Source organism: Medicago sativa, chromosome 6 (genome assembly GCF_051527215.1).
Source record: "Medicago sativa cultivar Bolivia chromosome 6, Bolivia_mono, whole genome shotgun sequence".
Lineage (NCBI taxonomy): Eukaryota > Viridiplantae > Streptophyta > Magnoliopsida > Fabales > Fabaceae > Medicago > Medicago sativa.
This window is the reverse complement of record NC_140754.1, coordinates 97,623,116-97,685,229: the sequence shown is the minus strand read 5'-3', so window position 1 is coordinate 97,685,229 and position 62,114 is coordinate 97,623,116. Positions and strand designations below refer to the sequence as shown.

The 62,114-nt window shown below is 31.8% G+C and overlaps 3 protein-coding genes across 3 annotated transcripts; all 3 read right to left on the bottom strand.

The window, feature by feature from the left end:
• Nucleotides 1-13,950: 13,950 nt before the first annotated feature.
• LOC146918732 (cation transporter HKT1;3-like) lies at nucleotides 13,951-19,632 on the bottom strand. The gene is made up of 3 exons (XM_085720361.1): nucleotides 18,392-19,632; nucleotides 17,237-17,467; nucleotides 13,951-14,306 (listed from the first exon to the last, which is right to left on the bottom strand). The coding sequence occupies exons 1-3, from the start codon at nucleotides 19,588-19,590 to the stop codon at nucleotides 14,108-14,110; spliced, it is 1,629 nt and encodes a 542-aa protein (XP_085576487.1). The 5' UTR covers nucleotides 19,591-19,632; the 3' UTR covers nucleotides 13,951-14,107.
• Nucleotides 19,633-23,405: 3,773 nt separating this feature from the next.
• Nucleotides 23,406-28,352, bottom strand: LOC146918731 (cation transporter HKT1;3-like). The gene is made up of 3 exons (XM_085720360.1): nucleotides 27,107-28,352; nucleotides 24,784-24,990; nucleotides 23,406-24,008 (listed from the first exon to the last, which is right to left on the bottom strand). The coding sequence occupies exons 1-3, from the start codon at nucleotides 28,309-28,311 to the stop codon at nucleotides 23,810-23,812; spliced, it is 1,611 nt and encodes a 536-aa protein (XP_085576486.1). The 5' UTR covers nucleotides 28,312-28,352; the 3' UTR covers nucleotides 23,406-23,809.
• A 23,226-nt stretch (nucleotides 28,353-51,578) lies between these two features.
• LOC146918730 (neuronal acetylcholine receptor subunit alpha-5) lies at nucleotides 51,579-55,148 on the bottom strand. Its single transcript, XM_085720359.1, has 2 exons — nucleotides 54,908-55,148; nucleotides 51,579-51,858 (listed from the first exon to the last, which is right to left on the bottom strand). The coding sequence occupies exons 1-2, from the start codon at nucleotides 55,073-55,075 to the stop codon at nucleotides 51,808-51,810; spliced, it is 219 nt and encodes a 72-aa protein (XP_085576485.1). The 5' UTR covers nucleotides 55,076-55,148; the 3' UTR covers nucleotides 51,579-51,807.
• Nucleotides 55,149-62,114: the final 6,966 nt, after the last annotated feature.

Sequence of the window (62,114 nt, the reverse complement as noted above, 5' to 3'; positions counted from 1 at the left end):
AATTTGCTATTGTTTTACACTGATATTTTACTCTGCTTTATCTCCCAATTTAGCTTTAAAAATCTTTTCAAACTGTGAATTTGTCTATGTTTTCTTGCATTTAAAACCATCCAAATGTTTTTCTTGCATATCAAGTCATTTTGAAGTTGTCTCTGATCAATTGCATGTTTCTCTGCACTTTATTTCAATATTATTTGTAAAATTCATAACAAAGGGGTATTTTAGTCATTTCATGTATCCAACTTCATTTTAATCTCTGAAATTGCCTGTGAGTCTTTTCAATTGGTTTGGATAAAGTCTTGTCTTAATTCTATGTCAAAATCCATTCCAAAAATTGCATCTGAGTCATTTTGAGTCAGTTTAGTCCCTAGGGGCATTTTGGTCATTTCACATGAAATTTTGACAGAGAGAGGTTACTTTAAAGTACCACATTTGTGTAATTGGTTCATTTTAGTCCATTTTGTTATTTTTATTTGTTTCACTTTACGTTTAGTCAAAATTACCAATTTTAATTCAATTTTAGTTATTCTATTTTAGTCCTTTTTTGCATTTTAGTCCCTCTAGATTTCTAATTCTGCTTTCAGTCCTTTTTTGCAAATTGCATTTTTGTCCTTTGTTTTTTTTAAAATTGCAGATTAGTCCCAAAGTTCCAAAATTTGCAGAAAGGTCCCCATGTCCAAAACAATCCAAGGCCGAGCCATTATTCAATCCAGTCCAGGTGTCAAATTGTTATTGGTCCAGGGATACACATGGCAGCCTATAAAAGGCCACATCACTGTACAAGTCAAAAAAATCACCATTCATTCATTGCCACATCACACAAACACATTTACCCATCTCTCTCCAGAATCAAAGGGATCAAACTCAGAAAATTCACAAGAACACGATGAAGGTTTGAAGAAATCTTCAAACCCTAACCGTTTCTCCAGAACCACAATTCATCCAAAACCTCTCGAATTCATACCAATTCTCATCAATTCCACCACAAACGAATTCGATTCAATAATCATTTCATCAAATCAGTTTCGAATTCATCATTTTCTACAAAGTTCAACATCACAGAGTTCGACTCGAGTTCGTTACCATTCGTAACAAACTCAAATCAAATCGAAGGCTCACAGAAGCAAGAGAAGGAAGAGAAGAGGTTCAAGAACCGATTTACTTTCGGTTTTCGAAGCTTACCAGAAGAGGAGCAACTGAAAAGCTTTCTTCTTCTTTCATTCGTCTCACCACCGATCTAAACACAGGTATCAAGCTCTTATGCCTTTCCTTTCACTATTCCTTCACAAATATAAGTTCTTGCTTCGTATGTGTTTGTTGTTACGGATCAACGTAGATCGGAGTGTTTAGAACCATTACTTTTCAAAGAATTTGTAAAAAAGGATTTAATAAAAGAAAAACATCAAAATCGTGAAGAACTTCCCCTATCTACGCCGATTTACTTGTCTTCTTTGATTTCTGGGCTTAGATTCGAGTTTAGGACGAAGAAAGGAGGGATTTGGGATCTCTGGTGCGGCGGTGCCGCCCTGTTGGGCCGGCAGCCACCACGCCGGCGTCCTCAAGCTCGTCGGAGAAGACGAGGAGGTGTTGCAGACGTCCTCTCTCTTCTTTTCGTTCTAGAGAGAGAAACAACATGGGGAATGAAGTTCCCTTCATGTTTCTCGCTTATATACCTCCCTGTTCTCCCATGCGTGCTAGTACATGTTTCATACCATGCTCCCTCGCCTTCGGGATCGCAGGATCTATGATTTGATCCAATTGGATCAATCATACGGTTCCTGTTCATCCTGTATGGACCTGGATCTTGCTTGTGGGCTTGGGCCTTTGTCCCCTGCGTTTTGATAATTGTTTTTGCTGCTTACACACTATTTCTTGCTATATGAACCTCCTGCCATGTCAATTTTCCATGAAAAGTTCTAAAAAATTTCATGTATGTTTCTTGTTAGTTTTGTGATATTTTTGTGATGATTTTACATATTAAAAAAAATTGATAAAAAATAATGTGATGATTTTCTTGCTATTTTGTGATATTTTATATTAAAAACTTGTGAAAAGTGCATGTTCTTTATCTCCAATCATGATACATGATATTGATTTGTGAAGTGTGAATTTATAATGAACTTCTTGCTGTTTTGAAGTGTTTTTACTGCATGTGAATATATTGTGTGTGTTTACTTGTTTTGCAAGCTTTGTTTGTGAATAAATAAATGAAGAATATGTCTAATTGTCTCCCAAAAAATGATCATTGTGATACATGCTTTTAATCCTCTTTGCAAAACCTGAACTTATGCTTTTGAGAATGTGTTGGACTATGAGGATTATATGTCATGTGAACTTGGCATTTTTGTGATGATTCTAGGCATTTTCTTGATTTGTTTTTACTTGTTTTTTGTGATATTTTCTTACTTTTGTTATGATAGCCTTTACTTGCTCTATATCTTGTGTTACTAACATTTCCATCTCATGTTTCATACATTCCATAAGCATATTTCATCCTTCAATCTTAGTTCCATTTCTTGCACTTTAATTCTCATGCCAAGACTTAGAAAGTAAAGACCCTAGGAATTTTGTAATTTTCTTTATGTTTTTTAATTTCTTGCAAGACCATAGCATGTAAACTAGGGCATATGTAAAAGACAATGGACTCTAATGATGTACACCGACACAAGCACCGACACATGCACAGACATCACATGGTTACTTTAGATGTATGCTTAGGGAATGTATGCTTTAGATGTATGCTTAGGAATCGCGATACTTAGAAAAATTCTCTTTTCCAAAGAATATGAATAACTTCACTCAAATATTTTTCTAAATAAACTTTGGGATCAAAATCCCATTGGTTTTCCCTTTATTTTCTTAAACAAAAATCTTAATGAATTTTAATCATACTTAGACTTTTTCTTTGCAAAATAACTAATTCCACCGTACATTTTTCCAAATCTTATGCCCTTGAGGGGTCTCTCTCTTATTCTTCAAAATTCCATTTTAAAACTTAAAATCAATCAACAAAAACAAAAAACATTTTTTTGGAAGAGAACTACGGTGGATTTGATCCCTTAGAAGGGTACGTAGGCAAGGAACCAATATTCCTTCAATTCCAATAAAACAAAATTCAAACATCTTCTCCCTCCAATTCTTGACTTAGTAAACCTTAGATGTGAATAACTCTTTTCAAATAGCATTTAAAAATAAAGCGCGCGCGTAGAAAGTAAAGACGGTTCCTATAGGATACTATAGTCGTTATGGGTGCCTAACACCTTCCCATAACGAAAACAACTCCCGGACCTCGATTCTCAAGGGTTTTTCTTATTTTTCCCTTCCCAAGAAAAAATGAGATATCAAAGGTTAAAAAGGTTCAAACGTAATCAATGTTTGACACCCGAAAAACCAAGATAAAACACTTGACCCGTGAATTTTTGCAGGGAGAATGACAACCCCTTATAGGGGCAGAGGAGGTCGTGGTCAATATGGCCGCGGTCGTGGATTTGGGAGTAGTAATATACTACCTCACTCGGAATCTAATGCTCCTCTAATAGGGGATTGGACTACGGTTCCATATAATAGAGGAAGGCAACTACCTCAAAAGAAAAATGAAGCATCTTCTTCATCCTCAAGTAAGATAGTATCTTACAAACAAATAGCTCTTATGGAACCATCTCAAGAGAATATTTCTGAATTTTTTGAAAATCCAGTCACAGAAGAAGTTATGCATATTGATAACGAAGATCTCTCTTTGAGTAATAATGATAGTTGGTCAATTAAAGAAAGGTATCTTGAATCTAGAGGATACCCTGGTCTTTATGGAAAGGCTAGACCTAATTTAAAAATTCTTTTACTAGCTACTGGATCAGTAACTATTACTCATAATTATCATAACAAAAATCCTGCAAGCTTCATTAGCTTCTCAAAATGCCGTATCAACAAGATATTGCCACCTAAAGATTGGGGTCTTAATCCGAATAATGAAAAGGCCATAAAGATTGATGAAAGTAAAAATATTTACTTCAACTATTGGGATTATATTCATGCATTTACACATGCATTTTATTACCAGAACCCAAAGAATAAACATTCATGGTTCTTCTCTATTAATCCAGATATTGTAGAACAACCCATTCCAACTTGGTTTTTCAACTGGTGGTTAAATATTTTTCCAGAAGAATTACAAAATTTGTACACTAAATGGTGTGATAAAAGTCCTTTAATTGCAAATGTAACATCTAATAAGATGTTTTATGGACAATGTCCATGTCTTTATTTTAGCAAATTTCAAATTCCATGGATTTGGAGATGGGATTTAACTATTGCCAGAGATAAGCATAATATGCCCATTATTCAAAGAACTTTCTTTTACAAATGGTGGACAAATATGAGTCCTGAAGATATTAAAACCATAGCTAATAATATTAGCCACTCTATCAAAATTGAAGAAACCAAAACTGATTCAGAAAATAGTTCTCAAAATTTTCATATTGAGGAAATAAAAAGGTATTATCAGAAGAAATATCCTCAAGAAAAGGAAGAACAGATCAAGAACCGTGTTCTTGATTATATGAAAAAACAATTTTTTAGCTCATTTCCAACCAGGAATGTCTCTACTGAAGATGGAATGTCCACTTCTTCTCTTGGATCAAAAGATTTTGATGAAGATTTGGCAGGAGAATCTCAGCCCGAAGATGAACCAATAATGGAAGAATTTTGGGATTCCTTGAAACGCTAAGTTCAGCACTGCGTCATTGCATGCGTCACCATTTGCAATCAATTAAATTATTGGTGGATGAATGAGTCACCGACAAGATTTTAGTGGAAAAGAATCTTTTCCTTTCTCTTTTTGAATTTTTCGTTTTAAGTTTGTCATTTTGTTATCATTGTAAAAGTGTCGATGGGGCCCAATGCGTACCCGGCTTTAACAGTGGTTTGTCGTATTATAATAATTAGTCTACCGGCTACTTATTCCTACAGTAGTCTTTTACCGATTCAAATAGTGAACCTTATTTCCCTATATAAGGGAAGCTTGTTTTCATTTCTAAGTACGCTTTTCTTTTGTAATCTCTTCCTTCTCCTCTTGTTATAATAAAATCTTCTTACTTACATAACTTGTAATCTTCTTACTTACACGTTTGTCTTCTTACTTACACGTTTGGTATCAAAGCCTGGTTATATATATATATATGATACATTTGTATGTTTTACCAACTCTTTAAGTAATCCCTCCTAGACAACCGTAAAAAAGGTTCTTGTAGAGATTACGAATACCCGCATGTAGACATAGCACCGCATTTAGATTTCATTAGGACATTAGAATTTGAGTTAATGAAAAATGGTCATGTGGAGTCGGTGACTTTGATCTGGGAATTTGTTTAGCAGATATTTAGAGAGGCTCGAGGAGGGATGTAACGCCCTCCTTTTTATTTAATTATTTTAATTAGTTTTATAATATATTTATATTTTTTTTTTGACAAGAATATATTTATATATTTATATGATGTATATGAGGGATATATGATTTGTTGAGATTAGATGTCTTTTTATAATTTAGTTAATATATTTTGTTGAGCGATATTTTGTTATGTTATATGTTGGTATTTACTAGCATAATATATTTGTTAATTGTTATAGATATATATTTATTATTTGGTGTATTATTATATATTTAGTAGAGAAATATTATTTATTAGAATATGAGGATTATTAGTGTGAGTAAAATTGGAGGTTAGAATAGAAAGAAGAATAAGTTGTTGGGCCTAAATAGATTTGGGAAGAATATTTTAGTATTATAAATAGAGAAGCTTAGGTTAGAAAGAGTTTACCAAAAACCGCTTTTTGGAAAAGAGGAGAACAAGAAAAAAGAGAAGAGAAGAGAAAAGTCAAGAGAAGAGGAGAAGACCTTAGGAAAGAAGAACGCTGTTGCTGATTCAGGAATTAATCTAAGGTGAGGGTGAGACTATCTTGCATTAATATTAAGTTGTTAAATCATTATATTACATCTAACAAGTTGGGGAGAGTTTGTGAGAATTTGAGAATTAGGGTTTTGAGAGAGATTTGATAATTAGATGATGAAAACTTGTTGAATTGATGTAGAAATTGTGTACAGACCTTAGATAATCCATAGGATGATTATTGGAAGTAGTTTTGAGGTTAGCACCATGAGATTAGGTGAAACTTGAAGAAAATCTGCATTCTGCCCGAATTTTGATATTAAAACTAGTATTGATCGATGCGGAATTGGTCTTAGGTGTAAACACGAAAGTTGTAGGTATGGATGTTAGCTTTCTAATTTCATTGGTCTCACGTCAAAAAGATTTATAGAACTTGAGTTATGGTCAAATTACTGCACGTAGATCACAGTGAATTTTTATGGACTTTAAGCACAACTTTTCCGAATTTAAAATGAAAACTGGTATTGATCGGTACAGAATTGGTCTTAGGCGTAAACATGAAAGTTTTAGATAATTTTGTTAGCTTTCTAGTGGCTTTGGTTTAACGTGAAAATGATGTTTGATCTTTGAGTTATGATGAAAATACTACAGGGAGGTCTTAGCGAAATTGTACGGTGACAGCATTCTCTGTTTCATGTTTTTGCGTTTTGTTCATAAGTTTCTGTTTTGAATTGATCTTTGTTGTAAACATGAAAGTTGTTGATATTTGTGACATCTTTCCAGTAGCTTTGGTTTGACATGAAAATATGTTGTGGATAATTTATTATGTTTTTACAAAGATACATAGTGAATTATTGTTGATGTTTAAATACGATGTTGTATGAAGTTGTTTATGATTGATGAATATGATGTTTTAAGATGTTGTTTATTATCATTTGATATTGTTATATTATGATATGACATGAATTATTTATTTGATCCATATGTTGTCAAGATGCTAAGATGTTAAGACGTTAAGATGATAAGAGTTGTTAAGCCGTCGAGTCGTTGTGAAGTCATCAAGTTGTTCAGATGTTATGTTGTCAAGATGTTAGGATGTCATAGAGGTTCATGAAGTTGTCTAAGTTGTACGAAAGTTATGTCGTTGCATTAGAGTTGTGTCGTTGCATAGTCAGAGATGGGGGCTTAATGCCCGGCAGGTCCTTTATGACCTTAGAGATGGGGGCTCAATGCCCGACAGATCCTTTATGACCTTAGAGATGGGGGCTCAATGCCCGATAGGTCTTTTATGACCTTAGAGATGGGGGCTTAATGCCCTGGTGGTACCACATGCATAATGAAGATGTCTAAGATGATTTGAGAAGTAGAAGTTGCATAGTCGAGTCGAAGTTGTTAAGATGTTGAGATGTCAAGTTGTCAAGTTGTTAAGATGTCAAGTTGATAAGTTATTAATGAAGTGTTATGATGAATGAAGACGAATGATTTATGATAAGATGTTACGTGAGTTATAATTATGTTGATATATGAAGTTGATTACGAATTTGATTATGAAGTTGTTTTCGGTAATGCTATGTTTTGATAATAATGCTTATGTGAAATTACATGATGATGCTTATGATTATATTTGATATTAGGTGTTTATGCTTATAAATAATGTTTGATGAAATGTGGTGACGTTTGTGATTAATATTGATGCCATGTGATGATTGTTGGAGACTATTATTTGATGTTATATGATGATGTTAAGATTAGTAATTGATAATATATGAAGATGTTTATGATTAGTATTAAGATAGTTTTACGACCAATATAAGAAGATTAATGACACTAGTTAAGGAAGTTTAAGTTGTTAGATATGATTAATGAATTATAAGATGTTTAAGTTGTTGAATATACTTTATATTGTTATTCTGGCACGTTAGACTTACGATGTTCCAAACGATGTTCAAACACAGAACACAGAAAAGCAGATGTTGTATATGATGATTAGAACATTAAGCTAACAGATACAATGCAAATAATAAACAGGAAAGAAAAGAGGCACAGAGAAATTGTTAACCCAGTTCGGTGCAACGTCACCTACATCTGGGGGCGACCAAGCCAGGAAGGAAATCCACTAGTGCAGTCCGTATTCAAAAGCTCTCAGCAAACCACGTTTACACTTAAGACCTAGGACCTACCCCAACTAGACTTCAACCTAGGAACTCCTAGATTTGAGATCCCATCTCACTCCCTTACAACAGATCACAATCCCCTGTGATTCCCAAATTACAGACTCAATTCAAATGAGGTTACCCTCGAAAAACAACAACTTGCAACCTTGCTTAAAAGCTTAGATGCAGTCCACAATCTACCTAGCTCCTTGCTTAAAAGCTTCGGAGTAGTGCACAATATTACAACTCAAAGCACAGTCCTAAACATGTATCAAGATGATACACGAAAGACTCACAATATGTATGACTCAAAACCTAACCAAAACTCTATTTGTAAACCAATGTCTTGAGTGAATATCTTCAGGTCTTGCAGCCTTTTATATACTGAAGCAAGGCGTGTCATTCCTTTAATCATGCTTCAGATCGGATCAGTGACTTCTTCATTAAGCAATGGACGGATATAGAAACTCCTATAAAATAGGCTTATTAAAAGTCACATAAAAATACTTTCCTAAGTCATTTCATCAATTCCTTAAGAAATCACATATGTTCTGATCTCTTCATAATTGCACACGGTTCATACCAACACATGCTGGTATGGATTCCTTCAATCAAGCATGCGCGTGCATAAACATAGGTCAGCCCAGAATGTACAGAACAACTCTTGATGTTGGAACATTGTGTTCCACATCTGAAGTGAATATTTTTTTTAGGCAAAAGTGAAGCCAACATACAAATATCCAACATATATGATTTATATGTTTAATATTATTGTTTGAGAAATCTCACCCCTCTGCTTGGAAATGTTGCTCTTCGTATCGATAACTTGCAGGTAATCAAGATTAGCTGCAGTCGTGGGTGGCTATCTCTCACAGTGTGTTTAGGTGCTCTGATACGTAACGGGATGTGATTGTGTCTTCTATTTCTATTCCTTACGTATTACTTATGGATTTTTATGAGTAAATGTTGAACAAGACTTATGAGATTTTTATGATGAGGCCTGCGTGCCAAAGATTATTTTTATTGTTGAACTAATTTCCGCTGCGAAGTTTTGAATTACTTATGTTAAATGATTTTGAAGAATAAATTGTTATTCATTCAGTTTATGAATTTTTAAGAAGTGTAGCATTCCATTTAAAGTTGAATTACTCTGATTTTTAATATGCAATTTTTACGTTGGGAAAACAGGGTGTTACAATTGGTATCAGAGCCTGGTCGGTCCGTCCGGCCAAGTAGATGAGTCGTTGTGTCGTGTCGTCATGTTTTCTAGTTAGTAGTTATGTTTTTTTCTTCATGTGATCATGTTTAACTGACTAATTTGATGTGGTTTTTGTGTTTTGTTTGAAGAAGTAATGACTAAATTTATTTTCTATTGTGCTTGAATTTCGAGGACAAAATTCTTTTAAGTTGGGGAGAGTTGTAACGCCCTCCATTTTATTTAACTATTTTAATTAGTTTTAGAATATATTTATATATTTATATGATGTATATGAGGGATATATGATTTGTTGAGATTAGATGTCTTTTCATAATTTATTTAATATATTTTGTTCAGCGATATTTTGTTATGTTATATGTTGGTATTTACTAGCATAATATATTTGTTAATTGTTATAGATATATATTTGTTATTTGGTGTATTATTATATATTTAGTAGAGAAATATTATTTATTAGAATATGAGGATTATTAGTGTGAGTAAAATTGGAGGTTAGAATAGAAAGAAGAATAAGTTGTTGGGCCTAAATAGATTTGGGAAGAATATTTTAGTATTATAACTAGAGAAGTTTAGGTTAGAAAGAGTTTACCAAGAACCGCTTTTTGGAAAAGAGGAGAACAAGAAAAAAGAGAAGAGAAGAGAAAAGTCAAGAGAAGAGGAGAAGACCTTAGGAAAGAAGAACGCTGCTGCTGATTCAGGAATTAATCTAAGGTGAGGGTGAGACTATCTTGCATTAATATTAAGTTGTTAAATCATTAGATTACATCTAACAAGTTGGGGAGAGTTTGTGAGAATTTGAGAATTAGGGTTTTGAGAGAGATTTGTTGATTAGATGATGAAAACTTGTTGAATTGATGTAGAAAGTGTGTACATACCTTAGATAATCCATAGGATGATTATTGGAAGTAGTTTTGAGGTTAGCACCATGAGATTAGGTGAAACTTGAAGAAAATCTGCATTCTGCCCGAATTTTGATATTAAAAGTGGTATTGATCGGTGCGGAATTGGTCTTAGATGTAAACACAAAAGTTGTAGGTATGGATGTTAGCATTCTAATGCCATTGATCTCACGTCAAAACGATTTATAGAACTTGAGTTATGGTCAAACTACTGCACGTAGGTCACAATGAATTTTTATGGACTTTCAGCACAACTTTTCCGAATTTAAAATGAAAACTGGTATTGATCGGTACAGAATTTGTCTTAGGCGTAAACATGAAAGCTTTAGATAATTTTGTTAGCTTTCTAGTGGCTTTGGTTTGACGTGAAAATGATGTTTGGTCTTTGAGTTATGATGAAAATACTACAGGGAGGTCTTAGCGAAATTGTACGGTGACAACATTCTTTGTTTCATGTTTTTGCGTTTTGTTCATATGTTTCTGTTTTGAATTGATCTTTGTTGTAAACATGAAAGTTGTTGATATTTGTGACATCTTTTCCAGTAGCTTTGGTTTGACATGAAAATATGTTGTGGATAATTTATTATGTTTTTACAAAGATACATAGTGAATTATTGTTGATGTTTAAATACGATGTTGTATGAAGTTGTTTATGATTGATGAATATGATGTTTTAAGATGTTGTTTATTATCATTTGATATTGTTATATTATGATATGACATGAATTATTTATGTGATCCATATGTTGTCAAGATGCTAAGATGTTAAGACGTTAAGATGATAAGAGTTGTTAAGCCGTCGAGTCGTTATGAAGTCATCAAGTTGTTCAGATGTTATGTTGTCAAGATGTCAAGATGTTAGGATGTCATAGAGGTTCATGAAATTGTCTAAGTTGTACGAAAGTTATGTCGTTGCATTAGAGTTGTGTCGTTGCATAGTCAGAGATGGGGGCTTAATGCTCGGCAGGTCCTTTATGACCTTAGAGATGGGGGCTCAATGCCCGACAGGTCTTTTATGACCTTAGAGATGGGGGCTTAATGCCCTGGTGGTACCACATGCATAATGAAGATGTCTAAGATGATTTGAGAAGTAGAAGTTGCATAGTCGAGTCGAAGTTGTTAAGATGTTGAGATGTCAAGTTGTCAAGTTGTTAAGATGTCAAGTTGATAAGTTATTAATGAAGTGTTATGATGAATGAAGACGAATGATTTATGATAAGATGTTACGTGAGTTATAATTATGTTGATATATGAAGTTGATTACGAATTTGATTATGAAGTTGTTTTCGGTAATGCTATGTTTTGATAATAATACTTATGTGAAATTACATGATGATGCTTATGATTATATTTGATATTAGGTGTTGATGCTTATAAATAATGTTTGATGAAATGTGGTGACGTTTGTGATTAATATTGATGCCATGTGATGATTGTTGGAGACTATTATTTGATGTTATATGATGATGTTAAGATTAGTAATTGATAATATATGAAGATGTTTATGATTAGTATTAAGATAGTTTTACGACCAATATAAGAAGATTAATGACACTAGTTAAGGAAGTTTAAGTTGTTAGATATGATTAATGAATTATAAGATGTTTAAGTTGTTGAATGTACTTTATATGATTTATATGTTTAATATTATTGTTTGAGAAATCTCACCCCTCTGCTTGGAAATGTTGCTATTCGTATCGGTAACTTGCAGGTAATCAAGATTAGCGCAGTCGTGGGTGACTATCTCTCACAGTGTCTTTAGGTGCTCTGATACATAACGGGATGTGATTGTGTCTTCTATTTCTATTCCTTAAGTATTACTTATGGATTTTTATGAGTAAATGTTGAACAAGACTTATGAGATTTTTATGATGAGGCCTGCGTGCCAAAGATTATTTTTATTGTTGAACTAATTTCCGCTGCGAAGTTTTGAATTACTTATGTTAAATGATTTTGAAGAATAAATTGTTATTCATTCAGTTTATGAATTTTTAAGAAGTGTAGCATTCCGTTTAAAGTTGAATTACTCTGATTTTTAATATGCAATTTTTACGTTGGGAAAACGGGGTGTTACAAGGGATGTTGTACCATCGTAAGAGGGGGTGGGGGTTGTGTTATATGTTGATGTATGTCTATAATATGTTTTGTTGTGTGTTGCAAGTAGATATAAAGTTGCAAATATGTGTACTCTATATGTTGATACATTTTAGATTATATAGACTGAACTCATATTTTACACATTCGATTTATATATTCCAAAATAATTAAAAGTAAATGTGATTTAACAACAAACCTTTGGTGTTTTGGATTGTGATTGATTTTGGATTATATAATCCGAAATGTCGTAAATACGCTTCAAATTATATTAGGTTTAAATGTGTCATTAGTCCCTGCACTTTCACCATATTTTGGTATTGGTCTCTGCACTTTTTTTTGTTTGGTTTTAGTCCATGCACTTTGTAAAAAAATTGGTATTGGTCCCTCTATTAACTTTCTGTTAAAAAAAAAACAAAACTAACGGAGTGCCACGTGGACCAATCATTTCATGCCACGTGGCACACAAAAACACAATTTTATAATTAAAATAAATCAAATAAAAGAATTGATTTTTAATTAGTTTTAATTAAAATAAATCTAATCGTGATGGATGAAGGAAGAAGAAATGGATTTTCGTGATTCAGCATTGCGATTAGATTTCAACCTTCATCCATCACGTTTCGATTTCGTCTTCCATCAATAAAATTGATTTCGACCTCCATCATTCAATTCATGTTTAGTTTTTGTTTCCGTTTCGATTACCGTTCGCGATTTCTATCTCTGATGTCACCTTCGTTTTTGTTTTGAGTTGCGTTTCCATCATCGTTGGAAGCATTACTACCACTGAATTGTCGATTCTGCAAAATCGGTTCTTGTTCTTTTGTTGTACGTTTAATGGTTCAATTTATGTTTGTTTTCTGTAGCTGTAACTTTCACTTTCTGATATTTCAATTCTGGTTTGGAAGCATTCCTACCACTGAATTTTCCGATTTAGAAGAAAGGGAACAAAAGAAAGGTGAAACCTACAATTGAACCATTAACTCAGGTGACACAACCATGCTTGGTTAGATTCGAATAAAGAAATTACAATGGTGAAACCTATAAATACCTAACAGTTTATGAAGAAGAAGAATGTGAAATTGGAGATGGGTATTGATGGAGATGGGTGAAGAAGAAGAATAGAAATGGTCTTATCGGTGGATATGATGGGTTTTAGAGGAAGATGTCTCACGAGCAACCATTCTTTGTAGAGGATTTTTTTTTAATTAAATTAAATAATACTGCATAATATATAGCAATAAAACTAATTAATAATTAATTATTTTATTTGATTTATTTTAATTCTGAAATTTTGTTTTTTATGTGCCACGTGGCGTGAAATGATTGGGCCACGTGGCATTCCGTTAGTTTTGCTTCTTTTTTTTTAACAGAATGTTAACAGAGGGATCAATGTCAATATCTTTACAAAGTGCAGGGACTGAAACCAAACAAAAAAAAGTGCAGGACCAATACCAAAATATGGTGAAAGTGCAGGGACCAATGAAACATTTAAGCCAAAATATTAATCTGAGAGTTGTATGTGTATATTTTTATATAGAGGAAATAATTTAAAAAAATATAATTATTCTGAACTTAAAAATTGGAAATGTCATCCTTGAAATATAATTTTTCCAAATACTTTTTTAATAACTTTATCCATACTAAATTTTTATTGTTGACACCTTTATTAGCATATAGCACTCGAATTGCTACATTGCATGGAAGTGGAATAATTTTTTCACACATTAAAATTTCGTTTGGTCATTTTAAGACAATTTGTACATTGGTTACAAGTGATATAAAATCGATCATAGATCACTCACACATTTAATTTGTGTGAAATCGAAGCTGATGTTGGATAGAATTGATATTCATGAATCATAGAAGTTTCCATGGATTATCTGCATCTCTGTTGAATCTCTTGAGTCTTCCAAGCAACATAACAAGTATAAGAATGATCTTACCCTCATCACTCCATTTTCCAACAAATCCAATCCATTTGTTTTCACAATTTGCCTCTGGATGCAACTGTCGTTCACAACTGTATCCCATAGTAAATCCTACGTTCTGATATGCACTGTCACACATAACATGCGTTAGTGTTATATTTTCGGTGCAACATTTAAAAAGTGTATTACATCAAACATTATTACATACATACATTTTAACATTAAGGTGAAGCGTTGAAAAAATGTTTATGGCATCGAATATTATTACTTACATACATATTGTTTTTCAGTTCAATATTAATTTTATTGATAAATATTTCATCAAAAACGTTATAAATAAATAAATTGATCCAATTTGTTTTAAATTAAGACTGGGTAATACATCTATGAACCTTAGTTTCAAGAGCGATGAATTTCGACTTACCAACTTTGAAATAGACATCCACATACACGCTTTTAATTAAGTTTGATGAAAAAAGGATAATGGTGCATATATATTATGATCCAAAGGACTAGGTGCACACTTGTAATGACTTAAAAGACCAATTTAAACTAAAAAAAACCAATATGGTACAAACGTTAAACTTAAAGAACCTCGAGATATATTTGGCCTATATTATAAAGATACATATGAGTTAGTTTTAAGGGAGCTTCTATGATGAACACCTAATTAAATTAAAGGTATACACACTTTCTAAAATACAACAACAGTCAAATTTTATTACACTAAATGAGTCGGCCTACATCGTTCGATTTACGTCATAATTTTTTATCGTAAATAATATTTCGGTCCAACTTTTAATCTATCTCCATCGCAAATTAAAAATCGCTCATGAAAAAAATTTGTTCCAAATTATAAGTCGTTTTACAATTCCAATGAAATATCAATGTTACTTTTCCTATTATACAATTAATTATTTATTACTCTCTCTACTTTCAATTCTTTAATTTATCTCTCACATACCATGTATTAATGACAATTTTTTAAAACAACTCATAATATATATTTCTCATACATAATTAATTACATTTTCTAATGTGTAAAATGCCCAAAACGTCGTATAATTTGGAACGAAGGAAGTACTTTTTTAGGTTTACCTTTATCTCTGGTATAATAATTATCTTCCATGTAATCTACACTTTTCATTACAATATCTAAAATACAACAACAAAATACAAGAGAGAAAATATGGATAGAGAGACATGTAGAACTTCACTTTTTCGATAGTAGTAATAATTACTATAATACTTAATACTCTCTCTGTTCTAAATTATATTTCATTTAGAAAAATTTGTTTGTTCTCAGAATTATATGTCATTTTACGGTATCATGAATAATTAATGTTTATTTTTCTATTATGTTATTTACTATTTATTATTTTTATTTTCATATCTTTAAATTTATGTTTTCCATACCATTAGTGAATGATATTTTTGTCAAATAATTGATAATTACTCTTTTTTATACAAAATTAATTGTGTTTCTCAATATATGTAAAATTATTAGAATGATATATAATTTAGAACTGCGAGGAGTAATTATTATAAGATTTTTTTTTTACCAAATTATTATAAGAAGTTAGTACCGTTTCCTTACAAGAAAAAGCGTTAATATCGTGACATCAATCTTTTTTTTTTTTTTTGAGTAAATTGTGCCATCAATCAATTTTCGTTGTTGTATTATTAGTGATTTTTTTTCTTCTAAAAATATGAAGTGATGTTTTGATTTGAAGTATAACCAGTAGCTAGCAAGATAATCTTTATATTTCGTATAAGAAAAAGCATGAGAATCTCAATAAAAAACAAGTAACATGATATCTTGATGTTTTTCTTTAATATTATATATTACACACACTTGATATTCCAACATATTCTTCATGAGATCTTTAAAGTTGCTCTTCTCCTTTTGTTTTTAATGCTCTATTACTATTAGCAGATTCTACATGTATTCATTTTTCTAGAAAACTTTTATCCACCAAAGGATATCAGTAAAATACAAGATCATTGAGATTACTCTCTTGGAGCGACAACCTTATTATTTTTAATGAATTAGATTATAATAGTCAACCTTTCAATTATGATAATTACCGTGTAAAAAGTCCTCGTGAGTTTAACTCAACTGGTTGGAACAATGCATAAAATATGCAAGGTCCGGGGTTCAAACCTCGGCCACTATAAAAAAATTACCGTGTAAAAAGTAAAAACAACAAAATTAGTTTGTTTTATCCTTCTAAACAAAACCAGGCTACATGGATTAGAATGTATGGATATAAATAAATGACAATACACAAAGTGGGCATATGCATGAGTTGTAATCCTAGCTGTCTTGTTTTGGTTGATATAACTCTTGTCTGCCAAGATGAATATCGTACACGCACTTGACATACATTCGACTCGATATCTGCCATGCTGATTTTAATCATATTTTGTTATGGTGTAAATGGCATCTTCTTTGTGTGCAAAAGAGACTAATCATTCGAGTTTTATAGGACTTAAATAGACAACAAACTCTCTTTAAGAATTAACCTGAATTTAAACTCAGGTTAAGCTAGAATGATTTTAATCATATTTAATTAAGAATACCCGCACTTTTTAATAGCCGTATATTCCTATGAATATCTGTTATGTGGATTTTAAATTATTCAATAAATTTAAGAAGTAAATTTTTGTTTATCATAATGATCGGATAGAGTATATCTCATTTAAAGTGAAGACAAAACAAAGTAACTTGAATAATACTCCCTCCGTCACTCAATAGATGACCTAGTTGATAATATATTATTGATTTGACATACTTTGACCATATTTTTCTACTAATTCACAAAGATAAATAATATCATGTAAGTGACATACTTGACATACTTGACATACTTTGACCATATTTTTCATAATTTTTTTTAGTAGAGAATTGAAGATATCAAAGATAAAACATATGCATTGATACATGTGTCAGAGTCAACTAGGTTATCTATTGAGGAACGGAGGAAGTAATAAACCCAAAAAAGAGATTTTTTTTAATGTTGGAATTAGAGAGGGTGATATTTAACATAAATCTAACCTGACAACTTCAACAGCAATATTGAAGACATTGAAATTGAGAGGATCTTCCTTCAATTGTTTCCTCTCAGTTATGCAAACTAGTATGATGAAAATGACTAAATAAGATATTCGAGATAATATCTTATTTTCCGTTACTTTTTCTCCTCTCTTTTTCTGCATCCTCTCACTGCTTTCTGACAATCCGGATCCGTCTTTCCAAGGGAGGAATGAGGTGTAAGGTGGAAGGTACCTGTACAAATTATCATGATGGTTATTATTTACTTATTTATTAATAACTCAGTAAACAGTATTATATACTAGGCTAAGTTTTATTTTGGTCATCTAAATTATTTAGGTTTTACTTTGGTTCTCTGTTTATGGAGGACCATTGACGCTCCTAAGAGAATCCACAAAAAATAAAAATAAAAAAGAATTTCTACAAATATTTAAGTTTTTAACAAAAAGAAAAATATATTGAGTTTTTCTATTATGTGCAAATTTTAGTATAGAAAAATCCAATATAGGTATGGTTTACATTTGAGAATAGAAAAACCAATTAAACCTAGATAAAGTAACTTGAATGTGCAATATATGGGTTTTTCAAAACCCATTAAACCTGTATAAACCCATTAATATTGCAAATGTTATACAAATCTATATTGAGTTTTTCTATACTCAAATGTAGAGAATTATATGGGTTTGTCTAACATGTGAAATATTGCACAAATTGGATTTTTCTATAAATGCTAAAATGACACTTTAAACCTAAAAATGACTAGTTAAACTAAGGACAATAAATGCTTCTAAGAAAATCCACATATAATTCTCTACATTTGAGTATTTTAGTGGGTCACACTCACACAAGTGCATATCCTTGGATTGTAATTTTTTAATATTATTATTTATAAACATTCAATCCCTCAATTTTTTTATTAAATCTTTCTATGAAACTCTATATCATTATATTTGAAATAAAAAAGTATTTTAATGTAAAAAATATGTGGATATGGAGAGAAATATAGTAGTGTGTTTATTAGAGTGTTGTACATTTGGAGTGCCTACCTATTCAACACACTTATTGTGTTAGGTATTCCCATTCAAAATGGCCTAATAATAAAAATAATAATAATAATAATTAGTGGTTTAAAAGATAGAGAGAGTGAGAGAAACTAACATCATGAGGACAAATAGTACCATGATTGCTTGTGATATAATTGAGAGGTCCACAATAGTTTCTCCAGCGTGTCTTGAATTTATGCTTTGGAATAACACACCAATCAATTTTTGATAATAATTCAACCCTTTCAAACCTTCTGAATTCCAATCCATTAGACAAAACAAAGTAACTTGAATAATAATAAACCCAAAAACAGTAGCCATAAGATAAAGAGTGTGTTTCCCATGTAACAAGTGTTTGTAACCAACCTCCTCTACATTGTTCAAAAGATACCTACACTCTTTCTTCTTATAAAATTTCCCTAATACCCATATACAAAATCTCAAGCATGGAGGGTATAATGTGTTCCCAAGAAGTACTTGTGGAATGAGAATAAGAAGAAGACCTGAATTCTTTCTAAAAACAACCATGTTTTCATTTGTTGGAATAAATCCACAACTTGCAAATGTTGAAACTATAGTAAAAATTGAGAAAGTGGACATATTTATACCCTTGTTTTTTAGTACTTGTTTAGCACTAGGAATCATTGCAAGGTAAAGAGACACTCCAAATAGACCTATAAAATGGAGAATTATAATGTAACCAAGAACTATATAACCCAAATATTTCATAGACAAATACCTCAAATTTTCACTTGTGCTACTCAATGATTCATGTGATTTAATATTTGGCTTTGATAAGGAAGTTATGTGAAGGTTAGAATTTGTGACCATTTCAACTTCAATCTGAATTTGATCAACAATGATGGGGTTTGCAAAAGCAAAACGTGCATGAGAAGAATCAATATCAGTTTTGAGCTTTGATCTAATGAAATAAAGCCCTAACATGGAGGTAAAGATTTCACCACCTATGAACATTAATATGGTAATGATGATTAATTGAGGGTTAGAAAAAATTTCCATTTCAACCGTGGACATGCTTGAAACTGTGGTGGCTGAAACGGATGTGAAGAACAAATCTAAGTTTTTAGGTGTTGTTTGATGTAAAGGATTTAGAGCTTTGAGAAATCCAAACCCAAAAAAGGAAATAGAGATGAAATATAGAATTTGAACACATAATGGATTTGCTCTTAGGAGGATGAACCGATAAAAACATGCTGCTAAGAAAAAAAATGATTTGGTTAGACAAGCAACTTTTTGACATGAAGTGTTACAAAGGAGTTGAAACTTTTTCATATAACAACCTAAGATCTCCATCTTGATTGTTTCTAATATTTACTAGTGAATATTTGTTGCAATGATTGATTTCCAATGCAAAAGAGTGTATTTAAAGAATAATTTCCGTGTAGGTAATGCTACACTTTATGTGGCTATCATGTGTTTATTTAAATGTCTTTTATTTTTTCTATAATAATTTGTACAGACTTTTGTCTTTTCCCATAAGGCCAAATACTTCCATGGGTCCTTTAAGTTTCACGTTTGTAACAGATAGGTCCTTTAAGTTTTAAAGGTTACATATAAGTCCTTTAAGTTACTATGGTTTCAGATAGGTCCTTTAAGTTTCGAGTTTGTTTCACATAGGTCCTTTCTATCAACCTCCGTTAAGGACCTATCTGAAACCTTAGAAACTGAAAGGACCTATCTGTAACCTTTGAAACTTAAAGGATCTATCTGTTACAAACGTGAAACTTAAAGGACCCAGGGATGTATTTGGCCTTTCCCATAATAATATGTATGGAGTTTTCTCTTAGGATATCTGATATTTAAGGTCCAGTACTGAACCATCATCCATTTTTACCCTAGAGTTTTGGTGAGTATGTATTAAACATTCAATCATATAACATCATATATTTTATTATATTTAATTGTTTTGAAGTAATTTTGAGTCTTGAATTAATTATATCTAATCTCCATCGTAGGTGCCCACCAAATTTTAGAGTGGAAAATATTAGAATAAAAGTATACCGTCAAAAAAATTAGGATATAATCCCTCTCAAAAAAAAAAAAAATGCACTTGTGATATAACCATCCCGTGTAAAACCCGTGTCCAATTATTGGTTACACTATTAGTTATGCACTGAATCTGACTTAAAGAATAAAAGAACAAGACCAAAGAATAAGTAGTTTTTCTACCAAAGAAAAATAAATAAATAGTTTTGGCTTTTTCATATATAACAGGTTTTGAGTACGTCTTTACTCTTCAGAATTGAATAATAAACATTTACATATGTACTATGGATGCATAATGCTTCTATGTCGCACATGGGCATGAGAATAGCCAGACAGAGCAGAATTTTTTTAAAAATAATGACACTATTAAAATTGTCTCTGGCGTTTGAAAATTGTAAAGAATTTCTCCAACTCTTTCTGCGCTATTGATTTTAACAGAACAAGGACACTTGTAAAATTACAGAAGTTTTATTTTTCTTCAAAACCTCAGGTTCTTATATGAGAGAAAATCTAAGAGTCATTATTGAAAAAGCGCCAATGCATCAAATTAGTCATTGAGAAGCTTGATCCGAGACGTTGAGTCTTTACTCAAATAGATAATATCGTTGAGTAGTCATTCGATATTCATTTGCTTATAATTGAATGATTAGTTACAATATCGTTGCCTTTAAATTTCTTTGTTTGTTTCTGCACGTGATCAAAAGTAGACAAACTGTGGTACTCTGAGTCTAAAAGTGACATTCCTTCAGAAGACGAAAAATTGAGTTAGAGTCTTCATATGCTGACGTGGTCCTCAAATGCTTGATGCCTTTAGAGTCTTTATTCCTTCAGATGCTTCTGAACGAAAATTCTCTTCTGATCAGGATGTTGACTTTCTGGTTGACCTTTCTTCAGATCTTGTTCTACGTCTTAGTAGCTTCTCATATGCTTCAGATGCATTCTTATGCGTTTAGAGTCTTCATATTTCATAACCAAAACTTGATTTAAGAGTTAAAATTTAATTATATGGTCATGCACACTTGAAAGTTTTTCTCTGCAGGTTTGAGGAAAAAGCCCAGATTTCAACCCAAATCAACTTGGAAATTAGAATGAAGCAGCTCAAGAGGAAAGCAAACATTAGGAGCTTCAACGTAGGAGTGTCTTTCCTCAACTTTAGTCTCTAAGGTATGTTTATTCTTTTATAATTTTCTCTTTAGTTACCATGAGTAACTAAACCCTAATTGGGTAGGATTCTAAGATGAACCTCTATTTGTTTGTTAGTTCTTTTTAATTCAATTCTTTTATTCAACTATGTTATAATTTCTATTTAATTTTCTTATGCAAAGTCTTAATGCTTTCATTCACGTAGGGACTGTGACATACCTATGGTTGATGTATGAACTTGGAAATCGAGCAAACATTTTTTTCCAATCGTTGCATATTACTTTTATTCCTTTCCCCTTGGTAAGGTAGATGAGATAGGATTGCCCGCTCGTAAAACGAATAAGGTAAGAAAAAGTATGGTATAAACTGCTAAGATTTATAGACGAAGTTGATGCTTTTAGATGATAATTTAGAGATCTCAATTCTTTTATGTTTCAATTACCTCTGAAAGAGTAAGACCCCACGCTAATATTTAGTATGTTGCCAATTGACCTTTGTGGGATTGACGACAATATACCATTTAGTGATGCGTATAATCTTTGAGTGATCAACATGTGAAACTTTACAGCTGGAGGGACCTATTGTCCAACGAACTCAATACTTAAGTAGAGTCCTTGTCCTATAAGTGAAGGTTGACTTGTCTTTTAAATCCAACAAGTAAATAGAGGGGATTCAAAGAATACTAACTGTCACTAACATTCTGCTATCAAACCTGATTACTAACGTTGGTTGCTGAGTTGAAACGATATTTCCTATAGAGACGACATTACTTATCATTTTATTACTTCTGAGCAATTTGGTACACTTGTCAAAATTGTCCATCACAAGTATATTTTAATCAAGAACTGTTATATCTAGAAGTCGAATTTGGATTCTCTCGAACAATTCATCCTTTGATGGAGATTATAACACTTGAACCCAATCACTTAGTTAGAATAAAGATACTTTGCCATGCCGACCATGATATTGGTTTTGACCTTTCAACACTTGATATATGACTAGTTTATGGTGCGGTTTTGAATGAGTTTTGAAGTAAAAACTCATTTAATCCAAACATCAAATTTTATATGTAGTTTAGTTTAGCTTTGGGTGACTAATTTATTTTAGGAAAAATTAAATTCACCTCCCCTCATATTTGTGTAAATATAACTGACACCTCCTCTATTATTTTAATTGTCAACAACAACCCCTGCCGTTATATCTCCATCCAATACCGTTAGTATGTATTTCTAATATTCGCTTTCGCTCCATGAAATGAAACCATTACACACATCAAAGCTCCATGAATCCATTCATCGTTAATAGATATAAATACCCATTCATCCATCTCCTTAGTAAAGAGAAACATGGGAGTGGTGATCTCCCTCTCAAAATGCAAACATATTGAGACTTGAGACTAGAGATCCATCCATATATATATTGCTCCTTGATTTTTCATTCAGATTTTCAATCTATTAAAACCTTTGAATTTTTAATCAAAGCCAAATTTGGACCCACCTTGAATATTCTCATCATCTCATGTGTATAAAAATTCATTTATTCACATCATTTCGATTAATTTTGTTTAATCTCTCCATGAAAATGTATAAATTAGATTGGAGCAAGGAATATGAGTTGTCGTTATGACATATGGGTCTAAGACTGGTTTCAAAGACAACATAAATATGAAATTAAATAACCGAAAATGTTGGCAATTAGTCTGGATGTGGACATGGATGTTTTTACTGCTTAGTGATGGATTATCATGCTGATTTTTGTTTTGGGCAAGTGTAGATTCAATCAATGATTTTTCCAGCGTCAACGTTGCAGATCCGAAAACATAGTATATATTTCTATGGCTTGAATATAGTCGTATTTGTAAGCATATATGTATTTTTCCGTTTTATGCTATTAACATGAATATTGTGAGTTTATTCGCATATTCATCCTTTTTGTTTTTAACGACTTTAAATTTGTATTATATTGATGTACTCTATCGATTTAAATGAATATCATTTATTTTTGTAAAAGAAGAAACTATTCATGGTCTACGATGGTTCATGGATCAGCCATGTAGGGTCTCTGCAGTGCTTCACTAACATAAAACTGAACCACAAAAACATATATAGATACACACGATCTGCATGGTCCATGCATGTGTAGCTTCTATGACCATATCTTGATTAATTATTTCTAGAACTACCTTATTATACCAGCACATGGTGCTGCTGGAGCACAAACATGGGTCCCAATTTTAACTTGGGTGCCACCAATTTCATATTTATGTGATTGTGTCTATCTCTCTATTCTAATTGGAGCCTAAGAAATATAGAGGATCTTGATCTATCTTTCTTCAAATAAAAGTGTATATTAAATTAAATAGAGAGAATTTTGACCCTGCTAGCTAGGACAGGTGCCATGCCTTGCCTCCATTCATATTGAATTTCTTGAGCCTCCCAAAGAACATTACCAAGATAAGAATAAGCTTCCCTTCTGTGCTCCATCTACCTGAAAATCCAATCCATGAATCTTTGCACATTATATCAGGTTTCAATTGTCTTGAGCAGCTATATCCTGTCGACAACCCTACATTCCCATAAGCACTGCACAATTTAATCATCATAACGTTACCCATTAGTAATGTACTACCTTGTATTTAATCCATAATACAGTAATTTGCAGCAATATATATTGTTCTCCCAGGTGAATGGTTTGATTGAACCCATCGAATTAATCGTTTCTTAAATAAATATTGATTTTTTAAAAATAAAAAAAAAACTATGATCCAAAAGTTCAAATCAATATTTATATTTAAAAAAAAAATAAATCTATTATCCAAAAGTTCAAATCAATAAACTCAAACTCAGCCTCTTATATATAATTATAAAATAAACTCAAACTCAGCCTCTTATATATAATCATAAACATTGTTGTTGTTGTTTTTTTTTTTTTTGAAAACTCGGTATTTGATCCAAGGACCGATTGAAAACTCGGTATCTGATCCAAGGACCGACTAATCTGAGTGGATCAATCCCACCGCCCACTTACGGGGGGCCGTTCTAGGATTTGCCCACTGAAATTGGCACCAGAGGAAATTGAACCTGAGACCTTGAGAGGAGCGCACTCCAAGATCCCAAGTCAACCACTAGGCCAACCCCAAATGGGTTGTTTTATTTTATTTTATTTTATTATTTCATCTATGTGAGACTTCTTAATTTTCAATAAATATGGATTTAAATTTTCAACAAACTTTTTGACAGAAAATATTTTGTATATATATTTAACATTGTTGGTGTAAATTAATTTTTAAACGGACATTGAATGACATCCAATAAGAATTCATGATATTGCCACATAATTTAAGAGAGAGATGCTTGCCTTATGACTTCAAGAGTGATGGTCAAGACGTTGAAGTTGAGGGGATCATCTTTTAAGCTTTGTCTCTCAGTGATGCAAATGAGAATAATGAAAATAACCAAGTAAGATAGCTGAGAGAATATAATACGATCCACTAGGCTATTTTGGTCTCTTTTCACATCATTTTGGTCCCTTACTGGTAAAAATGTTGTGTACGGTGGAAGATACCTGTTGGAAGGAAATTTCAAACTAAGCATTTTTGGACCAGCAAAAAAATATATATTATGTGTATAATATGAAAAGAAAAAGGTTAAAAGGATGTACCAAAAAAAAAAGGAGGATGTACCAAAAAATTCCAATTATATTTGAACACATATTCTTTTCAAATATTCATTGAACACTTCTTTTTTCTCTTTATCTTTTTATTTTTATCACATCGTTAACATATCACATTTAAAGAAGTCAATGGGGTACATGAGTATCCATGAAACATTTTTCATAAGTTATACCCAAAATAATTCAAAACAAAACATCAATTTCCATTAACAGTTGATGCCCATGAATAACTGATTTGATTCTTGGATAACATATTTTTATATAGAAAGTTGCTTGATCTCATAAAGTAGCATAATTAAACTTTTGATTATTATTATACAAGGAAGAGATTCCATAATTCGTATTTTGCATTCACACAAACTCACACATACGTACAACTTTAAAATTGCAAGCTACTGAGAACGCATAAATCACAAATTAGAATTTATTTTTGTGAGTGGTCAAATCTATTATCATATTCTAGTTCCGTGCACCATGTAAAGTGGTAAAACGGAATTTATGCAAAGCAAAATTTGGTTAATGCATATTGAAAGAGAAATTAGAAATTATACTAGAAAAAAAAAAAAAAGAGCTAACAAAGGTCTAGACATAAATGGTTGGTGCATTTTAATTAAGGCTATTGTTTGGAAAGTATTAGTTTGATCTCTAAGTTAAATAATATTTAATTAGGTGTTACTTATGTCTCAACCAAATTTTGAGTTAATTAGCATGGTATTTTCATTAGGAACAATAGCATGAAAAAATGTTTTGCTAACAAATGTCGCAAGTGCAAATGTTTTTCCCTTAAAAAGAAAATGTTTTAAACTTTTAAAAAATTAAATAAACCAACTCCATAATTGTATTTCTACGTTCGATTCATTAATATATGCTCTTGAGATGTTTGTAAGCATTTTTTTCCATAAAAAAATTTAGACGATAAATATATGGAAATTAATGTTGTCAAAGACTAAAACCTAGAGTTTTGATGCTTCCACAAATGTAAGCAATGACGATAAAAAAAATATTGAGCACATGGACTATTTGCAGCCATGAGAGACTAAAGATGATGATTCATTAATTGCAAGGAAATTTTTTTAAAAAATAAAATAAAATTATCATAACACTCTTTCAATTTAGTGGCTTTTAAAAAAGAAAAGTGTGAGTTTTTGGTCCAAATATAAAAGGTGTTCATCGTTAATATGCACTTAATTTTTTAATAGGTGTGTGTGTGTGTGTATATATATATATATATATATATATATATATATATATATAGCCGTACATTGTAGTAGAAAAAAAAAAAATTGAAGGGTGCAATGTGTAGTGGATTGTCTACTAAGAAATCAGACATGCATATTGTCTTGAAAAACCAATAAGCGTTGTCGCCATCAAGGGTACGATAATATTTGCTATTTCAAATGCTATTTCTTCAAAGTTGGAAAAGAAAATAAAAAGAGCATGTAGCGGTTAAGGACAATACATGATGTATTATTGAGTAATTTAATTTACTCACAAATTGAAAACTAGTTTTTTTTAAGTGGGTTTAATTAATAATATTTACATCGGTGGTGTGATCAACCATTGGAATGTTTATGGGTTATTGGTGGCTAATATTTTTTTGTTTATTTTCGATCCTACATGTACTTTGAATAGATTGTGAATATATTGTTAACCATATAAAAAAGGTTTGTAAACCAAAACAACTCGTTTATATATTTTTCAACATGCCTAGTTGCATCGTGCCATTTTTATTCACACTTGACACTAACAATTGCTTCCTCCCTCCCTCAAGTGTGCATTTCATTCATCTACCTATATATATTCTTACTCAAGGATAAGTTTTTTCATGAAAACTTTTGATATATGGTGCCAATCACAAATTTATAGTCATTATTAGCTCTGATACCACCGTTGGATCGGATCGCAGGGGATCTTAAATCAACATGGGGAAGATCATCTCCATGTTGGTATTTTATATATGACCTAGCAACCATATTAATAGCATTAGGGAAGAAAGATAGTAACTTACATCATGACAATGAAGAGCACCAATATGGCTGAAGAGATGGAGTATGTATCAAAAACAGATTCACCAGCATGTCTAACATTTGTTACTTGAAACAAAGACGCAATTAATTTCTGATAGATATTTAGTCCCTCCATAATCTTAGAACTCCACTCCATACAACAGAACAATATAAATTGTATCACATTGAAACCAAAGACAGTGCCAACAAGGTGCCAACAATGAAGAGTAGAGAGCAAATGATCACAAGCAAATTCCTTTGAATTATTCAGCAAGTAAGAGAATTCTTCTCTTTTTGTAATACTTTTCAAAAAAGTTATTAGTAGCCTCAAACATGGTGCATATAGGGCATTACCTAAAAGTACATGTGGAAGAATAAGAAGAAGAAGTCCTGAATTCTTCTTGAAAACCATCATGTTCTCATTGGTAGGTACATAACCACAACTTGCAAATGTTGAAACTATGGTAAATAAAGAAAATGTTTCAATATTGATGCCTTTGTTTTGGAGAATATTTTTAGCACTTGGTATATAGGTTATGTACAAAGTCACCAAACTAAAACCAAAAAAATGAACCACCATAAGGTAACACAAAACTACATAACCTAGATACCTAAGAGAATTATACTTAAGTTTATCTTTATCGTTAATATTATTTTTATCAATTTGAGCATGATTTTCTGATTGAGGCATAGAAACCAAACCAAGTTCCATTTGATGGATTTTATGTGAGAGAGTTGTACTACTAACACAACTACTACACTCATTTTTGACACAATGTTTTTGGGTGAAATTTAGCCTATCAAGAAAAAGTTGAAGCATGGAAGTAAAAACTTCACCACCAACTAACATAAGAAAAGTAAGAAGAATGAGTTGGGAATTAGAGAAGTGCTCCATTTCTATTGATGTCATGCTAGAAACAGTGGAAGCAGAAACAGAAGTGTAAAATAGATCAAAGTCTTTGGGTCCAAAAGAAGTTTTTGGCTTTGAAAACTTGAGACCCAAGTAACCGAAAAAAGAAAGGATAATGAAATAACATAGTTGAATGAAAAAGTTGTTAAATTGGAATTGAAATTGGAATTGGAATTGGAATGAAAGAGCACGAGGCAAGGAAACATGGAAGAATTTTTTTCTTATGAACAAGAAACCATGAAAAATGTTGCGAAAGAAAATACAAAGATTTTGTAACTTTATACCAAAGTTCTTCATCCTTGTGTTTAGTTTAATTAATTCAACAACAATCTTGGCTTGAATGTAGATCAAGTGGAAAGGCATTTATATAGTAAAGCAATAGCAAGGTATAGTGAGTGGTATATGCACATCAACTTCATAGGAAAATATAAAGAATATAAAAAGTTTTGTTCCACTTTTAGTATTAAATAATATTATTTCTATAAATATACTATTTTTTATCTTTCAATCCTACAAAAAATATTCTCTCTCCACCCCATACATTTCTCGTTATAAATTTTAGTCGTCACTTTTTAGTATAGTGACATTTGTCTAACAAAACTTTTGTTTAGCAAGAAAGTTTGTTTTTATTACTGCAACACATATCGAGTGTAATGTAGCTCAACTGATTTGAGTTAAAGATAAAAAATAAATTAAATGAGTTAAAGATCCTAAAAAACTAGAAAGAATGAGAATTTGTAATATACGAACACCTAATTACTGTCTACTAACATTTTTTTTTTTAGGGAACTGTCTATTAACATTTGTCTTCTATCTAAAGAAAACAATGGCATGATGTTTAACAAAAGTCCACGTGACAATTGTTTGTCAATAAGTTGATAAATTGATCTATTTTAGGATATTTTTTAATAAAAAACTTTCAACACACCATTTTTATTGATTAAATCTCAGTAAATTTATGTGACTTGTATGATTTGAGAGGTCAATATCTATTTTAATCGTTAAAAGAAAGAGTTTTTCATAACGTGTGTTAGGAAAAAAATCGAGTGAATTAATCCTCAAAAATATATTCAACTATCTTCCTCTTGTATATTAAGGGATTTACTACTTTCTCCCTATTTTAGTGTAAATTTTAGTCTACGAATAATTTATGAGAAATGATAACAAGTGTGCTGAAGGCACATGTTAAGAAGTTTAAAGAATAATTTTTATTTTTTTTGACGATTTAAAGAATAAATTTTGTCTTGAAATTGATTGAACAATTTGAAACTTCAAAAAGTATTTTTTTTTTTTACATAAAATTTACCAATTACTTCTATTTTAGAATATTTAACTAGTACCTTAAGGACACTTGTTAACAACACTCATAATTTATTTGTGCATAACACAACACTTGAGAGACTTTGTAAGTAAGTCATACTTGATTGACTAATAATTAGGGAGATCTCGTTATTATTGCATATAAAGGAGAAAATGATATAGTCATGGTAAACAAAAACTAGAATAGAATTATGAATTAAATAGTGAGATTTATGGGGAAGAATGAGAATAAAATATTCCTCTTCGCTCATACACATACGTGTTTGTATTAATCCTTATTTATTAATTTTGTTACGTCTGCAGCAACTTAACCTAATTTTTTCCTGCTCATTTGCTTTATTAGGTTTGCAATTATTTAATCTAACAAATTTCATCTAAAAAAAATGCATTGCACACCAATTTCATTCCTATCCGCTTGCCTTTTTTTATATGAAGAAAATATTTTCTACCATATCCTTATTTATTAATTTTGTTACGTCTGCAGCAATTTAACCTAATTTTTTCCCACTCATTTGCTTTATTAGGTTTGCAATTATTTAACCTAGAAAATTCCATCTAAAAAAATGCATTGCACACCAATTCATTCCTATCCGCTTGCCTTTTTTTATTTGAAGAAAATATTTTCTACCATATCATCACGTATGATCCTTCTATTTTATACTTTTTTTTGTCAAGAATTTACACTTTTTTTTTTGAATTTTTTTTAATTACATGCCTTTTTTTTTACATCCTTATTTATTAATTTTGTTACGTCTGCAGCAACTTAACCTAATTTTTTCCCGCTCATTTGCTTTATTAGGTTTGCAATTATTTAACCTAACAAATTCCATCTAAAAAAATGCATTGCACACCAATTTCATTCCCATCCACTTGCCTTTTTTTTTTGAAGAAAATATTTTCTACCATATCAATGATCACGTATGATCCTTCTATTTTATACTTTTTTTTGTCAAGAATTTTACACTTTTTTTTTTTTGGATTTTTTTTAAGTACATGCCTTTTTTTGACATCCTTATTTATTAATTTTGTTACGTCTGCAGCAACTTAACCTAATTTTTTTCCGCTCATTTGCTTTATTAGGTTTGCAATTATTTAACCTAGCAAATTTCATACGATCCTTCTATTTTATACTTTTTTTTGTCAAGAATTTTACACTTTTTTTTTGGATTTTTTTTTAATTTCGTGCCCTTTTTTTTACATCCTTATTTATTAATTTTGTTACGTCTGCAGCAACTTAACCTGATATTTTTTCCCGCTCATTTGCTTTATTAGGTTTGCAATTATTTACCCTAACAAATTCCATCTAAAAAAATGCATTGCACACCAATTTCATTCCTATCTGCTTGCATTTTTTTTTTTAAGAAAATATTTTCTACCATATTAATGATCTTACGGGTTAAAGATTATTTATTGGTCTCTACTATAGTCGAGAAAACCCGTGCGACGCACGGGTCGAAAGTCTAGTTATAAATTATTATAAAATGCTGAAAGTAAGCATTTTGTATTTCTTCCTCTTTTGACCCACTTATTGGACGTATATAATTTTATACTGTGAATTGTCGTTTGCATGTGTATCCTTTACAGTGTGTTTGTTACGCGAGAAGTTAAGACGAGAGAGAAAGCTATGAGAGAGAATGCAAAGAAACTGGTTACTGTTCATGTTTGGCATATCAAAGAAGTATCGAAGAGAGAATAAATATGACTGGGTCCCACATGTTTTTATCTTCTCTCCAAGGTAGCGAAGAAAGTGGAGAGAGCACCTAATTTTCGTTTTTTCAATATTGCCCTTTTGTTTCATGTGTCATTGTTTCACACACATTGTTATGTAGTTTTTTTTTTGTCAAAAAAATGTAGTTTTTTTTTTTTTAAGGAATGTAGTTTTTGTTTCCAATTTCAACATCACGTACCCTTCCTTCAAAAAAAAAAAAAACATCACGTACCCACCACGTATTAAAATAAAAAATTTAATAACTAAATCAATAGTTAACTTAATTATCTAAAATAGTTATAATTCAAATAAGGCCTACAAATAAATAAAAGGTAGTCAAAAGATTTCATATTAAAATTAAAATAGCTAATAAAAAATTATATTGAAGGAACTTTTTTAAAATCAAGGTTATTTTTGTACTTTTATTAACATTCAACACTTCTCTCTTCTCTATTTCTCTTTCTCTTATATCAAACACTACATCAAATCTATTCTATTTCTCACCTTTTTCTCTCTTCTCGTACTCTCTCTTACCTATTTCTCTCTTCACAACTTCTCTTCTTAACCAAACACATCCTTAATGTTTTATATCATGCTAGATTTGAAGGCTTTATGGACTCTTTCTCCCCATTTTTTGTCTTTATCATGGTAGTTTTGATTGAATCATATATTATTCGTGTGGCATCGTGGTAAGCATGAGATGAGTTAGAAGTTTAGCATTGAAATATTTTAGGAAAGAAGTTTAACATTAAATAAAAAAAAAATGTTGAACGGTGGTTAAACTCAATGTTTTAAGATTTGAAATTTACTATATATAAGCCCCTTAGATTCAACGACGAAGCTAGCAATAAATCCAAGAGGGGGCCAAATATATAGAAAAAAAATATTTTTTTAAAAATTTATATATTAAAATTAAGGGTTAATAGGCCTTTACCCCCCTGTAATATAGACCACTTTTGATTTTGCCCCCTGTAAAAAATATTTTTTAGAATCGGTCATTGTAAGAAGAAAAAAATTCGAATACCCTCCCTAGGCAAGCTGACTGTGCATTTAGCTGACGTGGCACGCTGCATCACCTTTTTGGATGACGTGGTGTGCTAACTGTATAATTGATTTTATTTTTTATTTTTTTATGGCGTACACGTGGCATTTGTGATTTTTTAAATTAAAAAAATCTTAAAAAATTAAAAAAACGAAAAAAAAATCATAAACTTTTTTAAAAAGTAAAATAAATTCTGAAAAAATAAAAAAATGAAAAAAAAATCTTAAAAAATTATTAATAATGAAAAAAATTCTGGAAAAATAAAAAAATTCTGGGAAAATGAAAAAAAATTCATATTTTTTTCGATAGTAAGAAGTTTATTTTATAAAAAAAATGAAAAATTCAGGAACTTAAAATATTTCAAAATTTATGAATATAATAAGAAAATATATTTCAAAATTTTTTTAAAAAAAGTTCAGATTTGTCTTTCGAAATTAAAAAGTTTGTTTTTTTTATTTTTTATACAAAAAATAAAAATATTGGAAAATATTTTCATAATTAAAAAAACATAACATTTGACCATGAAGAATAGAATAAAATAAAATTCTAGAAATTAATTTTGAAAATCAAAATAATTATATAATATTAAATTTTCGAATTTTTTTATAACTTTAATTTAAGGGAGCCCCTAATATGGACCTCTTTTTTTAAGGTCCACCCATGGTCCTTCTCATATGACTGGCAATAGCAGGTATATGCACATACTACTTTTCATTCATATTACTGGGAACATTGTTTAAATTTCAAAACTAACCAATTTTTTTTTATTAATTTACTGTGTAATCCATTGGTTCATTTCCGATCTAAAATTAGGATAAAATTGATTGCATAAATTCTGGTTTCCATTCACCACTAAATTATCGTCCTTGCTACCACTCAAGGAACAATTTTTCCTATTTTCTCTTCTACCTTCTTGACTGCCTTAGTGACTAACGTCCATTTTCCCATTTTTTCACATAAACATAACTAATATATTTGTGTCATAATCGGATGTAGGTGATGTTAATTATTTAAATTATGAAAATTACGAAACAAATTGAAAATTAAACTAGAAATTTGATTACCATCGCCATGGAGCATGTGTATCTCATTGAGACTGTGATAATGGAGAAAGTAAATGGATATGGTTTGGGCATCCATTTGAATAGTCCATGGAAATTAAAGTTGAATTTGAGTTCAGTGTGATTTTGTTAAATTAGGTAAAAGATTTAAGAATGATTTGAGAATTCTCATAAGATGCAAGGAAGCGGCACCTGTAGAAACAATGGTGGAAGGAGAGAGAAAATGAGGACCTTGAATTTCAACTTCTGATTTTATGTTATTTTTAAAAAGTTAATGATGTCTCAGAATTTGTTGTGTTTAATAGAAGTGTAAACTACCTACCTACTATTGCCGGTCATGTTGGAAGGAGCATGGATGGACCTCTAAAAAAAAGGGTGCATATTAGGGGCTTCCTTAATTTAATTCAGTTTTTTTATATTTTTTTGAAAATTTCGATATATATTAAATTTTTCCAGAATTTTTTCATTTTTTTAAATTTTTTCATTAAATTTTCTAGATTTTTTTCATTATTTTTCATTTTTATTAATTTTTTTTCAGTTTTTTATGAATTTTTTTCTGTTTTTTAAGAATTTTTTTTATTTTTATTTAAAAAATAACAAATTCCATGTGTACTCCATAAAAAATAAAATTAATTATACAGTCAGCACGCCACGTCATCTGAAAAAAGTGACGCAGCGTGCCATGTCAGCAAAAATGCACAGTCAGCTGGCCTAGGGGCGTATTCTAAAACAAAAAAAGTTTACAAGGACCGAATCCAAATTTTTTTTTACAGGGAGCAAAACCAAAAGTGGCATATATTACAAGGGGTAAAGGCCTATTAACCCTAAAATTAACTTAGAGGATAAAAAAAATACAATAATTTTATTCATATAAATGTAAACTAAAACAACACCAAAAGAACAAAAAATTACAATAACTATTTAAAAATGTTGAGTTCAACGTTGATTCAAAGAGTAAAATATATCAAGAAGTGTCATTTGTAAGAGACTCATTGCTAACAAAACTATCATTGTAGTTATTGAAGAGACTAGAAATGTAAAAATTAAACGAATTAAATTTATTAATTATGAGATATTATTTTAACTCTCATGTTTCTATCAATTTTTGACAAATTAATTTATTTAGGGTAGCTAAATATATATTATTTGCGGTGGCAAAATATAAAACATACATATTTATAAAACAAAATAAAAAAATTTGGGGTAGCCAAAGCTACCCCATGCCCTCACTAGCACCCGCCCCTGCTTAGATTGCTCATGGGTCCCCTCGAAAATCCCCAAATACTCTCCTCGGGTCCTAACTCCGTAACCTATCGGGGCCTAACTTCCGATCATTGTAGAACGAGAATTATGATATGAAAGTTACAGAAACTTATGCTTCATTTGTGTTTTAGTTGAATCAAAATTTTCCAAACATTTTCCTTAATCCAACAAAGTGATTTCATCAAACGATATCAAAGATATTGCATTTGATGTGACATTCTTTTGTAAATCCAACAAGCAAGAATTATATTTCTCAAACTCCACACATTCATATTAATTTTTTAGGTTAGGGTTTTTGTGGAATGTAGATGTATTTTAGAAATTTTGTAGTTGTTGATCAAGCAAAATGTGATTGTGAAGTACATGATTCCGGTATTTCACCTATTCTTGATATCACAATCGTTTTAGGTCAATGCAAGTCTGTGTTCGACATTGACAGAGCGGTGGCATAGCATACAGATATTAGTAGCTTTCATTTTCTCTCTAGTGAGATGACATCACACCGTATGATGTCTCATGTATATTACATTTGTTTATCCATGGTAAGTTTATGAACCATTGATTGTCAATGCCCAAAGAAGATGGTGTTGATTTGCTCTGAGAGTTACTTTGTGTGGACTTAGAAGATGCTTATAAAGAGCGTGAGAGACTGAAATGTGCTCACATAATCTTTCTCTTGGATTCTTCAAAGATTCCTCGATCATCATACAAAAAACCTTGCAATTTGAAAGTAAACCAAGCAGTGGCGGAGGTAAAAGGGGGGCCTATAGAGGCCATGGTCCCCCTCACATTTTCAATAAAAAAAATTATACACTACTACTAAAGTATATTAAAAGGTTTCATCAAGTATAATTAGGTCAAGGTTCCCCCGAGTTAATCTCATTAAAATGTTTATTTTTTTACCATGTTACTAGATTAATTGACAACTATTAATTTTATACTTCATATTATTTTAAATTATCTCATATTTCGCAATATATCGATACAATCATTTTCACAACATGTTTTAAATAAAATTATCCACAATGATATATCTCATTTATTTTTTGTGTTAACCCTCTAGTTCTCATGGTAAAGGGGTCATGGTAATCGAGTGTCTGATGAAGAGGTAAGTAAAGTATGGACAAGATTTGTTCCACTCAAGAATCAAACTTAGGTTCTTCTGAACAATTTATCCTTTTGGTGAAACTCGTTTACCACTTGAGTTCATTTGTTTGGTTAGTTGATTGTCGTTTTTGTGTGTCCATGGAAATATACTTTTCATTTCCAAATTCTCTTTTTGAAATAAATTTCAAAATTACATACAAAATATATGGTTAAATATGTTTTTAGTTTTTTCAAAATTATGAGTTTTTAAGTTTAGTCCCTATTAAATTGTAAGTGTAAGTTTAATCCTCCATAATATTGCACTTTATAGGAATAGTCAAACGAATATTTTTAGTCCTCAAAATAGTCCAAAAAATGCAAGTAAGGATAAAAATTGTACAAATTTTTTTGAGGGACTAAACTTAAAAATGTATGATTTTGTAGGGACTAAAAACAAATTTAACCCTAGAACATATGCACTACTATTTTTTTTATTTTTTTGTATGTTAAATATATTTACCGATTAATGTCTCTCATACTAAATATAGTTATAAATTTCTTTAACAATCATGAAAATATTAGTTTAGGGTTTCTTATATACCTTTTATATTTAAACAATTATCTTTTTAATCAAATTATGTTCCTTGTATTCGGTCCCCTAGCTTTAAATTCCTGGCTCCGTCCCTGAAACCAAGGATGGAAACGGTCAAAGCTGAGCACAACTAAGTGTATAAATGTTTACGTACTTTACCTAGTTGGATTCAGGAGTGCATCGGTGATTTGTACATAAAGTACTTTCGGTATCTCACTACAATTAATTAGTGTCCTAGTATTACCAAAATTCCACAAATATTATTGAATTCAAATGCTAAAAACACCTTAAATTAAGACTTACTCTAAAGTCGGGCTCAATCCAAGTATTACCCTACCCATCCACTTCATACCAAAAACAATAAGTATTCAAATTCACGATCCACTTTCATAAGCTAGAATTCGTCGAATTTGCTATGACTTCACCTTGACTATCGTTCCTCTTATGTTTACCATGCAACAATTTGCACCAAAAATCATGTTTACCAATTTGAAGCTTATATCCCAGTTGAAGGATACAATCCTTATTCACGATGTAAAATATCTTTAACCCAAGAGTCCAAAACCTCCCATATATCTTGGTTTGTTCACCATATCCTAGCCAATCACATGATATTTTCTAAAAAAAAAAAAATATTCTCACCCCAAATAAAATTCCTCGGCATTCTTTGAATTTCATCTTAGCCAAGGTAACCCGACCTGCAAGAGAAAGCTGGTTAGTTTTGCAATCAATAAGATTGTAGCTAACTTGATCAATTACATATTGATAATCACTCTTTGAAGTTCTCCCAATCAACGGAACTCCAAGGTAGGATTTTTATGACAAATGTAACTTGTAAAACAAATAATAGCATGAAATCAAAAATAGGGTAATATGTTTTTTTATGAAATTTATTTAAAACACATAATCCTAGCAAGCACAAGGAATGCTAAGCTAGGAGACTTAAAGAGCAACATACAAAGGAAAAGTGTCTGTATATATGCGGAACACCCAAACAAACACACATGTATCAAATACCAAAATTCTCCAAGCCAACCAAAAACACCCTCCATTGAGGGCCCTCAAAACCAATAAAAACTAAACATCAAACCAAGATGTCATCTCCAAAAACCAAAGTCTAAACGCCTGCGCAATAGCAGAAACAAATCTTGCGCCAAACTGTTAAAAAACCTCTTCAAAATAACCATCAAACCTACCAAAAATCCATCTAACCGCACCTTAAACAAGCCACACCAGCTAACAACCGTGTGTTTGAAAACCCCGTCAACAACAAACTCATAGAAGAAAACCCACAAAAAGCATAACCACCACTAGCCACCACAAGCACCACCACCACCACCAAAACTACCATTAACCACCAAAAAACCACCATTAATCCTCACCAAAAACCAGCACCAGCCACCACGGAAACCAATAAACCCCACTGACCCTCCCATCAGCCACCACCACACACCCCTAGCCACCACACAACCACCACGAAAACAACAACGAAAATAGCTGCGACATTTTCGATGCTCTCTATCACACTTCATCACCACCACCACACCGCAGATCCGCAACCACAGATACTAGATCCACCACCACACCACCACAAGTCGAACTCTTCTCTCCACCTATCCACCAAAACAACATCGTTGCCACCACTGCAAAATCAGAACGTCATCACCACCTTCACCTGCTATCACCACCAAAACCGTGCTCTACTCCACCACAACACACCAACAGAAAATAAAACACGCAACAGTTCAAAACGAAAAAAATCGTCGTCGTTTCGAATAGGAACAAAAACAACCAAAACACACAAGACCATCGGAGAACAGCAACCTTAATGCCGACGACGAAAGATCTGGCGTTTGGAGGTAGCACGGAGGATTGTGTCACTCGTCGCACCACCACCCTGACCGACTACATCTTGTAAATTGAGGGTTTGAATTGGGGGTGGAAGAAGGTGTAAGTCGCGGGTTCTGTTTGTTTTAGGGTAATATGTTAAACAAACCATGATTGATATATGTTTTAATAAGAAATATATTTTAAATATATAATATTATTTTTTTCATGGTGTTAGGTTTGCTCTTATATTTATGGGCAAAGGTACTATATAACATTCACATACTTATGATAGTCCTTATTTTTTAATTGAGTCGCAAAAAGTCCATAGAATTTTTAAGCACTCCTTAATTATGATTTGTCTAATATGGAGCTCGTAAAAAGGATCCAAAGTAGTTACTACTTTTAAGAAAAAAGTGATTTTATATAATAAAAAAACCTTATTCAAAAAAATATAATAAAAAACTAGAAGTGATTTAATAATTTATTAAAATTTACTAAAATAGTAGGTTTAATTTTGGACCAATTTTTAGATGTTCATATCAATTCGACTTATGTGTCAAAAAAAAATATCAATTCGACTTAAGTCCTTGTTCGATGTTTCCTCTATTTTATGATGTCGTAGTAACACAACTTGCAGCAAATTATTTATTTGATTTCAACAAAAAGGATGATTGTGGGTATTTACTCAACAAGCAATCACAATTAATAACATAAATAAATAAATTAGCAAGTGGTATTTACTCCTACAAACTAATTTTCATTACAATTGTAAATTTGTATTTGTGGCTAATTTTGATTGGTTGATGGGTAAGTTATCTACAATTAATCAAAAGTAGAAGGAAAAAAAAATCTTATTTATTTTCGTTTTTCGAAGGATCTAAACGTGGAGTTCTATACTTCTATACCTTGGCATTTTGATTCCCATTCTCCATCCACCTTAGTTATGTATGTGTACATGGCTCTATATTAACCAATGGAAGAATCAAAACAATTTTTTATTTTTTCGATAATAACATCAAAATTAAATTAAATTTTTTAGGAGACAATTAAATTTCTTATGATCATATCTTTCATTACGAGATATTAGTTTAGAATTGTTTTTTTGGTTACAATTTTAACTAATATCTTTAACTAATATCTAAACTAAACTAAAAATATTAGTTTAGAATTGTAAGAGACTAGTCTTCTAACATCAATGGATAAAGTTCAAATTTTGTCATGAATAGTTGTAAAATGACCAATAATTTAACTTTAATTAATAATGATTTCTTTTTTCCTATCTTTCTTATATATGACCATAAAGATAACATGATAAAATCATCTAATATTGAATCAGATGATATTAGACGATCACAATGTGACTTATATGAATATCAACCAAAAGATGTATCCAAATTAATGTTAATTGTCAGAATATAAAGAGGAAGAAGAAGTTACTTGTGATGCAAGTAAACTGAACAAAGCTTGAATAAACTCTAACTGCCAGCTGTAGCTTCAGTTGAGACAGTTAGAGGAGTAGTGTTAGTATGTAGCTAGTACATGATAGATGTTATAGTCTCTCTTTGGCTTATAAATAGATGCTAGCACATTGTAAATTCATTTCATTTCATTCAATGATAATTTTCTCTCTTTTCATTCAGTTTTACTCTCTTTGAGTTTCTTATTATGGTATCAGGAGCCTTCTCTTTGGAGAAGGTAGTTACGATTCAGTTACGCATTTCCGCCATTGTTGCGTGCTTCTGAAGCTTTCAGTTACGCAATTTCGCCATTGTTGCGTGTTTTTTGAAGCTTCTCCCAGCTTCGTCTTCTTCATTTCTCTTCTCCTTGTTGAAGATTCTCTGATCTTCGTATCTCTTTTTCTCATCCTTGTGTTGATTCCTGAATCGTTCAGATTTTGATTTTCTTTCAATCAATCATGGTTCAAAATCAAGATCCAACACAAGATTATTCTTCACCTTACTATGTTCATCCCAGTGATGGACCTCATTCAGTTGCAATCAAGCCTCAATTGAACACGTCCAATTATCAAGCTTGGGCGCGTGCTATGCGAAGAGGTCTTGGTGGCAAGAACAAGTATCAGTTTGTAGATGGAACAATTCCTCCTCCTACTGATGATGATTTGAATTTTTCTGCATGGGAACGTTGCAACAATCTTATTCACTCCTGGATCATGAATTCTGTTTCTGATAGTATTGCACAGAGCATTGTGTACATTGATAATGTTTCTGACGTTTGGAATGAGTTGAAAGAACGTTTTAGCAAAGCTGATCGCATTCGTGTTTGGAAGCTCAAATCTGAGATTAACAATCTCAAACAAGGTACTGGTTCTGTTAATGACTATTACACTGAATTGAAATCTCTTTGGGAAGAGTATGATAGTCATAGACCTACACCTTCATGTGTTTGTCCTCTGAGATGCGTGTGTGCTTCCATGCGAAATGTTAAAGAATTTAGGCATGAGGATCAAGTGATTCAGTTTCTGAGTGGCCTTAATGAAGGTTTTTCCATTGTTCGTACTCAAATTCTCCTTATGGATCCATTACCTCCTCTCAGCAAAGTTTACTCTTTAGTGGCTCAAGAAGAAAGTCATGAAGGTATTGATGTTATTGATGATAGTAAAGTCTTGGTTAATGCTGTTGAAACCAAGAAACCTTATGGTAGAGGTAGAGGATCCACCTCTCAGGGAGGGAAGAGTGGTAGACAGTGTAGTTTCTGTGGAAAATCAGGTCACACTATTGAGACCTGTTACAAGAAGCATGGCTACCCTCCCAATTATGGTAATGGTAGATTCAATTCTAATGCAAACTCAGTGCAAGCTGAAGATCCTGATGATAGTTGCAAAGGATCTGGTGAGATGACTACTAGTGGTTCATTGCCTGCATTTACTAAAGAACAGTATGACAGCATTCTGGCCTTAATTCAGTCCTCTAAGGTTCAATCTTCTCAGCCTATGGTAAACCAGGTCAGCACTTCAGTTTCAACTGGTCATACATCAGTTGAAGCTTCTACCTCAGGTAATGCTTATTGTTCCCTACCTGTTTCACATTGTCTGGCCTGTGTTAAATCCAACTCCTGGATATTAGATTCAGGAGCAAGTGACCATATTTGTTCTTCTTTGAACTGGTTTACAACTTATTATCACATTGAACCTACAAATGTTAAGCTTCCAAATAATAGTATTGTTGTCACTGATATAGCAGGCACTGTCACTCTCACTCCCCATTTGGTTTTGCACAGAGTTTTATATCTCAAAGCTTTTTCTTTTAATTTGATTTCAGTATCAAAACTATGTTCCAGTTCAAATTGTTCTTTGCATTTCTTTGATAAGTATTGTGAATTGCAGGATATGACCTCTCACAAGAAGATTGGTTTGGCTGATCTATGTGATGGATTGTACCAACTGAAGCTTGAAGACAACATTCCAAGAGTCATGTCTGTCTCTATTGCTGATCCAAATGTTATTCCTTTTACTGCCCTTTGGCACTATAGGCTAGGGCACTTGTCTCATTCTAGGTTAGCTATTATGAATAAGCAGTTTCCTTTCCTGCAAACTGATCCCAACTTAGTGTGTGAAACTTGTCATTTTGCTAAGCAAAAGAAACTTCCCTTTTGTATCAGTTCCAAAAGAGCTATCAATAAAATGGATACTTTGCATTTTGATATTTGGGGTCCTTTATCCATTAAATCTATTCATGGTCATAGTTATTTCTTAACTGTTGTGGATGATTATAGCAGATTTGTATGGATCATTTTGTTGAAATCAAAATCAGAAGTTCAATTACAAGTTCAAAACTTTATTCTTTTTGCTGAAAATCAATTTGATTGCAAAGTTAAAATTGTTAGAAGTGACAATGGTCCTGAGTTTGATTTACAACAATTTTATGCTTCTAAAGGCATTTTACATCAAAAGTCTTGTGTTGAGACTCCCCAACAAAATGGGAGAGTAGAAAGAAAGCACCAACATATTTTAAATGTTGGGAGAGCCCTTCTTTTTCAATCTAAACTTCCTAAACATTTTTGGTCTTATGCTCTTATGCATGCTACATACATCATCAATAGAGTTTCTTCTTCAATTTTAAAGGACAAATCTCCTCACCAACTCCTTTTTGCTCAAAACCCTGATTTTGACAGTTTTAAAGTCTTTGGCTCTTTATGTTTTGCATCCACTCTTTCTTCTCATAGAACCAAGCTTGCTTCTAGAGCAAGAAAGTGTGTTTTTCTTGGTTACAGAACTGGTGTCAAAGGTTTTGTTCTTTATGATTTGCTTTCTAAACAAATTTTCATTTCCAGGCATGTTGTTTTTTATGAGCATGTTTTACCCTATAAAAATGATTCTGCACATTCATTTTCTCCTTCTTCTGATTATCAGCTTTCCTCTGATACATTACCTGTATCTGTTCCCCATGTAGAGTCACCTATTCATGATTATGTTTCTGATTCTTCCTTCATTCTTCCTGATTCTCACAATGATTGTTCTATTTCCAATCAAAATCCTCTTTATAGTCAAAATCCTCTTATACCCAATATATCTGCTCCTATAGCAGAAGTTGAACCTGTCATACCTGAACCTATAGATGTTGTTGAGCCTGTCCTTAGAAGATCAGAAAGAGTTAAAAATGTTCCTGTTAAGCTTCAAGATTATGTTTGTAACTCCTTCACATATCAACCAAACACATCTTCTTCAGGTAGTTTATATCCCTTGTCTAACTTTACTTCTTCTCATTTTCTTTCTTCTTCACAATCACACTTCACTTTATCTGTCACTTCACACACTGAGCCCACTTCCTATGAAGAAGCTATGCTATCTGAACATTGGGTTGAGGCTATGAATGCTGAAATATTGGCTTTAGTAAAGAATGGTACATGGACATTAGTTGATTCTCCTCCCAAAGTCAAACCTATAGGGAGCAAATGGGTGTTCAAAATTAAGTATCATTCTGATGGATCCGTTGAAAGGTACAAAGCCAGATTGGTGGCCAAAGGGTACAGTCAGATTGAAGGCCTTGACTATTTTGAAACATTCTCACCTGTAGCAAAGATTACTACTGTCCGAATGTTGCTTGCTTTGGCTTCCATCAACAATTGGTTTTTGCATCAACTTGATGTGAATAATGCTTTTCTGCATGGAGATTTACATGAGGATGTGTATATGCAAATCCCACAGGGGGTCCATTCTCCCAAACCAAATCAAGTTTGCAAGCTAAACAAGTCTCTTTATGGTTTGAAGCAAGCTAGCAGATCATGGTATGAGAAGTTAACCCTTTTTCTTACTCAGCAAGGTTATTCTCAAGCTTCTGCAGATCACACTCTCTTTGTGAATACTTCAAATGATACATTCACTGCATTGCTAGTGTATGTTGATGATATTATCTTAACTGGCAATTCTTTACCAGAGATCCAAAGAGTCAAGCATTTACTTGATACTTCCTTCAAGATCAAAGATTTGGGAAAGTTAAAATATTTTCTTGGTCTTGAAGTTGCATATTCCAATCTTGGTATTTCTGTCTCTCAGAGAAAATACTGCTTGGATTTGCTCAATGATTCTGGCTTGTTAGGCTCTAAACCAGTTTCAAAACATATGGATCCATCTATCAAGCTGCACCATGATGGGGGGCAACCCTATGAGGACATATATTCATATAGAAGACTTGTAGGCAGATTGATATATCTAACAAACACCAGACCAGATATTTGCTTTGCTGTTCAACAACTGAGCCAATTCTTATCTGCACCAACCAAAACTCATTACAATGCAGCATGTAGGGTGATCAGATACTTGAAGAATTCACCAGGCAAAGGTCTATTTTTCCCTAAGTCGTCACATATACAGCTTTTAGGGTTTACTGATGCAGACTGGGCAGGCTGTGTTGACACAAGGAGATCCATAACAGGTTCATGTTTCTTTCTTGGCTCCTCTTTAATATCATGGCGCACCAAAAAGCAAAGCACAGTGTCCAGATCTTCTAGTGAAGCAGAGTATAGAGCACTTTCTGCTGCAGCTTGTGAAATGCAGTGGTTGATTTATCTTCTCAAGGATTTGAAGATTCACAATGACAAGCTTCCTGTATTGTATTGTGATAATAGAAGTGCCTTACATATAGCAGCAAATCCAGTGTTTCACGAAAGAACTAAACACTTGGAGATAGATTGTCATTTTGTTAGGGACAAAGTGCAAAATGGAACCATGAAGCTTCTTCCAGTTTCAAGTATAGAACAAGCTGCTGATTTCTTCACTAAACCATTACACCCTAAGCCTTTTCTTACTCTATTGTCCAAGCTTGGCATGGTAGATATATACCAAGCTCCAGTTTGTGGGAGGCTGTCAGAATATAAAGAGGAAGAAGAAGTTACTTGTGATGCAAGTAAACTGAACAAAGCTTGAATAAACCCTAACTGCCAGCTGTAGCTTCTGTTGAGACAGTTAGAGGAGCAGTGTTAGTATGTAGCTAGTACATGATAGATGTTATAGTCTCTCTTTGGCTTATAAATAGATGCTAGCACATTGTAAATTCATTTCATTTCATTCAATGATAATTTTCTCTCTTTTCATTCAGTTTTACTCTCTTTGAGTTTCTTATTATTAATCATATTTTAAATATAATTACATTTAGTAGAGGAAACCTACGAAAAAAACATGGCAATACCATATTTTTCTATATAAAAAAATCCGTTTATGCATTGGTCACCAGGACCAGATGGTAAAATCATAATCGACTAGTGTAGAATCAGTTGTTGCAAACACATACCTTGATAGTTCCTATTCCTAACCGTGATCAAAGTATTTCTTTTATCATATCCACGTATACAAGCATATATTTCAATTGTTTAACTAATTTTATAATTTTAATTGTGAGGGCTTTAAAAAGGGTTTGGTTGCATAAAATTCACAAATAATTAGACGTGGGAGATTATGTTTTATTAGAGCATCTCCAATGGGGGGTCCTTACTTAACAAGGACCACTCCCCGTTAAGGACCCTCCATTGGAGGAAGAAAAATTGAGTCCCCGTTAAGGAACGGGCAACTATATAAGGACTCTCTCTCTCCTGAGTAACTAACGGGTCCCACGTTTAAAAAAGTAATAAAATGTGTACTACTTGGTCCCACTTGCATAAAGAAGTAATAAAATGTGTACTACTTGGCCCCACTTGCATAAAGAAGTAATAAAATGTGTACTACTTGGTCCCACTTGTAAAAATGAGTAATAGATAAATTATTTTTGTTTAATATGTAAAGATAGTGGGACATATTTAAATACTTTTCATTGGAGTCCTTATTAGTGTATTGCCATTGGAGTCATTGAGTCCTTAATAGGTACTTTTATTAAAAAATTATAAATAAATGATGTGTCACGTGGGGTCCATTTAAGGAGTCCTTGTTAAGGAACTACCATTGTGGATGCTTACGTACTCTTGATCTATAATAATGTGTTTTGGTCAACACAACACAGCTAGGTGTTGAAAATAATGTTATTGGGGGATGTGGTCATTTTACTCAACGAAATCTTTAATTGAAAGATAATCGTAGAAAATTAGTATATTAAAAAATTAAATATACTGTAAAAAAATAAAAAATAAAAAATTGTATCAAATGCTATAGCATTAACTCTTCAATAGTTTATCTCCACTGTTAAGTACATAAGGACATATTAATTAATAATATTGTATTACTAGGGTGACATGTGAATGGACGTATCGATTATCATTCTCTTTTTCAATTTGCCAGGGAGAAATTGGGTGGCCTTGAACCAATCATATACAAAACTCTTAATAACTTAACATGTATATGTTTTAATAGCATTATTATGTATGCCTCCACTATCATTTACACTACCAATTTGAAGATTAATTGCATGGCTAAATGACTCCAATTATAAAGATGATCACTGGTTGAATGTGTTGTCAGTTGTTCACTCAACAAGCTCATTTGGTGTTTTCTTCTTTATAAGTCAATCTAGGCCATATATACGTTGCATTTTGTTTTATTTTATGATAATATTAATGTGTCAAGAAAAAAATATTGCACTTTCACTATCATTTCCCCCATCAATTAATCAAGGCCATATATATAAACGATGCCTTTTATTTAATTTATTTATGATAATAACATGTCAAGAAAAAAACTATACTACCACTATATCATTTCCCTATCAATTCATCACTTATCACTTATCTTCAACCCTAGACATTCTCTCACTTAAAGTAGTGGGAGTCTTTATCTATCAATGTAAATTAGTGGTATTCTTAAAATTAAAAAAAAAAAAAAGTAAATTAGTGGTTGCACTAGATTTCCTAAAATAGCATAAAATATAATTGTGGATATCCCACTTAATTAAGGGTCGTGGATATCTCCCATGAAGTGGGCGGCTTTCCTTCAACTTATTTTGTTTCAAGCTTCTAACACATGCTCAAATTATAAGTGACATTTAAAGAAGTGATGATCAATTTCTAGACCTCTTGAGAAAACTTTTTTTTTTTTTTCCTTTTTTGATGGAAAATAAGTTTAAATTATGGTAGTCACGGTCGGTTCAATGGTTAACGATAATCATGGTCTATGTTGGAATTTACATATATACTATAAACATATAAATTTTAAATTTAAATCCAAATAACTATTAGTGCTACCAAGAGTATCTATCAATTTGTCATGTGAACTTAACTCAGTTGGTATGAAGAATGTTTAATTATGCAGAGACCAGCATTTAAACTCCAAACACCCCGCTTCTCCACATTTAAAATATGTGAGCTCCAACCATTAGGGTTGCTCGACAAAAAAAAAAAGAGTATCTATTAATTTGTAACATTTTGGAGAAAACTCTTGTCAAAATAGACATGTCAAATCTAATGGTCCTCTTTTTTTTTTTTTTTTAAATCTTATGGTCCTCTTTTAAGAAAAAAGATCAAACAGTTTTAATTAAAATAATTAATATGATCTATAGTAGACTACTCTTAAAGTTGGTCCACCATAGACATTTATGGTTAAAGTTAACAGCAAGGATTTATTTGAATAATGGAGACAAACATAAGAGATCAAAACGTTGATTTAACAAGATATGGGACCAAAATGAAAACTGAAAATCAATTAGGGGACCAATGAACCGATTAAGCCAACTTAGTAATATAAAGGTCAAATAACTTAAGCCCAATAATTTATTATCTAACAGAAACCTACTGCAATTCATCTTCCACTCCCTCTTTTGAAGGCGGGTCGTTTCTCCTGTCTTGAGAACGTAAAACCAATTCCTTTTGGCTAACAACTCTTTATGTATTCCTCGAGTTATAAGGATCTCAAATTGCGTTGTATAAAGAGATTAGATCAAGAAGAAGAAGAAAAATTTTGAGGGATCCTACCCAAATGCCTCCTCCAACAAAGGTGCTAGTCCCTTCGGGGCTTCCTTCTACGATAAGTGTCATTTCTTTAGCAGACCATTCATCACGTCAATTAGATGTTAATGAGGATGCAACGCTACCGGAAGACATACCTTTGAGTGGATTTTCTCCTTTTTAGAAGAAACCTTAGGCATTTTTTTCCTTTTTATATTATCGTTTAATCGGATAAATAGTCGGCTTGTGGCTATCATTTCAAGAATATCAATGGAACTCTCTTTTGTTTGATCTCAATAATTTCTTATGTTGACGATAATATTTTTTTCAATATCTTCCGTTTATGCTCCTATTTAGCTCTTTGGGTTCCATATTTACTAGCTGATATGCTCCTCCGATAAAGACAATCATATTTGAAATAATGAAGCAACGGATGAAAATCAAGCAATCATATGTGAAACAATGCTAATATATTGGAGGATTTGATGCATTTCGGATTATAGAATCTAAAATGCTTTAAACACGGTTTAAATTTTGGAATCCGAACAAAGGTAAATTTGAGAAACTTAGAAGGGAGGAAATAATTTCACTCATTTTATTTAGCTAAAGCCCAATCCAATTTTTTGTTTTTTAGAAAAATGTTAAATATATTTTATTATTTTTATTTTGCTAATTAAAAATAAAGAAAAAAAGTTTCCTTCAAGCTGAAGGACTCTTTATTTCAAGTGCAACTTGCACCTCCCACTACAATTTAGAGAATCCATTCCCCTTTTTCGCATGTGATTTATTTTTTTCTTCAATTATTTATCTCCTAATCTTTTTGCTCATTTTAATGCCCACAGTGTGTATTAGTTTTAGAGGTTTTATATATTGTTTTTCTTTCGTTTATCTCTTAACTTTTTATTAAAGGCATAAACCAATCTTTTATTCAGTTTCATTAAACTAAACCTCTTTATTTTCTTCTTGCAATTTTTTTTGCTTAAATCAAAATTTCTTTGTTGCCATAACTATTTTACTACTAAACTTAACATCTTGATAACTCGTTGTCTTTAGGACACCTCAACTGTAACAGTTTGGTGAGCCTAAGAATCGCAAAGATATTTCAACAATAAAAAAGAGAATAGCTTAGATGTTACATCTTATCTTGTTTAGGGCGTTTAAGTTGCTACAACTTGGTGATTCTAAATTTTCCCGCAATTTTTTCTTTTAAAACATGAAACATATAAGTATTTTCTATTTAGAACTATGTAGCTTTGATTTCTTTATTGCATTGTGAGTACGTATGAATAGGGAAGCACCATCTCAAGCTCAATAAATGTTTTTCTCAATTTCCCCTATTGATGGAGCAAGAATTTAGCTAAGGCTCAAATGATGTCCTTAATTATAATTCCTGTTTCTTCAAGTGATTAATGTCGAGGGATAAACTTTGTCCCTCAGGGTTTCCTAGTTTCACCAGTAGAGCGTTAGATAAGGTTGTTTTTGGGTTTGTTGAGCTACACTAAGAAATGCGTAAAAATAGGTAAAGGCATAATGATAAAATGGATAAAAATGTGAAATAAACTTGTTTGATTGATTGGATGTGTCTAATACAAAGTACAAACTGAGTATTTAGGGCAAAAACTATGATTATTAACCAAATGGCGTGACTTACAATGTCAAGTATTTGCCCGACGAATTTTGGAGGTAGTGTGTGGTTTCCCTCCTTGAGGGGATTGTGGCACCCCACGTTAAGTTGTCTTACTCCTTGTTAACAACATGATTCATTAATACAGTTCTTTGTGCCTAACTCCATTACGATTGTGTTTCGTCCATCATCCCTCTTTACGGTTAGTGGTGCTACAAACATGGAACATACTTTTTGTGCACCATTTTCCTCGCTTGGATGTTCTAATGCTCGCCTAACCTTCCGTCAGGTAGGAGGTTTCCTCGCCTAAAGTTCAATTGTTTATTTGTCGATGTCGGCTAACATGATATTTATTTATAGGTGCAAATTCTCCTATATATTTTATATTAATATTAATTTTCATAATAAGGGGTAAAATAAATATTGTAAAGTTGCAATAACATGTGTGTAATTAGAGGTACCGTTTTTTTAACAACGTTGTTGGATTCTAATACATTCTCTATGCATAGTCGACCCTCGAACTCATTATATGATTTCATAAACCTTTCATTTTTTCAGGGTTTTTTTTTCAGCATTTTTCCTAACAAATTATTAGAAAACTATGAGAGAGTTATGCTTGCAAGCTTTCAATATTTCATTATGATTCATCAACTTAGTTACATCAAAGAGTTAGCCTTATATAGTATAGCTATGAATGAGATGAATCAGTAACAAACTTGCCACATCAGCACAGTTTGTTACTACTTCTCTAACTACACTAACTTGATAAAAAACTAATATAGCTGGACTTTACAATATACTCTATTACAAATAAACAATGATGGCGATCAATGGTTGCCTTCTTTTGTCACCTATTGATCGTGTAGTGGCTGCTTTATTTTACCACCTGATGTGGCCTCTTGTTTTTGGTTGCCTTTTTCCCTTTTCTTTGTTTCTACATTAGTTGTCCCATTTCCTCTGCTTCCTAGTGTTTCTAATTTATTCTCTACTCTTTTGTTTTTTGTTCAACAATGGACCTTTCAAAATCCATTATACCTTAAACTCTCTCTATTATAAGAGTGAAAATTTTGGTCATGGGTGGCTTTGAGGGTGGGCGGGAGGACGGCGGGGCAGGACACCATTTTTAGAGGCATCAAAATGATTATTTGTACTTAGTATTATATAGTTAGGAAAATATATTTTAACTCATTTTGATTAATTATATTTTTAGAGACTCTTGATTATGAATGAATCTTCTGCAACAAAAAATTTAAGAAAATAGACATTCAAATAATTAAAATGACATAGTTTTATTGATTCGCCGAAGACACCAAAAATTTTAAGACCGGCCCTCGTCGGATACTATGGACTAATTAGGATCTTTGAGAAGGACCTGAATGAGATGTTGGAGTCTGAGGAGCTGTGGTGGAGCGACACAAGACTTGGTCTCTATATTTACAACATGGTGATAATAATACTAAGTTCTTTTAACTAAAAGCAAATCGGAAGAGAAATAAGAATAAAATATGTTCTGTTATGCTCAATGATGGAAGCGTCTATGATAATTTCGATTATATCGATACAAATTTCATTAACTATTTCTCCAAGATTTGACCAATTACAAGGTTTACCAGATTGTTGTGGTCTTATTTGTGAAACCATTGCTTTTTTATTTTTACGTAAACTTTATGGAGCATGAAGCAAATACCATACTATGTTGTGTTCCACCAATAACGGCAGTTTTTTTAATCAAGTAGTCTAGTGGCTAGAAGTGTGGAGAAAATCTATTCATAAAGAAATTCCGCAGCTCAAAAGAAAAATTATGGACTCTTTTTATGCTTCTATTTGACGTTAACGTATTCCAGGCCAGACCTAGGGTTCCTATATCCGACGATTGCATGCCTTATACCATGGAAATTTAGTTTTGTTCGTTTCACTCTATTACTTTGATATTCTATCAAAACAAGACTTGTGAGATATGCATAAAGGAGCATTAGCCATCTTTTGTTATATGGTTTGGGAACAAGATTGTAATGCTACGATTATATATTATATTGCTTACCTATACCTGTATTTTTATACTTGTGAATCCGAGAATGAAATCAAACACATGTTGAACGATCCCAAATCCCTTTTTACTCAAACGTATTCTTTGTAGATGGTACTATTGGCATGCTCTAGTCATATACAAGTTCCAAAATACGAGGAGAGTTTTCTACGAACACTTTTTTCCTCAAATTCTACATATTAAAGCATCTCTGATAAACCCTCTCCCATGATTATTTTGGTTTCTCAACTACATTATAATCCCATGTAAACTGGTGAATATAAAGTAGTACTACTACCTCAAATTTCCTGGTGAAAGGTGATATGCCTATTCCCAGTAAACAGAAATAATGAAGGCCACTGAATTCTTTGACTATTATGAAGACAATAATATAGAACCAGATATCAAACCCTAATCGGTTCATTGCTCAACAATTGAAGCACACACCTTTAAACGGTGTCCATGCTTGATTTATCATTACTTAGTGGTTAGAAGTGTTTCCATGTTCGTGATTTCTTATAATATTTTCTTGTGTTTTACACAACCAAAATTAAAGCATTTCATTGCTAATATGAGTAATACGGCAAAAAAATATAATGAAAATCACTGCAAAGAGCATAAGAGGTGGCTACTCTTGCAAGAGTATAAACACTACCATTAGCTTTTCACCTAGCAAATACAATCTAATATATTTTCTCAAACTCATGCATTTGCTTTCCAAATATATTATTAATTTTGAACCATGGTTGCAATTTAAAATCACAGGAATATCAACGAAGACAGCCAAACATGGAGTGGTTTGATAGAACCAAACTACATAAACAAACAACCCTTGGTGGGTTAAGAAAAAATACATGGTGTAGCCTTGTATTAAGGTCTAATTTTCATAACCCCGGCTTATTACAAAACATCTTACTTACTTAAGGCTTGAACTTCCTGTATGGTCGGCCATTGTCTTCATCTTGCATATGCTGTAATCATAAAATCATGTCTAAGTGCAAATAAAAGCATCCATACATACATGAAAAAAAGGTAAAAGTGAAAACAAAATGGTTTAAAAACCATATCACATCATTTAACAATTATAAAATAAAAATACATTACAACTAAATGATCAGACAGATTTTAAACTGAACCAAACAATAAAATGAATCATGGAGCGACTCAAGAAAGTAAGGTCTAATTGCTTGTTTGGATTCTCATTTTCCTAGCTTGGCTCATGTTACAAAGCCAAGGTTTGTGAGAAGCTGGAAATTTAAGCTTCATCTTGGACGTGTGTTCTGTCACTTTTGAACGTATAATGTGTGTTTGGTTGGTATCACGGTGTATTTAATGAAATCACATTGAGCCACTGTGATTTTGCAAAAGCTACACCATGATACCAAACATACACCTAGTAGTTCAAATATCCAGTAAAAAATAAATCAGTATCATGTATGAGGACAAAAACATTCAATTTATTATAGATAACAAGGTTTGTGGACAGTGATCATCCATGATTCAACATCTTAAACTTGAACTTCACAAATTAGATATTGCAACAAAAAATTCAAGCAAGCATAGAAAATTACTGTCTGCTCATTTTGTTTAAATATAATAAACACAAACGTTAACCAGGCCCTGTTTTGATATACAACTTATTTGCAGCTTATAGCACAAGCGTTTATCATGATAAGTGCTTATGCATAAGCTATTTATATAGCAAAAAGATAAAGAGCCTGTTTGTATTAGCTTATTTGAGCTTATCTACGAACATAAGTTTTGTGAGACTGTTTGGAAGAAACAACAATACATCATTAAGTACAATACATTACTGAGTACTAAAAGATCAGACCAATTTTAAACCTAACCAAAAGGAATTCAGCAACAAACAACAAAACCAATCATGGAGTGAGTCCGAAAAGTCTAGGGTTGTCAATTGCAGACTGCGGAAAATAGTGGTTTGTTCAAACTCCACTACGTTGCAATGCTACAACGACGATATAGCCATTATTTAACAAAACTAGGAACTAAATAGCATATAACGGAACAATTGTAACTTGTTCTAATTTCGCGAGGGATAGTACTATAGCGCCACTATTTGAGTTTGACAACCCATAGAAGGTCTAATTGCTTGTTTGGATTCATGTTTTCTTAGCTCGGCTCAAGTTTCAAAGCCATAGTATGTAAGGAGCTGGACATTGGAGCTTCATTTTGGATGTGCGTTTGGCAACTTTTGAACGTGAAAACAAACATATATTAAGTTCAAGAATTCAGTAACATAAATAAATCATATCATCATGTATTAGGACTCAAACTTCCAATTTACTACAGCTAACAAGGTCTGTAGACAGTGCGGAGCACACATCTATGCTCCAACATCGCAAACTTTAAATTCGCAATTTAAACATTACAACCAATAATTCAAGCAAGCATTAAAAATTACTTTAAATCCACAATTTAAACATTACAACCAATAATTCAAGCAAGCATTTAAAATTACTGTCTGCACATCTTTAAACAACCATACTCAATTTGTTTAGATTGAAACACACACAATCATTAACCGATTCCAAAAGCTGGAAATCCAATTTTAGGACTTGTTTGGATTTTCTTATTTGAGCTTATCTACTAACATAAGCACCTGTGGGACTGTTTGGAGAACTAATGAAAACAGCTTAAGACAAGCTCGTAAGCTATTTTCAACATATTTTCATAAACTATTAAAAATAGCTTAGAAAAACATCTTATAACTTGTACAAAAACAATTTAACTGTATTTTGAGCCTGTTTGGATTGGCTTATTTGAGCTTACCAACTGGCACAAGTCTTGTGAGACTGTTTGAGAGAACTTATGAAAACAGCTTATGACAATTTTTACAAGCTTTTTTCGGCTTATTTTCATAAGTTCTCCAAAATAGCTTATAATAAAACAATTTAACTTCATTTTATCTTTTTCTATAAAAATAGCTTACATAAGCTTATAGCATGGGTGCTTATCACGACAACCGCTTGTGCTATAAGGTGCAAATGAAGTTGATTATCCAAACACAGACTTGATCAAAATCAAATTGTCCAAGTCAATGCATTCATAACAACAAGCACTCAATCACAAATTCAACATGTAGCAGCTTGTACATTAAAAAGAAGCACAATTCTCATGACGCAACATTGTGATGGCATAAATTGAAGTTGTAAATATGAAAATTCAAATAATCATCACAAACCTAATAAAACCCCTAAATTCTTTTGAACTGTTGTTAAACTGATCAATCGTCACAAACCTAATTAAATCCCTAAATTCTGAGTTGTTAATAAATTGACCAATGGTAGATTGAAATAATCATGTTTTATAGCATCTACAAAAACAATTAACATCGTTTTATATTTTGTTATAAAATAGCTTATGCAAGCTTATATATAAGCTCTTATCATGATAAATGTGTGTGCTATAACTCACAAATCACCTGTTTATCCTAACAGACCCAAAATAATGCTAAAATGTGTTTGTACAAGCGCTATAAAAACAGAAATTGCATTGAAAAATTGTGTTTATCTAAGGGCCAGTTTGGATTGGCTTATTTTTGAGCTTATGAAAAATAGCTTATGCAAATAAATAAGCATTTATATTAATTCATAAGCTCTGACAAACAAACATTGCATCTTCATAAGCTGTTTTTTCATAAACTACCTTGACAAGCTTAATTATTTGCATAAGCTAAAAAATAAGTCAATCCAAAAGGTCCCAAAACAATTGAAAATAAGTTGAAAACAGATTATGAACAATGTCATAAGTTGTTTTAAATAAGTTCTTCCAATCAAGCTCACAAAACTTATGTCCATATATAAGCTCAAATAACTCAATCCAAACTAGCCCATATTCCCAAAAAATTCAACTTTAATCAAAATAAAATTACCCACAGAAAAAGTAAGAAACTTTATCCAAATCACGTAGTAGAACCTCCCTCAAATTCCTAAATTGAACTATTCAGAAATTCAGAATTGAAAAAGAGAGAAGAAGATGAAAATGGAAGTGGCTTACGAATTCTTTGACGATGCCTTTGTAGACGAGAACAGGAACAGCGATACCGAAGATACCAACAAGAAGAAGATTGCGACGAGACCAACGGAAATTGTGTTCGAGATTCTCTCTAGCAGTACCCCAATCTTCAATGTATTTGTTTTTCTTTGCTTCCATTCCTCCACCCATTTTCGATGATGATGATGATGATGATTCTTCCTTCTTCCTTCTTCCTTCAGATCTCTCTCTCTCTCTCTCTCTTGTTCTCTTTCTCTCACCTCACTCACTGTATTTACCTCTCTCTCTCTCTGTCAATGGGCCTGGGCTTGGGCCTAACCCACGCAACTCTATCATCCGGGTCTTAGTATGTGTTTGGTTTGGCGGCAGCGAGAATTGATTTTGATAGAATTGAGTTTGAGAAAATTGATTTTGGTTAAAGTGAGTTTGATGTAAATTGATTTATGTTTGGAAACACTCACTTAAAATTGATTCTTATGAGTTGATGTTGTTTGGGTACTTTAAATCAAAATTGATTTTGAACGTATAATGACCAAAGTATCCCTTTAATTGTATTTGTTTAGAGCACCCTTTTAATTTTATTTAAAACTAAATATTCCATTTTCATTTTAGAAAATTATTTCGACATATCGTAAATGAATTTTTATTGCTTCAACTATTCTTTTTGAAATAATATTAATTTATAAGAGTTATAATTAATATATATTTTTTCATCCATTTAATGATTAATAATATAAGAACCAAAGGGTGTAAAAAACATAAAAATATAATTTTATCCATTGTAAAAGAAAATGTATAATTTATAATATAACTGAGAGCACAGTGCAATATATAGTAGGGACTAGGGATGGTTGCATAATAAAGAAATAAAAAAGCATGTTCACTTATAAACAAGGGCATAATTGACAAACAAGATATTGGTAATAGAAAATAATTGTTTAATGAGGAGAATCGATTTAGTTGATTCCAGAAGCTACAAATGTGAGCTTCAGGCAAAATCAAGTTTAGCCTCTAGAATCAATTAACCTTTTTAGAAGCCAAACATATTTTTTAAGATCAAATTACGTTGAAATGCTGTAAACGTGAGTATTTGAAAATTTACCGGGCAACTAAACAGGCACTTAGACTAACAAAGTAGTTTTTTTTTTTTAACCGATGTTCTTTGCGCTTGCGCAACTGTAATGACTAATCAATCGAAGTTCGAAGATGTGTCTCTCTCAAGAAATTTGATACTATTGTATTTTCATATCATAATTCAAAGCCACAACATAAAGTTACCCGCGATGGGTAACTTTATCTACGAATTATTATAAAATATTCACTCTTACAAACGTGGTAAATAGATTTCGCCTAAGTACCATTCGGAAGCAAAAATTCTTAAAACAAAAATATATATTTTAATACATAAAAAAAATTTCAACAAAAATCATATTCACACGTTAAAAGAGGATACGGTGCCGTATGTGGAAATCAAAATGGGTCAATTTGTTATTGACTATATAGTATGTTTAAAAAAATTAATTACATCAATTGTGTGGGCTACAAACAGAAACACAGTTTCAATTTGAAAAAAATCAAATGAATGGAAAATAAATAAAAGGGTATGAAAAATCACATTTGAAAAGATTTGAGGGACAAATATGTATCTAGCGAATAAATGAAAAATATTTATATAATATTTTATTTTATATTTATTAGCGAATAAAGCCTCCTCTCTGTTTTTATATTTTAGCAGTTACAAATTATAGGGTTATATTATCATTATGTTCCTTCAAATTATATGTTACTAGCTTAACCAATATCCTGGGTTCGAATTCTGTATTAGGCGTGCAGCAACGTTAAAACTCTTAGAAAGATTCTTTGATTCGTTTTTCTGATTTGAATAGATGTAATTTGTATTAGCGTAGTGGTAAATTGATGGTGCATAATGTTAAAAGTTAAAAGGTGATATGGGTTCAACTTTTAAGTTGGATAAATTTTTATTTAAAGGATATTTTTTTAGTATCGCTGAAAACTAGTTTAGAGTTATTCGAGCTGCCAGGATGATTTTAGTTATTCAACTTGGTTGTGGAGTTGTTGTTTTCTCTTTATCCATCACTAGAATTATAAATTGGATGTTGCCATTTTTATGAGTGATTGATAGTTGGCTGAGATTGTTAGCTTGATATTCAAGGTGTTTAGCTAGCACCTTTGCACATATTTCCTCGTCTCCCAGATTGGTTCTTATTACTCCAACTATACATTGTTGTACGAGGGGGACACTCTTGTACTGATAGGAGAAACAACTACGCAAAAATGCTTCTCATTTCAAATACATCTTCTAGTCGATTTTTGGAGTACTGAGTTGCACAACTTTCAGTTAGGATGCAACCATTTAATTTCTAAACCAAATAGTCATCATTATCAATATAACATGTATGAAAGGAACTGTCACGCACAAAAAATTGTTATATATAAGCTCAGAGATTATTGTTTCCTGACTCAAGCCATTCTTTGGACCCATAGAACATTAATATAGCTGATAACGAGATTTATATAATCCACTAAAACCACTATTTGTTTTAAATTTTAACCTTTTTTAGCATGCTAGTTAATTAAGGTCAGGGGCGGATCTCTATTGAGACCCCCAGGTGCCACTGCACCCCCCAGTTTTAATATAAATATTATATTAGGCATGATAGATCAAGAAATGCGCTGTGTTGCAGTGGTTGTGCGGTCTCACAAACCATTTTATGTCCCTAGTTCGACCCCCTGGCACCCCCTTTTTAATAAACTTAGCAAATTTTTCGTATTTAATTTAAAAAAGAATGGTCCTGGGGTGACTTGAACCGGCATCCTACAACAATCAAGTATTTGTACCACTACTCCAACCTTCTATATTGCCTAATTTTTGAAAGCGTTTAATATATATTTCATAAATTTTGGCACCCCCGAAGTTTTTTTCCAAGATCCGCCACTTAAGGTTATAAGAAAATTTGATAGACAACTCTATCTGAGACTAGTGTGGAACCTGTGTGTCGCCAGGTAACTTTATCCGCGACTGATTGTTATAAAATACTAGCGAAAAGATGAGTGTCCGTCTTTTCGCTCTTTTTATTGCGTTATCGTTTGAAAATTATGAACGATGTTTTTTTTTTTATGAAATTTTGATTTTGATTAAAACTAAAAATATAAATGCTTGTTGTTTTCAAGTTATAACAAACCAAACTAACTATATTTATCTATTTTAATAACACCAACAATTTAACAAAAAAATATAATCTAAATTATTTTTTTTAATGACAGCAACAACAATCTTTATTATAGAAAAAGTTGTTTAAGGATATAATTAGGATAATGATAAAGTAAGTACAAATACACTTATCTAGTTTGTTACATTTTTTAAATGATAAAGAAGAAAAAAAACCAACATATATATTTATATCGTGTTTGTTACATTTTTTTAATATTTAAATTTATTATTGTCTATTTGTTATGTGTTATTTACATTAAAAATTGAGTGTAAGTTTGGAAAAAGAAAAGCCAGACTTTATGCCATACAAAAAACCTATATACATGTGATTAAGGTTGGAATTCCTTTTTAAATAGATAAGGCTAAGATTTTTTTACAAAACCTATATAACCGAAAAGGCCAAACTTTCTGCCACACAAAAAGCTTATATACCCGTGATTAAGGTTGGAATAAACCAGACCGACAACCATGAATTTACGTCCAAGCCTACTTCATATCTATGCCACGTTAGATTTTTTTAAACAGATAAGGTTAAGATTTTTTTTAAAATAAAAAAAAACTATATAACTAAAAAGGCCAGGCTCTATGCCATACTAAAAGCCTATATACCCTTGATTAAGGTTGCAATAAATCAGACTGGCAGTCATGGATTTACATTCAAGCCTACTTTAGACCTATGCCACGTTAGATTTCTGTTTAAATAGATAAGACTAAGATTTTTTTAAAAAACCTATATAGCTGAAAATGCTAGACTATTTGTCACACAAATAGCCTATATACCCGTGATTAAGGTTGGAATAAATCAGACCGAAAATCATAGATTTACATCCAAGCTTACTTAACACCTATGCCACATTAGATTTTTTTTTTAAATAGATAAGGTTAAGATTTTTTTATAAAAAAAAAAACCTATACAACTGAAAAAGCCAGACTCTATGCCATACAAAAAGCCTATATACATTTTGTCAAAAAAAAGAAAAGAAGCCTATATAGTTGTGATTAAGGTTGGAATAAATCATACCGACAATCACGGATTTACGTCAAAACCTACTTTAGATCTATGCCACGTTAGGTTTCTTTTTAAATAGACAAGGCTAAGATTTTTTTTACAAAACCTATATAACTGAAAAAGCCAGACTTTGTGCCACACAAAAAGCATATATACCCGTGATTAAAGTTGGAGTAAATCAGACCTACAATCATGGATTTACGTACAAGCCTACTTCAGACGTATGCCACGTTAGATTTTAATTAAAAAAGGTGGATAAGACTAAGATATTTTTTAAAAACCCATATAACTGAAAAGGCCAGACTTTATGCCACACAAAAAGCTTATATACCCGTGATTAAGGTTGGAATAAATCAGACCGACAATCATGAATTTACGTCCAAGCCTACTTCAGACCTATGCCACATTAGATTTTTTTTTTTTAAACATATAAGGTTAAGATTTTTAAAAAAATAAAAAACTATATAACTAAAAAGGCCAAGCTCTGCCATACAAAAAGCCTATATACCCGTGATTAAAGTTGCAATAAATTAGACTGACAGTCATGGATTTACATCCAAGCCTACTTCAAACCTATTCCACGTTAGATTTATGTTTGAATAGATAAGTCTAAGAATTTTTTTTAAAACCTATAAAACTGAAAAGGCTAGACTCTATGTTACACAAAAAGCCTATATACCCGTGATTAATGTTGGAATAAATTAGACCGACAATCATAGATTTACATCCAAGCTTACTTAACACGTATGCCACGATAGATATTTTTTTTAAAAAAAATAAATAGATAAGGTTAAGATTTTATTTTATTTTTTAAAAAAACCTATATAACTGAAAAGGCCAGACTCTATGCGATACAAAAAGCCTATATACATTTTGTCAAAAAAGAAAAAAGAAGCCTATATAGCTGTGATTAAGGTTGGAATAAATCAAACCGACAATCACGGATTTACGTCCAAACCTACTCTAGATCTATGCCATGTTAGATTTCTTTTTAAATAGATAAGGCTAGGATTTTTTTTACAAAACCTATATAACTGAAAAGGCCAGACTTTGTGCCACACAAAAAGCATATATACCCATGATTAAGGTTGGAATAAATCAGACCGACAATCATGGATTTACGTCCAATCCTATTTAAGACCTACGCCACATTAGATTTAAAAAAAAAAAAGATAAGGCTAAGATATTTTTTTAAGGGTTAAATATGTTTTTGGTCCGTATAAATATACAAACTTTTCGTTTTAGTCCCTCTAAAATTTTCACTTTTAGTCCCCTAAAAATTTACCATCTTCACTTTTTTCCAACTTTTAGGCCAAAGAAGGTCCCCTAAAAATTCTAATAGTAGCAGTAAAACTTGGAAAAAAGACCAACTCTATGCCACACAAAAAAGCCTTCTTTGGCCTAACAAACTATCCTACATTTTTTCAAGCTAGCAAACTTAAGACATTTTATTAATAATAGTAGCAGTACAACTTGGAATTACATCAAACGTGATGCGAGAAGCATGTGATAAAGTTGCCATTGCAAGAGCATGAGTGCTTTCGTTTACTTTACGCCTAATAAACACAACTTCATGGTTGTTAACATTTTGTAGTAAAATTTTGCAATTGTTAACAATTAAACCATACTTCGAATGATTCACCTTGTTAGAATGCACATCATCTGCTAACATTTTATACTTTATGTTAAACGTTTCCATCTTTTTATTTTACATAAAAGTATTTTTATTAATTCAAGCATACATCCTTACATATATCATTAAAAAATGTAACTGAAATAAGTTGTTCTTCTCCACAAGAAAAACTCCTAAAAAAAACGAAAATAAGTTATTATATAAAATCATACTCTTTAACTCCTCTAAAAAAAATTTACTCTCTAATTATCATGATAAATCTCAAAATATAACTTAATTCTGTTGACATATTAATACACAAGTCTTTTTAAATATGTGTAAAATTACATATTGGAAAACGTTAATATGAAATAAGTTTTTAAGTAAATATACAGGTCATATAGACGTTAAAAAATGTTAGACTCTTGCAAAAAAAAAAAAACCTATAATAGATAACAAGCCATACTTGTTTTTGAAATTTTCTATTATGTCAGGTTTATGCCTTGCATAGTATAATTCGGCCAGAGACATTTTCATTCCTACATATAACTAATTTACCTTAGAGTTTGTTTCAGACTGGGTCAAAACCCGTTTCCTCAATGGATCAAATCACCTCTACTTATCAACGCACATAAGGACTATGATATGGATGTGCCCTAGAAAACACCAAATTAGGACCACATGGGCTAATCTAGACCATTCATATAAGATCCAAAGCCAAGTTACTCTAATCTACCTACATGTGTCCTCCCACGACCAAATGAGTGCTAGAGTCAACAAAAACCCTACTTCAACACTAAATGCTAGCTCATAATCTTCTCTTCGCACACATTTTTCTACCTTAAAAAGATTATTTATCTTATTTTATCGCCCCTTCAAATACAAGGAAGTTACTAATCAAAATCCGACAATCATAAATGAGAAAAGATATTTGAACAACAATTTTTGGACAACTTTTGTGATAACTTTATCTTTCATACTCACATTGTGTTTTTACTTTCTCTCATTATTGTTTTAGTTTTCGTACCAATATATACTTTTTTTTTTTTTTTTATCTTTGGTAATCTCAGTAGTTATCTCATGAATAGTTGTTCAAACAGCATACCTCATCATAAATTACTCAAATTCTTAGGTTTCACATTTGTACTTTAACCTTAAATTTAATTTAATTTAATTTGATTAACCATAGTTTTAAAACCCGGCTCGGACCGGTCGGTCCGACCGGTTGGACCATGAACCGGTGGTGTAACCGGTTCGAGCTGTTTATCAGATCGGCCATGCAATTGAACCGGTTAAAACCGGCGACTCGGCCGGTTTTCCGAGTCAATCCGGTTTTGTAAATTTTTTTCTTCAATTT

Bases quoted from the DNA above. Each gene is read 5' to 3' on its own strand.
- LOC146918731 (XM_085720360.1), bottom strand. From the start codon at position 28,311: ATGAAGAACTTTGGTATAAAGTTACAAAATCTTTGTATTTTCTTTCGC. The intron at 24,991-27,106 runs GTAAGTTACTAT...TCCTTCCAACAG, and splicing joins GTGCTCTTCATTGTCATGAT to GTATCTTCCACCGTACACAA. The intron at 24,009-24,783 runs GCAAGCATCTCT...TAAATTGTGCAG, and splicing joins ATCACTCTTGAAGTCATAAG to TGCTTATGGGAATGTAGGGT.
- LOC146918732 (XM_085720361.1), bottom strand. From the start codon at position 19,590: ATGGAGATCTTAGGTTGTTATATGAAAAAGTTTCAACTCCTTTGTAAC. The intron at 17,468-18,391 runs GTTAGTTTCTCT...TAATTTGTACAG, and splicing joins GTACTATTTGTCCTCATGAT to GTACCTTCCACCTTACACCT. The intron at 14,307-17,236 runs GTTAGATTTATG...TATGTGTGACAG, and splicing joins ATTGCTGTTGAAGTTGTCAG to TGCATATCAGAACGTAGGAT.
- LOC146918730 (XM_085720359.1), bottom strand. From the start codon at position 55,075: ATGGGTGGAGGAATGGAAGCAAAGAAAAACAAATACATTGAAGATTGG. The intron at 51,859-54,907 runs GTAAGCCACTTC...TTATGATTACAG, and splicing joins AAGGCATCGTCAAAGAATTC to CATATGCAAGATGAAGACAA.